The sequence below is a fragment of the Natator depressus genome, chromosome 14 (assembly GCF_965152275.1).
Source record: "Natator depressus isolate rNatDep1 chromosome 14, rNatDep2.hap1, whole genome shotgun sequence".
In the NCBI taxonomy this organism is placed as follows: Eukaryota; Metazoa; Chordata; order Testudines; family Cheloniidae; genus Natator; species Natator depressus.
In genome coordinates this window covers 3,321,809-3,382,756 of record NC_134247.1, presented here as the reverse complement: position 1 = coordinate 3,382,756, position 60,948 = coordinate 3,321,809, and the positions used below count along the sequence as shown (strand labels likewise).

Here is a 60,948-nt window from a genome sequence, read left to right as displayed (position 1 = left end):
GTCTGTATTCCACTGGATTTATTTGATCATTCTCTGGTAGAAAGGAGAAAGTCAGCGATTTGTCAGTAACAGTGTGGCGGTGACACTTTTGTGGTTTTGTGTCTGATTTTGTAAGCAAGCGGTTTTGAAGTGAGGTGAAACTTGGCATCTGCTAGACAAATCAGACTCCTGAAAGGGGGACGGGAGTCTGGAAAGGTTGAGAGCCGCTGTGCTAGAGAAGGGCGAGCTGGTGGAGGGGCTCCATGGTCCAAGCGCCGGGCCAGGGACGGGATCGCTGCAGCAGCCTTGTGAAGGGAGACGAGCAGGGAGATGGCACTGGTCGAGGCCAGAGGAAAGGAGGCTGTGGAGATTGAGCGGTTGCGAGCCTGGCGAGGGCTCGAGTGCACGGATGGACAGGGAAAGCTGTATCTCTGCAGAAAGAATCTGCAAGGTCTAGATGGAGACCCTCCCTCCCTCCACCAGTTTCTCAGCCGTTAGCCCAATCTCCCCAGTGCGGATTCTCCCAACCCCCACCGACCCACGATGAACCCCTCCCCCGGCTTGCCCCTAGCCTGAGGGGAAGGGTCTGGCCCCACAGCTGGGAAAGGAGACAAGGAGAGGGGAGGGTCCTTAACCCTCCCCAGCAAAGCTGTGCACCCCTAGGGAATACGCTAGTTCCCAGCTCCCAGCCCCCTGGGCCTTAGCTAGTGTCATAGGTAGTGCGGTGCAGGGTAGGTGGCAGCCAGGACTCCTGGGTTCTACACCCAGCTATGCCTCTCACTCTCTGGCCTCGGACATGTGATTTCCCCTCCTTGTGCCTCACTTTCTCGCTCTGTAAAGGGGGGATGATGCTGAGGTTGTGAGGCCGAATTCCAGCTCCAAATCCAGGTGCCCTAGAAACCCAACGGCACTTTGGGGCGACTGAGCAGAAATGCGAGTGTGCTGCTGGGTGCATGGAACACCCCTGCGTTGCAGCCAGCTCTGGGTGGAACGAGGCGCACAGCAACTCAACCCAACAGTCTGAGGGCAGGAAGTGAAGAGTCCTTTTCCGATGGAGGTTGCCGGGGAAGTTAGGTTAGTAGCATGTGTCACGGAGTGTGGGGGAGTCCAGGCCCTGCACCCCTCTTCCTGGGATTCACTGAGACTCTCAGCCAGCCAGTAAAACAGAAGGTTTATTGGACAACAGGAACACAGTCCAAAACAGAGCTTGTGGGTACACCCAGGACCCCTCAGTGAAGTCCTTCTGGGGGAGCAGGGAGCTTAGACCCCAGCCCTGGGGTTCCCTGTGTTCCTCCACCCAGCCCCAAACTGAAACTAAACCCACCCAGCAGGTTCCCTGCTGCAGCCTCCATCCACATTCCTGGGCAGAGGTGTCACCTCCCCCTCCCCCTCCTGGCTCAGGTGACAGGCTCTCAGGTCTCCCGTCCCCAGGGCACATTCCCAGGTCAACGCTCCCCCCTCCCTGCTGCGTCACATCGTCACATCTCTCCCCCCTTCGAGACTGAACTGAGCGGGGTCACTGTGACCAGTGACCTGGGGAAGTTCGGGGCCCCCTCTCCGGGACAGCGCATCCGCTATCAGGTTGGCACTTCCCTTCACGTGGACCACGTCCATGTCGTAATCCTGCAGGAGCAGGCTCCACCTCAGGAGCTTGGCGTTGGCTCCTTTCATCTGGTGCAGCCAGGTCAGGGGAGAGTGGTCGGTGTACACGGTGAAGTGTCGCCCGAGGAGATAGGGCTCTAGTTTCTTGAGGGCCCACACCATGGCCAGGCACTCCTTCTCGATGGCCGCGTAGTGTTGCTCCCGGGGTAGCAACTTCTTGCTCAGGTACACGATGGGGTGTCTCTCCCCCTTTTCATCCTCCTGCATTAACACCGCCCCCAGTCCCGTGTCGGAGGCGTCGGTGAACACCACAAAGGGCTTGTCAAAGTCTGGGTTTGCTAGAACTGGGCCACTGACCAGAGCCTCCTTCAGCGCCTGGAAAGCCTCCTGGCACTGCTCGGTCCAGACCACCTTGTCTGGCTTCCCCTTCTTGCATAGCTCAGTGATGGGGGTGGCTATGGCGCTAAAGTGGGGCACAAATCTTCGGTAGTATCCTGCCATCCCAATAAAGGCTTGGACCTGCTTTTTGGTGTGGGGAGCGGGCCAGTCTCTGATCACCTCCACCTTGGCCGGTTCCGGCTTTAGGCGGCCGCTCCCCACCCGATGGCCCAGGTAAGATACTTCAGCCATCCCCACCTTGCACTTCTCCGCTTTGACAGTCAGCCCAGCCCCCTGGAGTCGGTCCAGCACTTGTCTAACCTGGGACACGTGGCCCTCCCAGGTCTGGCTAAAGACACAGATGTCGTCAATATACGCCACGGCAAAACTCTCCATCCCCCTCAGGAGCTGGTCCACCAGGCGCTGGAAGGTGGCCGGCGCTCCCTTGAGGCCGAAAGGCAGGGTCAGAAACTCATAGAGCCCCAGAGGGGTGATAAAGGCCGATTTCAGCCGGGCATCTGCATCCAGCGGCACTTGCCAGTAGCCCTTTGTAAGGTCCATGGTGGTAAGGTACCGAGCTCCTCCCAGCTTGTCTAGGAGCTCGTCCGGCCTGGGCATGGGGTAGGCATCCGATACAGTGATGGCATTGAGCTTCCGATAGTCCACACAGAACCGGACTGACCCATCCTTTTTGGGGACCAGCACCACCGGCGAGGCCCAAGGGCTGGCCGATGGCTGGATCACCCCCAAAGCCAGCATGTCCCGGACCTCTCTTTCCAGGTCCTGAGCAGTTTTCCCTGTGACTCGGAAGGGGGAGCATCTTATCGGCGGGTGCGACCCTGTCTGCACCCGGTGGACAGTCAGATTAGTGCGTCCAGGCTGGTTGGAAAACAGCTGTCGGTACGGATGCAGCACCCCCCTGACCTCGGCTTGCTGGGCAGGGGTGAGCTGATCCGAGAGGGGGATTGTTTCCAGGGGGGAACCAGCTCTGGTCCCAGGGAATAGATCTACTAAAGGGTCATCTCCCTGCTCCTCCCACTGACCACACACAGCTAACACCACATTCCCCCTGGCATAATATGGCTTCATCATATTCACATGGTACACCCGGCGGTGGTGGGCCCGGTTCGACAGCTCCACCACATAGTTTACCTCATTGAGCTGCTTGACGACCTTGAACGGGCCCTCCCAGGCGGCCTGTAGTTTGTTCTTTCTCACGGGGATGAGAACCATCACCTGATCCCCGGTGGCGTAGGCACGGGCCCGCGCCGTGCGGTCATACCAGACCTTCTGCTTCCTCTGGGCTCTGGCCAGATTCTCCCTGGCCAGGCCCATGAGTTCAGCCAGTCTCTCTCGGAAGGTCAGGACATACTCCACCACTGACTCTCCATCGGGAGTGGCCTTCCCCTCCCACTCGTCTCTCATCAGGTCCAGGGGGCCCCTCACCCTCCTTCCATATAACAGTTCGAAAGGCGAAAATCCGGTAGACTCCTGGGGCACCTCCCTGTATGCGAACAGCAGGTGAGGTAAGTACTTGTCCCAATCCTGCGGGTGCTGGTTCATAAAGGTGTTCAGCATCATCTTTAGCGTCCCGTTAAACCTCTCCACCAGCCCATTGGACTGGGGGTGATATGCTGAGGCCCAGTCATGCCGGACCCCACATTTCTCCCACAAGCACCGGAGCAGGGCCGACATGAAGTTGGACCCTTGGTCTGTCAAGACTTCCCTGGGGAACCCCACTCGGCTGAAAATGGTCAGGAGCGCATCTGCCACGGTGTCTGCTTCAATGGAAGCTAAGGGCACTGCCTCGGGGTAGCGGGTGGCGAAATCTACCACCACCAGAATGTATTTCTTCCCCGACCGGGTCGTCTTGCTGAGAGGCCCCACGATGTCCATGGCCACCTTCTGGAAAGGCTCCTCTATGATGGGCAAAGGTCTCAACGCCGCTTTCCCCTTGTCCCGGGCCTTCCCCACCCTCTGACAGGGGTCACAGGATCGGCAATACTGCCGGACGGTGGTAAAGACCCCGGGCCAGTAAAAGTTCTGTAGCAACCTCTGCCGGGTGCGCCGGATTCCCTGGTGCCCTGCGAGGGGGATGTCATGGGCCAGGGACAGGAGCTTGCGGCGGTACTTCTGGGGGACCACCAGCTGCCTCCTGATCCCACAGGACTCCCCTTCCCCTGGGGGAGCCCATTCTCGGTACAGGAACCCCTTCTCCCACAGGAACCTCTCCTGGCAGCCTCTCCTCATGGTCCGTCCCTCACTGAGGTCGGCCAGGTCCCTGAGCTTCTGCAAGGAGGGATCTTTCCTCAACTCGGCCTGGAACTCAGCGGCTGGGGAAGGGATGGGGCCCGGTTCCCCCTCCGTGGCCAGGTCTGAGGCCGCAGCCTCTCTGAGCCGTGCCCCTCGGCGCTCCCTCCCCACCCGAGTAGGGTCTCGCGCCTCCAGTGTGGTACCCTCCCCAGGGTCAGGTCGCAGTGCCCCTCGCCGGCTCTGGCTACGGGTCACAACCAGGGCGGTCTGGGGGTCGCTTGGCCAGTCCTCTAGGTCTCCCCCCATCAAAACTTCAGTGGGCAAATGGTGGTGTACCCCCACATCCTTGGGGCCCTCCTTGGTCCCCCATTTCAGGTGTACCCTTGCCACGGGCACCTTAAATGGGGTCCCGCCCACCCCCGTCAGGGTCAGGTAGGTGTTGGGCACCACCCGATCTGGGGCCACCACCTCGGGCCGGGCCAGCGTCACCTCCGCGCCCGTATCCCAGTATCCATTGACCTTCCTCCCATCCACCTCCAGGGGAACAAGGCACTCTCTCCGGAGGGACAGCCCCGCACCCACCCTGTAAACCGAGCACCCGGAGTCCAGAGCCTCCAGCCCTCTGGCGGGGCTGGCTGGGGGTACTCTTCCCTCCTGAGCAGGTGGCAAACTGGTAGCCCCCCTTTCCTGGGTCGCCTGCCCCTCGTCCAGCTGAGTCCCTACCCAGTTAACCCTGGGTAGGTTGGGTCTGCTCAGTTTGTCCCTGAGCCCGGGGCACTGGGCCCGTACGTGGCCTCTCTGGCCACAGTGATAGCAGCTCAGGTCACGTTGGTCCCCTCGAACGGGTCGGAGGGGCCCGACACCAGGCGTTCCCCTTTGGAGGGGGTTCTCCCTGTTTCCCCGCTGGGAGGCCCCATGGTGACTCTCTCTCTGCATCGGGGGGGGCCTGTTCTTTTGGGACTCCTCCCGGCTACCCCCTGACCGACTGTTCACAAACTCGTCGGCCAGCTGCCCTGCATGCTGGGGGTTCGCGAGCTTTTTGTCCACCAGCCACAGCCTCAGGTCGGAAGGGCACTGTTCATACAGGTGCTCCAGTACAAACAGGTCAAGCAGGTCCTCTTTAGTTTGGGCCCCCGCTGTCCACTTGCGGGCATATCCCTGCATCCTGTTGACCAGTTGTAGGTAGGTGACCTCAGGCGTTTTACGCTGACTCCGGAACCTTCTCCGGTACATCTCGGGGGTCAGCCCAAACTCACGGAGCAGGGCCTGTTTGAACAGTTCATAGTCCCCTGCCTCTGCCCCTGTCATCCGGCTGTAGACCTCCACGGCTTTGGGGTCCAGTAAGGGGGTGAGGAACTGGAGCCTGTCTGCAGGGTCAACCCTGTGCAGCTCGCAGGCATTCTCAAAGGCCGTCAGGAAGCTATCTATGTCCTCCCCCTCCTTCCGCTGGGCCAGGAAGCACTTATCAAAGCTCCTTGCAGTCTTGGGTCCCCCCTCACTCACCGCAGCCGGGGCCCCACTGCTCCTCAGCCTGGCCAGCTCCAGTTCATGCTGTCTTTGTTTCTCCTTCTCCTGCTGCTCATGTTGACGCTCCCTCTCCTTCTCCTGACGCTCCCTCTCCTTCTCCTGACGCTCCCTCTCCTTCTCCTCCTGCTCATGTTGACGTTGTTTCTCCTCATGTTGACGTTGTTTTTCATGATCCTCCAGCTCCCTCATTTTCCTCTCCCTCTCCCATTCCAGCCGCATCCGCTCCAGGGATGGGGAGCTCCGCTGGGAGGATCCCCTGCTGGCTGCTGGGGTCAGGGGGCCCTCGGTATTCGCTGGGCTTCCCACAACCCCTCCCCCAGGCATAGGTAGGAAGGGTCTCGGGGTGTCCTGGGCAGCAGTCTGACCCCTCCCAGCCTGGTCAGGCCCCAGGGCCCACGCTGCGTCCGCCGGGCGGCTTCCCTCAGGGACAGGGATCGGGTCATCCAAGCGATCCCTCTCCTCCAGCTGGGCAATCAGCTGTTCCTTGGTGGACCTCCCGACGCGCAGCCCCCTCTGCCTGCACAGCTCCACCAGGTCGCTCTTAAGGCGTTTAGCGTACATCTCCCGGCTGGCCACTCGCAGGCCGGGCAGCTGTCCACGGTTTCCAGGAAAAGCCCCTAGTGTGCCAGTCCTTCTTGAGGTCACCACCTCTTTGCCAGGGTCGAGCTGCAGACTCCTCCGCCCCTGGGACCGCTCGCTGCAATCCCCCGGGGGACCCTGTTACTGCAAAAGTCCTTCTCTCTGGTCACACACTCCCAGGGGTTAACCGCCCCCTGAAACCGTCTCTCTCTGAATCTTCAGCACGCCTGGTCCCCGTCAATCCCCCTTCGTTTTACTGTTCCCCAGTCACTTACTGCAGGAAGCGCCGTTCACGGGGTGCAATAGATCCCACCTCTGCCACCAGTTGTCACGGAGTGTGGGGGAGTCCAGGCCCTGCACCCCTCTTCCTGGGATTCACTGAGACTCTCAGCCAGCCAGTAAAACAGAAGGTTTATTGGACAACAGGAACACAGTCCAAAACAGAGCTTGTGGGTACACCCAGGACCCCTCAGTGAAGTCCTTCTGGGGGAGCAGGGAGCTTAGACCCCAGCCCTGGGGTTCCCTGTGTTCCTCCACCCAGCCCCAAACTGAAACTAAACCCACCCAGCAGGTTCCCTGCTGCAGCCTCCGTCCACATTCCTGGGCAGAGGTGTCACCTCCCCCTCCCCCTCCTGGCTCAGGTGACAGGCTCTCAGGTCTCCCGTCCCCAGGGCACATTCCCAGGTCAACGCTCCCCCCTCCCTGCTGCGTCACATCGTCACAGCATGTAATGTCCAGAGAGAGATTTGGACAGGATCCCTCCTTTTGGTAGACATGCTCGGGGATCTTTGATTCCTTCAAGAGCCAGGGCCTCAATTTTCCATCAAATCCAGACGCTGCTTGGGAAACCAACCAAGTGATTTTATAGGAAATAAAACTCTCTGCCCAGAAGCCAGGTCGCCTGCTGTCCCACAAACGGGTGATCTAAGCCCCACAGCCCTGCCCGCATCCGTCTGAGCCTGACACCAGCTTTGCAAATGGCCACTGTTTTCTGCTGAAATAGACACCTTTAACAAAGCTGCACATTAATCCTCGGTCACTACCACAGGACACTCTGGTGCCACTCAAATCCCCACAGTACCTCCTACCGTCTTGTCCGGCTGGGGTTCTGCGTAGGAACAGCTGCTGCCTCTTTCTGCGTCTGAAACCGCCTGGTACATCTGGATTCCAGCTGGGCTGTGTTCTTCCAAGCTATTGATTAAATCCTGGTGATGATTTATAGCGTCTTTCCATTCTGTTTCCCCACGTTGCACGGACGCTGGCTGGTGGGGCTCAAAGAAAGGGTGTTAAGTGGTGAATGTGACGTGCACAACGCTCAAGTTTACATCTCACGATAAAAGTCTGTCACGGTGCTGGGCCGAGAACTGGGAATGAAACTTAAGAGGCGAGTCCTCCGAGAGAGAGACAGACACACACTGTCCCCATTATCCACACATGCTGTCCCCCTACTCTCACTCTCTCAAGATGTGTCTACACTGTAAGCTTACTCCAGACTCTTACTCCTTTTTTCAGCCCTAAATTGCGTCTACACTGGAAGATGCTTTTTGAGTTTTACACATTTTTTTAGCCCAACCCCCTGTTCGTCCCCGACAGTCCCCACATAAACCTTCCCCAGCGGTCTTAACCTAGAAGGACCTCAGCTGGGCGAGCAAGCACAGGTTCAAAGCACGCCAAACAACAGGTGTCTCTCTTTAAAGGTGTGTCTACACTGCACCAATCTTGACGCGGCGTGTGGCATGGACCCGCTGCACCTTCCCCAGCACGGACATCAATAGCTGTGCAGATGGTGAGGCACGGCGTAGGCGAGTGAAGACACGCCTGAACCCTGTGCGTGTGTCCCCTACACGACCAAGCGGTGCCTCCCCTATGGACACTGCTGGTTTCAGCAGTATAGTCTCCCTCTGCCTCCCCGCAGCCGGAGCCTTCGCTGCGGGGAGTTGCTCCCCACCGCAGCGTGGACCCAGCCTGCTGTGCACGCCTCCTACGCGCCGTCGCCAGCAGACGCGGCCTGGGTTGCCGCGAGGGTGTAGACACCACACCCGGGCACTTCCCGCAAAGCCGCGCTTCGTGCCCCGCGCCACGCTTGCTGGGTAGACGCAGTTCACACGCCCAGCTCCCCTGTGGCAGAGCTGCATGGCACACGCGCGCACACACACAGGCACGTGCACACGCGCACACACCCCTATACCTGCCGCCAGAGGGCGAATGAGCGAAGCAGAGCCCAGCCCAGCTGCTTGTGTGCTGCTGTGTCAACAGGAGCCTGCTGCGCTGCGGTTGTTGTGTACAGTTTAAAGATCTCCAGGGGAGCCGGCGAGATCCCGCAGGCAGCAAAAGCAGCTGGGCAGAGCTGGGCTGGCCCTCCTGAGCACAGCCCGGTCAGCTGGCGTGAGAGGCAGCCGGGGCCAGAGCTCCCCGAAGGCTCTGTAGCCTCCTGGGGGGCCGAGAGGACAAAAGGCCCTGAGCCCATGGATGGGAAAGGGTCAGGCAGGGCTGGCGTCGTCCCCGCAGCCCGCCTCCCCCTTTTGTCTCTGGGAGGATTAGCCTAAGTCTCAGGTTGTTTAGGAAACAGCGGATGCAAGTGACAGGTCTGTGGAGGGGGGAGTGGCGGGTGCAGGGTCCTGAGAGCCATGCCTGTGGCAGCTGCTGCTGGCCCTCCCCTCTAGACCCTCTGTGCACCTGCCAGGATCATGAAGGAGGTGAAGGAGTCCAGAGACCAGCAACTCACGGTAAGTTGTTCTTTGCTGTCACTTGATTCGTGCTCAGCGTGGGAGGGGGGACTGACTGCCAACTGTGCCCAGTGATGCCCGGCGGGCACACATCGGGAGCCCAGGGAAAGTGGGGAATTCCCCTTCGTGCTGCTAGCTAGTACGTGCTGGTTAATGATGCTCGCGTCCTGTCTGGCAGGGTGAAAAGGGCTGGGTGGCTGGTCAGAACGGGAGCAAAAGCTGGAGTTTGGATGTTGGCCTCAGTGCCTGGGAGGCTGGCACTAGTCACTTGTCTTCCCTTGCCCCCTGCTCAGTCCAGAAATGCCCCGGATCCATTGGGTCAAGTCACTGTAAGTGTCTCTAGCTGCATTCATAGGTAAGGACTGGGCTGCAGCCGGCCCTCTGTCCCCACGCTCATTCCTAGCGGGGCAGGTTCTCTGGGAACCTGTAGTAATAGTGCCTTTGTTGATTGAAACGTTACCGGTGTTGTGCACAGTGACTACCTGTGTGTGAGCTGGGGAAAGAGTGTGTGTGTGTAACCCTCTGGAGCTCTTACACACCTGGAATAAAGCCACACAGTGTGGTCAGGAGGTGCTACAGACCTCCACTGTGTAAGTGTGGTGTTGTGCACGTATATGCAAAATAACGTGTGTATGTGGCTAATATAGTTTGTGTGTGTACTATACTAATATAGATTAGTTTGTGAGTGTATTAAAGTACTTGCTATAGCCTCCTAGGGACTGGATTTTGCAGCCTTTGTCCTCCCACAGTTTGCTGTCATGAATTGCAGCAGCATTACACACACACAAACCAAATGATGATGCCAATATTTTTAAAGGAACTGTTTACTGGAGAGCAGTAAAACTGTTTTCTAAAAAATCCCAGCGCCTCTCCAGATTTCCTGTTTTACTTTCAGAACAGAAGGAGAAAGATACTGCAGATCAAGGAATGTAAGAGGAACAATAAGAGCCCAGTCCCAGATGATACAGGGTGTTCTCAACTTCCTTTGGGGGCGACTTGTGGGATCTGAGGCTAAGCAGTGCACATTGTAAAGTGTGCATTGGATGCTGTATCGTGTGTGTGTGTGTGTGAGCAGCAAATGCTGGGTGTGCAGTGTGTAGGTGTGCAGTGTGTAGGCGCGCATGCCGTGGAGTGTAATCTCCCATAGTGCATAATGATATGGCTGGACTTCTATCTCAGTGCTCTTATGACCAGCCCCAATCCCGTCTTGGTTTATATGTTGCCACCAGCCCCTCTGTGGGGAGAGGCAGCGTCTGCTGTACGGTTAAGTTGGAGTGTCTCTGAGTAAGCGTGTCAGGGTCAATAACCCACGGGTCCATTTGCACTGCGGGGTTGTGGTGCTGCCCAATAGCAGGGCTCTGGTGACGCTCCCCACACAATTCCCACGTGTGCCGATGTGCGTTAGTGCCTGGAAAGATGCTATTTTTTGATCTGTTCATGCAAGAGATTCTGGTCAGCGACGTGGCCCACCAATCGAGCTCTCACACTGATGCTTCATTAACAATAGACAATTTTTAAGTACCCAGCTCAACTTGGCCTTTGCTAGGAAGCCAGGCCTGGTGTGGGGGGTGACACTCACGTCTGCAGTATTTGCCACAAATGAGTCCAAAGACCTCGGTTTTTGGCTCTAGCTACTCAAGCTTCCACTGCGGGTTGGGTTCTGCCAGTTTTACAGTGGGGAGCCTATCGAGTGGTTTGGGATGAGAGATCAGTAGAAGTTGGGGTTGGAGACTGCCAAATTGCAGAGGAGTCTGGGAAACTGTAGTTGCTCATGTGAGAGAGTTGAAGGTAAGCTGGAAGCAGAGCGCTCTGGGAAGGTACAAGTTAGCAGGCCGGGCCCCAGGGTTGGGTTCCTGGTTTGTGAGTTGGCTAATGCGGGTGGTTGAGAATCATGAATGTTTTATTGAAATGCTTTGGTGCTGGCAGTATGGGAAGGAAGCTGGTGCAGATGTTCACATAAATGAAGTGGAAAGAGACAATGCAGCAGTGGATGAGGCAGAATGAGGGTAAAGGACAGGTTCATATTAATTGGTAATATCATGAAGTAGAAAAGGAGCAGTTTTGCTAAATTGCAAGTGAGTGCCAATTAACATCCAAAGGATCCGGTGAGGCTCTGGGATTATAAGACTGTACTTCACGCTGTTGTCAGTGGACTGACCCCATTGATGGACTATTTCATCGCTGAGGGGACGTATAACTGTAGAATTATGTACATGGAAATCGCATGCCTGTTTGCTTCGTGGATCATTTTTTAAAATAAATTTGGTTGGCTCATTCCAGGTGGTTCTCTACGACCTAAATGTTCTGTGACCGCCCTAGAGGCTCAGACTTGAAAGCTAAATTGGGTTTTATTGCATCTTTAGCTTTAACAACTTTATATTAATTGGGAACGTTTCAACACAAAGGATACAAAAGGTTACAAATCCGGGTGTGTTGCCACTGGGTGATGAAGATCTTGGCACGGTGTCCTGGCATACAGACAGCACCTGGCAGACAGCGGGCATTTCCAGGGCTCAGATACCCACTACTACTTGAATTGACCCCCTCCCAAATATAGGGCTTCTCCTCTCCTCAGTGCCCATGCCTCACCCCCGTTAGCACCAGTGATGAGTGGGGGCCCAGAACTGAGCCCTATGTCTCATGCCACTTGGCTTTGGACTTTCTGGGTGGGACTCAGCCTCTTCCCAAGCTCCTGGTCCCTTTGTAGGGAATGTGACCATTATAGAGACTCTCTCCCAGACAGGCAGGGGACCCGCTCAGCAGTGAAACACACACGGGGTAAATGAAGCGAAAGAGGGAATCGATGCCACAGTGTCTGGGGAGCTGGTCGGGACGTGGCTGCACCAGGAATCACTAGCCGTCAGCACCTTTGCTCTCACAGACCAAACCTTTTTGCAAATCCCCAAGCACACCTTGGGCTGACGGATCAAACAGCTAGCAGGGAGCTGGCCAGGCAGTGAAGAGCGCAAGGTTAGAGGGAGGGAAAAGCCCCTCTGTGGACAGACTGGCTGAAGCTGTCCCTTTAAACTTGGCGACAGGGCTGGTGTGAGGAGCCGGAGTCACCGATCTGCTCCCAGCGGTGTTTTCTTTCTTCCAGGAAAAAGCTGTAATTGCTGTGTGCGTGGCCATCGGGGAGGGCGCGCCAGGGCCTCTGCACTGCCTCGCTAGAGAGGCGATGCCTCAGGTGAGGCGTGGGGTGGGGAATGGACATCGGCAGCAAAGGTGCTGTGCCAGATGGGCGGCTCGCACTCAGCCGGCTTCCTAAGTGCTAGGAACTTTCGGAGACACTCTGTGCCAGGCCGGCACCATGGCTCACGTGCAGGTGCTGATTCCCCGTCTCTTCTGCCTTCCCTCCACCGGCTCCGTTCGCCACCCACGTCTCTCACCCACTCTTCACTCTCTTCCAGGTGGCCCTTCGGATCCGTCCAATCAGCATGGTGGAGCTGGAGGAAGGAGCTACTCTCATAGCTCATAAAGTGGATGAACAGGTACGGCAAGAGCATTCCGGGCAGGTGGGCGAGCGGGGGGCTTGCTGGCATCGTGTGTTGGGGACATTGCCCTGGCAGATCCAAGTTCAAATCCTGCCTCAGGTCTGAGTAAGTGGCTGTGATTTTGGTGCATTTTGTCAAAGCCCCCGGTGTCCAGTCTAAAGAGAAATGAACCTAGAAGATGGTCTGGCTGGAGGGCTGCGGGTCAGGATTCAGGGGCATTGGCAGAGCTGTGTGTGGAGAGCACAGGGCTGGGCTAGCAAAGAGGGGCCTGCAAGCTAAGAATGAGGTGCATTGGCAGAGCAGCATACGGAGGAAGCTCGCGCTGCCCTTTCCCGCATTAGGCGTGACTGGAAGATACTTGGCAGTGTCTCTCTTGAAATCCTCTTGCTAAGGGTTGTGATGGGAGACGAGGATACAACAAGCAAAATCTTCCAGGAGCTCTTTCTCTCGATGCCCTTTAAAAAGCAAAGAGCAAGGTGTTTTCATGCCGTTACACTTGGTTTCCTTTGTTACTAGTTTTGCATTGAATCGCCTGCTTCCCAAGGTGCTAGGGAAGTGCAGGTAGAATTGTACCTGCTGGGCCCATGTGCCCACAAAGAGCGCTCCTGCTGGGCATCTGAATACGGCTGCCCAGCGCTCCAGCAGTCCCCCACCCTCCAAGGGGCCACTGGCCTTAATTAGGGGTCATTCTGACTTTCCTTTAAATCCAAACCAGCCAGTAAAACCTCCTCCCTTGGGACTGCCCAAGAAGAAGCGTTTTTAAATGCACACTGGGGACCCTCGCCCCTGGACATGGCAAATGGCCTTGGAGCGCTACAATTCCTGCTCCTGGTTGTCAGTTGCAGCCTGTCTCAATTCCCGCCCGTGCTCTCCGCAGCTTGCTGAGCAGGAGCGTGGGTGGAAGGGCGGCCGCGTGGATGAGGCACTGGGCTGGGATTCTGGAGATGGGAGCCTGATTCACTACATCTCTCTGGGCCCCAATTCCCAATCTGCGAAAGTGGGGCCGTTATCTTGGGCGCACCATAGTCTGGTTAGTGCGTGAGCTCTTCAGGGCCTGGCCTGTCTCTCACTGTGTTCGTGCCACGCCCAGCACCGCAGGTTGCGGGGGTCCTGCCGTGTGGGAATGCAGGATGCAAAAGATAAAGGAAAATTTCCCGTGCTAGGTTCAGTGAGGATTCTTTCAAACGTGGCCAGTCACTCACCCGGATCAGTCACACTTCAGATCAGCCTCCTGCCCCCAGAAGCTACTGGGCCAAAAACTAAACACTGAAAGGGAGGGAAAACAAAACCCAACCCCAGAATCAATCCCTACCTTCCCTGGGTGACGGGCGTGGCAGGGAGCCAGCTGAGAAAAGGTTAACAGCTGTGTCATCCTTTCCCCCTTCTTAAGCCTTGCGCGTCCTTAGGAGGTAGCTCTGGGTAGCCCACCCATTGCTCTCAGGAGACCAAGTATTCTCTGGTTTGTTGTTGTAGGGTTCATCATAAACACCAGGTTGCCCCTGCTGGTTTGTTGTAGGTTGCGTGTGAGCCCCAGGCCTGCCCGTGCTGGTTTGTTAATGGAGGGTTGCTCATGGCACTGAAGCAGCTCTTTAGTGTAAGAAACCCTTGGAACAAACTCCACGGATCTGGCCCTTGGCTGAGGGTCTGGGCCTGTCAACCTTTCCCATGTCCCCTGGTGCTGTCTGATCCTGGCTGCCTTTGGCTTCCCCGTGCCCCATTCCATTATCGATCCAGCTCTATTAACAGCTGCTAAGCACTGGGGCCAGGTTACCGCTTGCCAGCCCCAGTGCGGCCTCACGTCAGGAGGAAATTAAGCTGTGTTTATTAGCAGGATATTTTTACTCCCCTCGAGCAATTACGGGAAGAGCAGGCGGCCGTGAGCTCAGGGCTGTCTCTGCCATCTGTGTTTACCTGGGCTGAGCGCGGCATTAGGGGTCTCTCCAGGCAGATGGTAACTGGCTGGGCTGGAAGCAGGGCTGCTTCCGGGCAGCTGGTCCCAGGGTCACCAGGTGGGGAGCAGGGCAGACCAGGCCCCCTTCGAGGTGCAGCTGGATTGCGGGGGAGGGGGAGAGCTGTCTGTTAGAGCCAGGAGGGGACAATGGAAGTTCTGTTTCACAAAGGATTTGGGGTTTCGACATCTGCCTTTGCTCTGTATTGGAGCAAAGCCCCGAAAATTCCCAGAGCCTCTGTGAAGGGAAATTCCTTTGGGGGCAATTGAAACATTTGGGTTTGACAAAATAGCAGCGGTTTGTTTGGCTTTTGGCTTCGCTTCAAAAGCGCACCGTTGTATTCCCTTCTGCAACCCGTTTCTGAAGGAAAAGGTCATTTCAGCGTGAAATGCTTTGTTCCAAAAAGGCTGCAACAGGACATTTCAGAACTTCCCCCACCCTCCCATCTACCCACCCTCCCATCTGACGCAAAATGAAATTCCAGCAAAATCAACCTGAGGACCCAGGCGCGATGGAACATGGCTCCGTTGGCATTTCCCGGCCAGCTCTGTGGTCTAGGTGCGTTTCCAGTGCCTGAGTGAGGGCCTGGCTGATGCCCAGACTGTGGGGACAGGGAAGGGGCGGTTACACAGCTTGCAGGGTAGGTTGGCAGGCTCCAGACGAGCAGGGTTTGGAGGTAATGCCCCACTGAGACGCAAGGGCCATCCCCACTCTAAGCGACTGCCTTAGGCTCCCTGCAGACGTCACTGCGTCCATTACACCCTGGTCATGTTTTCACAGGGCAAGACACTTCCTGTGGTCCCGCTGTATCTGGCAGCCGGCGCCCTCAGCCTTACCCAGGCCCTGGGTGTCAGATGAGAATGGGGCGGAAGGCGGGTGCCTTGGGGCTGTGCTGGGAGGAGCGTGTTCCCTGTCGCACTCTCATGCCATCCCCAGGCCCATCTTCCCCTCTAGGCTTTCTGCCTTTCTTTTCCCCTTCCTTCGTTCCCTTCTTCGCAGCAATGGGAGGTAGGAATGTCCCCCAAGGCTTCTCCTCCCCCAGCTCCCAGGGCACGGCAGGATGACTCCCTATTGCCCAAGCCCTCCGGCTCTCACGTATGGAATCCTCCGGACAGTGTCCGGTCTGTTCACACACGCACGGCGCACCGGGCAGGACTGGGGTGGGGTCTGTCCTAGACAGCCCCAGAGCTGGAGGAGTGGTGAGTTGTCCAGGGCTGGAACAGCAGGGGCTGTTGCAAGTGAGAAGAGAGGTGACCTGGCATGTTAGCGCCCCACATCCCGGGGTGTTGGCAGAGCTAAGCTGGGGGAGCCCAGGCCTGGGATAGGAGGGGCTGCGGCGGGTCTGGGATCAAGGTGCCAGCACAACTGAGTTCACTAGCGAGGAGGAAAAAGTGCCCCGCACTGACCTCCAAGGAGTGCCCGCCCCTTGCTTCTCTGGGACGCCAAATCCACAGCCTCCCCTTCTGGGCCTCTTTGGCTGATTTTCTTCCCCTGGTAAAACCGAGAACAAAGTCCAGGCCGAGGGAAGCAGCCATCCTATGCCCGTGGCTCTGCCCGCGCCATGCAGGGGATCAGGGTGGGGGTGTTGGGCACTCGTGTGTGTGTGTGTGTGTGTGTGTGTGTGTGTGTGTATGGGGCTGGGAGGTCAGATGCAAGCCGCTTCTCTGGGTTGCCTTGGATAGCAGGTGCACCCTCCCTCGGGTGCACAGGGGCCGGCGTGGGCTCCGCTCCGGCCAGGGGACAATGCTATCTCAGACGTGCACTGGCATGGTTTATCGGAGCACCTAGTCGCCGTGGCAACGAGTGTGCGCAGGCGGGGGGGGGCGCGGGGGTCAACGCTGGCTCCAAGCAATAGAACTGGAGACAAACCCAGCTGCCACGTCAGGGCCTGGGGGCGGGGGGGGGGGGGCGGGGATGCCAGGGACAACAGGGTGTGGACAGGATCTCTCCTGATCCCAGTACGGGGGCTTCCTTGCAGCCTGTCTGATCCTGCCCCCGCCGTCCCCATGGTGTCAGGGATCTCTCCTGCCCAGCTCTGCCCTTGCTAGTTCCTGCGTGAGCCCATTCTGTTGGGGAGCCAGTGTGCGGGGCCCTGTCGCTGCCCTGTGCTGGAGGGCAGGGGGCGGGTAGCAGGACTTCTTTCTGATCTTCGTATTTGTAATGCAAACATAGATTTTATCTAACAAAAACCAGTGCCAGCCGCCCTGGGAGACCCTACAATAACAAACCAGCATGTGTAGCCCTGCCCTTATGGCGACCCTTCAATAACAAACCAGTGTGCATAGCTCTTCCCTTAGGGGAGACCCTACAATAACAAACCGGCATGTGTAGCCCTACCTTTATGGGAGACCCTACAATACCAAAGCAGAGCGGGATGCTACGGGAGCCCTAGAAGTACTTGCGATAGAAGGAATGCCGGGGGAGTGGGGTGGGGTGGGGAGTGATGTTAACCCCTGTCTGGCGACCTGGCACCCAGTAAGTGGCTCTGGCACAGGGGATGCCCACAGCCCGGAGCGGGAGGCACTCTGTTTCTCACCTAGGAGATGCTGGCAAGGATGGAAGTAGGGCAGGTGGGGTGGAGTGACGCCACCCCGCTTCCCCCAGGGTAGGGTTACACACAGACACCAGCCTGCCAGCCCGGCACTCGGGAAAGGTCAAAATCTGCATTGAAATGGGAGACAGGGAGAAGAGAGTGGGGGGGGGGGGGAGGGGGCAGCGTTGCGCTGGCTGTGTCCCACCCCCCCCCCCCTTCGTATCCTCACTGGGGGGAAGGGGCTGGAAGAAGTGTCTGTGGAAGGGCCGAGGACTGGTGGGGAGGGAGCAGCTATGGGCCAGGAGGTCTGGTGGATCCAGCCCTTCCCTCCCTGGTGTGCCATGGCCAAGGGGGAGAGTCAGGGAGAGCACCCCCGGCCAGGGTGAACAGCCCCCCACCCTGACTCCCTGGTGGGGGCAGCGAGAGTGCCCCCTGCTGGTTGCTGCCAGAGTGTGTGGGGAGCCCCTGCTGGCCCCCCTGGGGCAGCGCTCCCTGCTTGTCCCCCCTGTGGAGGGCACCTTGCTGGCGCTGCCCCACCCTCGGCCTGCGTGGCACAGAGCCGCTTTTGTGTGTCGCTGGCCCACAGAGGACTGCGATCAAAGGCCCGGATCGGCGCTGGGGAGGACAGTTGGATTCTCTTGGCACCGCGCACAAAGCGCTCGTTAAGGGCCGGCCCTGGCCCCAGGAACAATGCACAACGGGAGAGCAGCCTCTCCCTGTAGCTCGTCCCTCCTGTGCCGCTGTCCCTCGGCTGGCCTGCAAAGCCACCTGGGCAGTACTGGCTCACCCAGGCCTGGCAGCCAGCCCAGGGCGAACGTCCTCACGGCAGCCCGTCCATCGCACGCTCTGCCCTGTCCCTCAGCCTCCTGCATTTCCCACCGCTGTCCCCGCAGGAGCCAGTCCGTGGGCGTCAGCCGGGGCAGCTCCCTCGGCCTGCTGGAGACCCCAGCTGGGAATCTGGCCCAAAGCGTTTTATCCTGGGTTGTACTGGTCACCCACGCCCCCAGCCCCAAGCACATGTACTGTCTCCCCGCAGCTTGTGAGCTTGACGGGCCATCCCCCACATCTGAGGGGGAACGTACTCGCAAGACCCCTGTATCTTCTGCTGCCATCGCTTGGTTGCCTTGGCAATGGTCTTAGCATGGATACAGCAAGCCCTTTGTAAGAATGAGCCGGGGCTTCTTTGTAAGAATGAGTCCAGCACCCGGAATGTGCTGTATGTATGCGCTTACTTTAGGGTTGTTAACCTCTGGACCTTGCTGCAGCAGGATATCCTGGAAGCTGAGGGAGGCCCTAGTGGCTAGAGTACTGAACTGGGTTCTAATCCTGTTTTGACCACCCGCCCGCTGGGTGACCTTGGGCACGTCACTGCATCTCTTTGTGCCCCAGATTCCATCTGTAAAATGGCCTGAAATATCGGCCTCCTTTGTAAGGTGCCCTGAGATTAACTGATGACAAGCGTCAGAGAAGAGCTAGGGGTTGTGCTTTTCTGTGACTAGCCCTGGCATATGCCAGGACACTGGTGAGGATGCTAGTGACAGCTTGAGGGCACCATCAGATCAGCTGCTGGGGTTCCAGAGCTGTCCCCGTCCCCTGTGCAGCACTGCAGAGCTGGGTGTGTTTTCTGGGGGCTTAGGGCTTCCTCTGAAATATCCTGCACCAACACTGGGGAGATCTGCCCACTGCCTGGGATGGCCAGGGGGTGAGATGCCAGGCTGGTGGTCTGTTGGCCAGGCCCCTTCCCTGCTGTGCACAGGTGCCTCGCCTGGCCGGGTTGGTGGCTGCTGATCATATTACACTGAGCCCTGGCCAAGAGGCGCTGAGGACGGTTTTGTTCTCTCCTTGCTCTGAAACCCAACCTGAGCCTTGTTCCCACCAGTTCAAAGAGGAACCTGATGCCAGGCAGCAGCATGCGGGGCCAGGGGGCTGTTTGGGCCAAACACGGCAGCGCTGGGGGGTGCAGCTGCAATTCCAGTGGAACTAGGGTGACCAGATGTCCCGATTTTATAGGGACAGTCCTGATATTCAGGGCTTTTTCTTATATAGGCACCTATTACCCCCCACCCCCGTCCCGATTTTTCACATATGCTGTCTGGTTCCCCTAAGTGGAACCGTCCCCTGAGCTGGACCTGGGGTGATAGCCACTGGGCTTGGAGGGCTTGCCTGGCCCTGGGCCTCCAGCATTTCCCAGCTGCCACTGTGGTGGTGCATGCAAATGGAGTGGATTCCTAGAGCCATCCTACTCCAGGGATCCCTGGATCCCCCCATCCCCCTGCATTTCCTCCTTATTTCAGTGCTCTGGCTGGTCTGCCTCGCTGGGCTCCCCACAATGGACCCAGGCACAGCCGGGCCTCTGAGGCCACCCCCTCCAGAGCCAGCCTCCGCCTTCCCAGCCTGGCTGAAGAACAGCTTATCTTGTCCCCTGGGGCCTCAACAAACAGCCAGGTGCCTTGTGAATGGGGAGGGATGTCCCAGCAGCGAGTATGGGCCTGTCCTCTCCGCCGCAGTGCTGGGCCGCACCCAGGAGCAGGAGCCGGGGCCAGCAGTGCTCACAGAGGACAAAGGAAGATAAATGTTTCCCTGGCGGGGGCCTGGGGCTGAGTGGGTGAAGAACACTGGGTAACGCACAGAGCCTGCAGCCCCTGGCACTTGCTTCGGGGAGCAGCTGCCCTGGTCTCTCTGGATTCTCGTGCTGGATCAGGGATCCCAGCTCTGCCCCCTCTCACCCCCCACCCCCTCACCCCTCCGGCTCACACACCTTGCTGGTGCCGCTCAGTCCTGACCTTGCACTCTCCAGCCCCAGCTCTGCTGGGGACCCGCAGCCCCCCGCAATCCCCACCCTTGTTCTCCTCTGCATGCTGCCATCTGGAAAGCGGAGCTGCTGCTCCGGGGCCCTGACTCGGTTCCACCGCCACCCAGCTGTAGCCGTGTCTCCCCAGCTGACACCTGAGACCCAGCTAGTCTTTAAATAAAGGCCACTCTGGCAAACCTAATCTCCTGAGCTCCCCTGAGAGAGCAGCTGTGACATTAGCCTGTGGGCCCAGTTCCCGAGTGACCCCAGCTTTCAAAAGGGCCATTCGGGAGCAGGGAGGTCACTGGCTAGCATTCCCTGGGGCATGCGGAGACCATCTCCTTCTGGATCTACCTTCTCCATTTGTCTCTGCCGGGGGGAGAGGCCAAAGCAGAGGTCGGTCCCTGCTAGACAATCTGTGCCCCGTACAAGCCGGCAGAGATCTCCCTGCCCCATCTCGCTGCTCATTGCTCCCTGGAGTGCAGCTGAGCTCCAGTTTAGCACGGTCTAATTGCCAGCCAAGCCCCCAGGGGCCAGCCTGTCTCACATCTCAGAATCAGGTCAGTTATTAAAAGGCTGCAAACCCTGAGCCCCCAGGGGAGGATAGCAGCAAACAAGGAGACTGAGAGAGGGAAGGGCAGAGCCATGCCAGGGCCGGGGGCAAGACAGAGCCAGGAACTGTACCAGCATGGGGGGGCACGATGGAGCTGGGAGTTGTGCTAGGTTGGGGGGGGGGTGATGGAGCAGTGAACCATGCCAGGGCAGGAGGGGGCGTGATGGAGCTGGAAGCCATGCCTGGGGGGCTGTGGGGGGGGCGGGGGGTTGATGGAGCCATGCCAGGGCGGGGGCATGGCAGAGCTGGGAGCTGAACCAGGGAAGGGGGTGATGGAGCCATGCCAGGGCAGAGGGCGTGATGGAGCCGGCTGTCACGTGGCGCTCCCCTGATGTCAGCAGTGACGCTGGTGGGGGAATGTTCAGCAGAACAGATCCCTCTCGGGAAAACGCCTTTTTGACTAAAACCAATTTTTTTTATTTTTATATTTTTTTTTTTTTGCAAACTCGTGTCTGTTTTGACAAAAAATACATTTTGGAAAATGGTGGGGAGAAGCTGTGACCAAAGCAGCCCGTCCTGCTTTGCCAGGGCTGGAACCAGAGGTTCCATGGTTTGTTTTCAAAAGGCCGTTTCATTTAGAAAGTGGCTGTGTTTTATATATAAACCAAATTTCACATTAAAACATGGCCAATATGGAAACAAACCATTTGGACTGACCCCAAATTGGGGCAGTGCCACTTCCCAGGCCACACAGCTGCCAGCTGGCACCGAGTGTCTGTACCCCCAGCGCCCTTCGATTGGGTTTTGGAGCTGCCCAGCTGGCCCCTCCTGGCTCCGTCCCCCGGCGTGCGGCCTCGGGGTGTCTCAGCCTATTGGGGAGCCTCTTGGGTCAGGGACTCTCCAGGAGGTGCAATCCCGGCGCTACAGGGAGCTGCTTACCCCCCAGAGAGCGGAATGGCCCCCTGCCCCAGCCGGTCTCCCTGGGAGATGGCCTGTCTCTACCCAGCCTGATCAGTGGGGCAGGCTCGGGGGGCTGTCCTCAGAGACCCAATGGAGGTTCATTTCACTGCCATCCTGTTGTAGAAGGTGTATGGCAGCCCAGTGCATGCTGCAGCCCAGGTGCCCGCTACGCCATCCCTCGTCCCCCCCGATTGCTGCGCCGGGACACGCGGCTTCCCAAGGAGAGTGGGGGGTCGCAGCGTGTGGGGCAGGCGGGCCTGATCCTAGGGCTGCCCAGGAAAGGAGGCTGGCACGTGGCCATGCCCTGCTGACCGCTGGCACCTGGTGTCCCGGCAGGTAGTGGTGCTCATGGACCCCATGGAGGACCCCGAGGACATCCTGCGAGCCAACCGCTCCCGCGAGAAATCCTATGTCTTTGACTTGGCCTTTGACTTCACGGCAACTCAGGTGAGGAGCCGGGGCCCTGGAATCCTGCCGGGCTCGAAGCCTTTCGTATGGGCCACCCAGCCCTGAGCCTGGAGGATTGGGGGGTCCTCGGCAGGGGACCTTGCTATCCCAGCATCCTCAGCCCCCACCCTGCCCCCTCCCCATCTGCGCGACACAGTGGCTATGGCAGCAGGTGCTCAATGGCGGCCGGGCAGCGGGGCTGGGCCAGGCCGGGGGCTGGGCCAAGCCGGGCCCTGGGTCTGGTTTCAGCAGCTCCATTTCATGCTAATGTCCACAATACGCTGACACTGGGGAGGCTGCCCCCATCAAATGCGCCCCGCTTCCTTGTAACAACCAAGACAAGCGGGGGCAGGGAGAGCGTGGGGGGGGGACTGTGCATCCCCTCTCCTCCAGTGCCCAGAGACCTGCCCTTCAGCAGGTTTCTGAGCCCCTCATTGGCCCCGGGCGGCGGGGAAGGGAATTGGAACTCATCTAGTGGATGGAATCAGAGCTGCCCAGCTGTGTGTCAGCAGCCCTATACTGCTCCCCGTTGGTGGCGATTCTCCCGCACCTTGGGTGGCAGGAGCCAGGGCATGGAGCACAGGAGGCTCTGAGCTCTGTCCCTGTGCGCTGGGTGAGCACAGGTCTGTCCCAGCACACCAGGGCGTGTGCCTCATCGTGGGGCATGCCAGGAGGGTTAAGGTGGTGGCTGCATGTGGGTGGGTGAGTGGAGCAGAGGAAAGGCCCGTAACGGTGGCTGGACAGCTGGGGAGGGGTCTGGGATCCGGGGGGAAGCTGGATGGTACATGCGCACCCCACATTTTCAGATGAGGGGAGTTTGGTCCAAAGGTAATTGCCTCGGTGTTGTGGAGGGGGGAGATGACAGGACACGGGGGGGGAGAATCCTGACATGTCTGTCTGCACCGCCTCCCCACCGGGGCCTGTCACCCTCCCGTGCTCTCCGGCTGCAGGAGATGGTCTATCGCGCCACCACCAAGGGCCTGATCGAAGGTGTCATCTCTGGGTACAACGCAACCGTCTTCGCCTACGGCCCCACCGGTAAGGGCCGCCCCACACTGGGAACGCTTGCCCTCAGGGGCCAAGGCAGGGAGCCACACGGGGCAGGGAGCCACCCGCGCCTCTGGCCAAGAAGGCAACGTTTCGGCCTCACCACCGGGGTAGCGGGAGGGCAGGGTCTGGGAGGGACCCAGGGCCTGCGGGCCCCCAGCCCTAGCACTAAGGAGTCGGCTCAGAGCCACAAAGGGGAGGGTGCAGCATGAAGCAGGTGTCCACGGGGGATGCCTGCGAGCCACTGGTGGCCGGGTCCCTGTCCCCACCCCGCCCAGCACAGACCCACAGGGGATGCCCCGTCCCCTCCCCACCTAGCACAGACCCATGGGGTCCCCTGCCCGGCAGAGAGCCCTGACTGCCTTCCTGCTGCCCCCCAGGCTGCGGGAAGACGTACACCATGCTGGGCACAGACCATGAGCCCGGCATCTACGCACGCACCCTCCATGACCTGTTCAGAGCCATTGAGGAGACCAGCGATGACATGGAGTATGAGGTGTCGATGTCCTACCTCGAGGTAAGGCCCAAGTGTGTAAGGACAGGCAGGTTGTGTGTTTGGTGCTCATACCGGGTGTATCTGGTGTGTGTGTGTGTGTGTGTGTGTATGGAGAGGCAGGTTGTGTGCGTGTGGTGTGTGTGGTGCTCATACCGGGTGTATCTGGTGTGTGTGTGTGTGTATGGAGAGGCAGGTTGTGTGCGTGTGGTGTGTGTGGTGCTCATACAAGGTGTATCTGTAGAGTGTGTGTGTGTGGGGACAGGTGGGTTGTGTGTACGGTGTCTGTGGTGCTGATACAGGGTGTGTTGTATAGTGAGTGTGTGTGTGTGGACAGGTGGGTTGTGTGTACGGTGTCTGTGGTGCTGATACAGGGTGTGTTGTATAGTGTGTGTGTGTGGACAGGTGGGTTGCGTGTGTGTGGTGCTCATACAGTGTGTGTTGTATAGTGTGTGTGCACAGACAGGCAGGTGGGGTGTGTAACGTGCATTCGTGTGTATGGTCTGGGAGGTGCCAGGGACCGCGGGGACTTGGCTTCCCCTTTCCCCAGCTCACGTGGAGCCCCCGGGGTCGCTCCACCGTCTCTGCCCGTCTCAGTCGCCGGCTTTGTGGTCCAGCGAGCACCCGCTCTGTGCCCAGCGGGCAGATAATCGCCGTGGTAACGCACGGGGACTCCGCCACCAGCTCGCTGCCTGCGTGGGCTACTACAATATTGACACACGCAGCCAGGCTGCCGGGGAGGAACCACCCACAAAGACTCCCTGGGAGCCAGGCAACGGGGCCGGGGTGGCCGAGCGGATAAATATCCGGGAGTGGGGCCTGGGCAGGGACCAGGGGCGCATCCAGCTCCCTCGTGCAGCCGGGACCCAGCCCAGTCCTGCCGCGGGCCTGGTCCGGAGGGTCAGGGCTGAGGGCAGCGTGCCAGCTCCTGGAACCTCATGGCAGGGCTGCTAAGGGGCAGCGCTACGGGGCAGGGTGGGGAGCAGACGCTGGGCCTGAGGGAGCTCACAGGTGCCAAGGAGCAAAGGACCCTCCTGTTCCTTCTCTGAGCTGTTCAGCCCCAGTGGTGTGGGGGGCTGGGAGCCTGATCCAGATCTGGGGCCCTGGGGTCTCTAAACCATCAGCACTCGCCAGCCGTTGTCAGTGCCCAGACAAGACGCTGCCCAGAGTCAGGGCAGGAGCCCAACAGCTGCCAACGCCCAGCGGAGGGGGATTGGCCCTTCCCTGAATATCGGCTGCATTTCCCTGCTGCCGCCTGGCACTCTGCCTGGCCCCCTGAAGGCAGGGGTGCCCTTGGCTTGGGGGAAGGTGAGGCCCCTCCTTGGCATTTTCCACGCTGGCCCCCATTGTGGGCACTGGCATGGCAGGGCTTGATCCCAAGAGCCAGGCAGCCAGGGCTGATGGGGAGCGGAGCCAGGCTGACTGTGGAGGGTGCATTGGGCTCCCTGGTGATCTGCTGCAGGGTGTGGCCAGCCCAAATGGGTGGGGTGGGGAAAAATGTCATGCCAGCCTCCTGCAGCTCACCCCTGCCGTGGCCAAAGACATAGAGGGGGGTTGTTTGGCTGCCGCTCTCCCTCCCCCATGCCAACCCCCTCCCGCTGCGACTAGATCTACAACGAGATGATCCGGGACTTGCTCAACCCGTCGCTGGGCTTCCTGGAGCTGCGGGAGGACGCCAAGGGAGTGATCCAGGTGGCGGGGATCACGGAAGTCTCCACCATCAACGCCAAGGAGGTGAGCGTGGGGCACAGACCCCGGCACGACTTTTAATCCTGCAGCTCCCCTTGTCTCCAGCCCCCTCTAAACACAGCCTCTCCTGGCCTCTAGCGTAGGAGCCTAGAGACTCGCCCCCTGCCTGGGTGCCAGGCCAGCGGAGCTGGGTCTGGAGTAGCCGTGGTTTGGCTGTTGGCCATGAGTGCCCTGCCCGGCAGTCCCCTCCTCCGAGTCCTGTCAGCGTGCTGTCCCGGCGCGGCCCCACAGCCCTCCCCTCACCTGGCGCGGTGCTGAAGTGACATCCTGCGAAGGGGGGCCACGAAACCCAGGGACACTGTTAGGGCACTGGTGGGGTGCGCACTGACCTGGCATGGCAGGCTGGGGGGTGGAGGGGAACAAACGTCCAGGGACACAGGCTGTATGTGCTGCAGGGGTGCCCAGCGGAGATGCGAGGCTGCCACGTGCAGCTGGGTGCTGGAGGGACTGGGTGGCAGAGCGACTGGCTGTGTCCCACTCTGCCCCCCTCTCAACCCGCCCACCATCGCCCTCTCGCCCCCTTGCCGCCCCGCAGGTCATGCAGCTGCTGCTGAAGGGGAACAAGCAGAGGATGCAGGAGCCCACGGCCGCCAACCAGACGTCGTCGCGGTCCCACGCTGTGCTGCAGGTCACCGTCCGCCAGAAGCCCCGCATCAGGAACATCATGCAGGAGGTGCGGGTGGGGCGGCTCTTCATGATCGACCTGGCTGGCTCCGAGAGGGCATCTCAGGTATGGGGAGGGGGTTCCGGGGGGCAGCCCAGCGGTGCCAGCAGCCGGTTGGTGCACAGGGGAGAACACTTCCACGCACTGTGGGGTAGAGGGGCAACAAGAGGGTGAATGTACAGCGATGTGGGCACATGCCGGGGTCAGGCTCTCGAGTGGGGTGGAGAGGCTCAGTCTGGGTGCTGCAGCAGGTTTTGTCCTGGGGACGTGGCAGTAGCGTGATGCATTGAGGGGACGTGGCCTCGTGGTCTGGGCATGGGGCTGGGAGCCAGGACGGCGCAGTTCTAACCCCAGCGTCACTGCGGCCTGGCTGTGGGGCCACAGTCGAGCCACGTTCCCTTGCTGCGACTGTGAGACAGGGCCAACGACCCTGCTCTGGGAGCTGGGGCTTTGCAGATCCCAGCGAGGGGGTCACTGAGGCCAGGAGACAGGCTCCGACATGATCAGTTGCTGAAGGCAGGGTTCAGGAGCTCCACTCAAGGGATGGCTCCCCCCAAATTGCCAGGGCCCCCCAAGTCTGTGGGGTGGGGCTGGCCCTGGCCCCTCCATGTCCTGAATGGAGAGAGAGGGAACTTGCAAAAGGCAGGACAAAGAACCCACCCCAGTGCCCAGGAAGCTGGGCAGGCCAAATGCATCCACCTTGGTCTAGGTCGGACATCCCCTGTGTGGTGTGCTGTGCTGCGGGTACACCGGCGAGCCAGGGCTGGACTAGCAGGGGGCAGTGGATCGGAACTGAGTGGCACCAGCACAGGTGGGTGATGGACCAGGGGTCGGTCAGGCCGACGGGCATGATAACACACATGCTGCCTCCCACTCGGTGTGCCAGCAATGGATACCTTCGGCCCCTAGAGACCGTGGTGATTGGCGCTTCCAGGGGGCCGTGGGTCAGACTGTACGTTTGATGGGCACTGGCAGAGCTGTGCGTGGGGTGCCCACGGCCGGAGTCACCAGCTTTGGGGCTGGATCAGTCCTGGGGGTAGGTCCCTCATGTGCCATGTTCCTACGCGACTATGTGTGCCGGGTTCGGCTGCAGCCTGTGCTCCCTGGGGCTGCGTGGGGGACTGGAGCCCTTGCTCCCGGATCCGCTCTGCCCACGCAGTCCTGGTGCCAGGCAGAACAATGGACTTCACCAGCTGGTGCTGCCCGGGTTTAGTCAAGCTCACAGCGCCCCCTAGTGCCGCAGGCTTGGGATTGGCCCTCTTCTAGACCAATCCCCGTTTCCACACTCCATGTACTGGGCACAGCGTGTGTTTCAGGGGGGCTCTGGCAGTTTCCCGCAGGGGGGCAGGTCAGATGACCTCGGCTTTCCCTTTCCCAGCCTGGACTCCTGGCTGCTTCATGCTGTAGCTTCGCCTGCGGCTTGTGGACAGGTGGCGCCTGCGGGGGCAGTGCAAGCGCCGGGTTAGGAGATGTTACGGAAGCGCTGCCCACAAGCCGTATTGGGTGGTGTTGTCGGGTCATTTGTGGGCACTGGGCTGTGCACACTGATTTGTTATCTAGGGTTGCGTGTGTGTTTGTTATTGTAGGGTTGCTTGTTTGCACTGGCTTGTTGGTGCTCAGAGCTGGGCTGTTGCCTTTGATTTTCTCTCCTTTAAAAAGAAAAAAGACCATTTAAGTAGTGGGGGGGGGCAATGGATGTTTCCAAACAGCCAAACACCCCTAGTCACGAGCGCTTTGCCAGTGGAGGAGTGGGACCCTTGGCCACGCCATGCTGCGCCATGCCCTGCAGGGGGTGCCGGCGAGGGCCCCAGTGGGAGCTGTTGTGTGGGTACTGAACCCGCGCCCTGAGCCGCGCCTTCCCCGACGCCCGCCCAGCCCCTGTCGCTCTGCCGGGCGTTGTCATGTCCAAGCCGACTCTTCCGTGTGCTGCTAGGCGCCTGCAAGCCGGGGGTGTGCTTGGGAGTGGCCATGCACAAAGCCCCGCGTGCCCCTCCCCCAGGGCTGGCCCCGAATCTCTGCCTCACACCCTTGCCCTGCCCCCACAGACCCAGAACCGTGGGCAGAGGATGAAGGAGGGAGCCCACATCAACCGCTCGCTGCTGGCGCTGGGGAACTGCATCAACGCCCTGAGCGACAAGGGGGCCCCCAAGTACGTCAACTACCGCGACAGCAAGCTCACCCGCCTCCTGAAGGTACAGCGGGACGGGCACCCGCCGGACCCTGGCCAGGGCGGGGCGATCAGCAGCACCTTGCAGTGGGCAGTTGGGGTGCAGGCCGGGGGAGGGAGCCCAGGGCTGGAGCACCCCAGCGTGAGTGACACGGCTCCAACTCTGCACAGTTCGGTCCGGCCCACGTCAGCCCGGGTGCCGTGCGTGCCGGGAGGTCGGGACCACCGCGGCGTGGCTAAGGGGCCAGAACAGCGCAGGCCCCTAGCGCCAGGCTGGGGGTAGGCAGACGGGCCTGGGCCCAGCTCGTTCCGGTTCCAGTGCCTGGGGCAGAGGCCTGGGGATAGGGCTGCAGCCCCCGGCCCTGGCGGACACCCAGCCCCACGATCCTCTGTCGCCAGGACTCCCTCGGGGGCAACAGCCGCACAGTCATGATCGCCCACATCAGCCCCGCCAGCAGCGCCTTCGAGGAGTCCCGCAGCACCCTCACCTACGCCGACCGCGCCAAGAGCATCAAAACCACGGTACTGCTGGCACCCGGCCCGGGGCACCCAGCGCCCTGCCCTCCCTTCCTCCACCCGGCGCCCCACCCTCTGTCCTCTCACCGGGCACCCCACCCTCCCTTCCCCCACTCAGCACCCCACCCTCTGTCCTCTCACCGGGTGCCCCGCCCTCCCTTCCCCCACCAGGGGCACCTGGCATCCTGATCCTCCCCCTTGCCTGGGCACCCAGCACCCCGCCCTCCTGCCTTCTAGGAGAGACCTGCCCCCCTTCCCCAAGAGCAGCCGGGGTGCAGTGCTGGCTGGAGTCACCTCCCCAACACGCTGACCCTTCGCCCCGTCTCCGCAGGTGAAGCGGAACCTGCTCAATGTCTCGTACCACATTGCCCAGTACACCAGCATCATCTCGGACCTGCGCAGCGAGATCCAGCGCCTCAAGTGCAAGATCGATGCGCAGGGGCCGCGCCCGGCCCGGGGCGAGCGGGGTGACATCCGCCACATCCAAGGTAACGCCGGCTGGGCCGGCCCTCCCCGCTGCCAGGCCCGTCACCGCTCATGGGGCACGGGCTGCGCCTGCCCCGATCACACTGCCCCACACCGAGCTGGCACCACTCCCTGCTTCCGCCGGAGCCAGGTGCTGGGCTCCCGGCCGCACCTTCTCCTCAGCAGAAGGCAGCTGGGCGGCCGTGCCCCCACCCTGCTGGAGGGCAGCTGGGCGTTGTCATGTCCAAGCCGGTGGGGGGCGGTTCTGATGACCCAGGAGGGATCCCTGCATGCCCCCATGCGTGCGATGCCCTGGGGACGGCGGCTGCTCTGTACGTGCCCTATCCGGCAGGAGGCGCCCCCGCAGTGACCAAACCCACCCCTCGTGTGTTACAGCCGAGGTGCAGCTCCACAGCTCCCTCTGCGACCGGCAGGAGATGGACCAGCTGCGGGAACAGCTGATCGGCGCCTTCCAGGAGCAGATGGACCTGCGGCGCCAGCTGATGGAGCTGGAGAACAGCTACATGGAGATCCAGATCGAGAGCACCCGGCACCTGCTGACCATTGCGGAGTAAGCACAGCCCTGCCCAGCCCCCACAGAGAGCCGGGGTGTCACTGGGGCTCCAGGAAACCTCCTCCCTCCCTGTGTAACTGGCCTACCGGGCTGGGCGTCTTGAGAAGATCTCCCTGGCTCAGCAGCCGGCAGGGGCTAGCCAGTATAGCCAGGTAATGCCCAGCCAGGTTTACTGCCCTGTCAGTGGGCGAGGAGCGCCACGTGTCAGCAGTTGGGCATAGCCAAGGCCCAGGAGGTTGCAATCTGCCAGGGGCTGACGCTCGCGCTCTCCCCTGGCGACTCCAGCTGGGAACAGGAGAAGAGGCACCGGGTGCAGAAGTGCAGGGAGGAGCTGAGGAAGGAAGAGAGCGAGAAGGATTCGGACACCGGGGATGAGCAGCCGGACGCGCCGGAGCCACAGGAAGTGAGCTCGGCCAGGGAGAACATCGCCGCCCTCATGGGGGAGCAGAAGAAGCTGCGCAAGCAAAAGGTTCCTGGGATGGGGGGGTGAGGGAGAGTTCGGGGGGAGGTGCTGTGGGACTGGGCTTTGGGGCCTGATGGGGAGAAATTAGCTTGGTGGGTCTCAGCCCAGGGCTGGGTGCCCCAACACACAGCCCACCCCTGCCCCACCGCTCGATTGGCATCAGCTGTTGTGACTGCCAGGTTTTGGTCAGAAATGGTCCGGGCTGGGATAGCAGGGGGGCTGCAGGTTCAGACTGAGGGGCACCAGCGGGGCTGCAGGTTCAGACTGAGGGGCAGAGCTGGTGGGCGGGGAGCCCAGGGCTGGGATAGTAGAGGCAGTGGGTTGGGATTGAGGGAGACTGGCAGAGCTGGAGGGTGGGGTGCCCAGGGCTGGGGTAGCAGGGGCAGTGGGTTGGGATTATGGGGCACCAGGAGAGCTGTGGGGGCTACAGCGGGTCAGGATTGAGGGGCACCAGCAGAGCTGGATGTGGGGCATCCAGGCCTGGGCTAGCAGGGGGCAGTGGGTCAGGAGGGGCACCGCAGAGCTGTGGGGAGGAGCCCAGGGCTGGGATAGCCGGGGCTGTGGGTCGGGACTGAGGGGCACCAGCAGAGCTGTCGCGGGGGGGGCGCCCAGGGCTGGGAAAGCCGGGGTCCATCTGGCCAGGGGTCCAGTCCATTCCATAGTGACCCCTGGGGACAGGCTGGTCATGTGGGCAGGCCCGTGACACGGGGCCCTGGGCTGCTCTGCACCCGCAGGCGGAGCTGGAGAAGCGGTTCAGGGAGATCCGCCAGCGGGGGCGGCGGCTGGAGGAGGTCCTGCCTCGGCGCATCAGCTCGGAGGAGCAGCGCGAGGTGCTGAGCCTGCTCTGCAAGGTGCACGAGCTGGAGCTGGAGAACACGGAGATGCAGTCCAGCGCCCTGCTGAAGGACGGCGTCATCCGCCACAAGGACTACGTGGTGCGGCGCTTCGAGCAGCACCGCAGCCTCTGCGACCGCATCATCCAGCAGCAGAGGCAGATCATCCACGGTGCGGGAGTGTGCCCCCCCTGGGGGCTGGGGGATCCTGGGGGGGCTCTGCGGGGTCCTGGCGCCCCTGCTGCAGCCGGCGCCGTGGGGTTGCATCACAACGCGACGATGTCGTGACGAGGCGAGGCTGGGTTGCCATGCAGCGGGGCTATGTCATGGGGATGCCACGTCGCGGCATGATCATGTCAACTCAAGCGCCCCCATCTCCTCCTGGCCTGGCCCAAACCCCTTCCCCCGGCCCCAGGCTCGCCTCTGGCCCAGGGACCTGTGTGTCAGGATTAATGCAGGGCTGGCTGCCCCTGGGTAGGTCTGGGGGTGCTCCCCTAAGTCTGTGACCCCCCACTTCCATCTACTCCTCTCCCTGGCAGAATATCACCTCTCAGTCCCGCACCACCTGGAGGAGCTGTATGAGATCTACCTGCGGGAGCTGGAGGAGGGCAGCCTGGACCGGGTTGCCAGCCTGGACCGCGTGGCTGCCAAAGCCCTGAAGGTACCTGTGGGGGGCGCTGGTCCCTCCCTCTCGGCTCACACCCCATGGGGTCAGGACATCACTCAGCCCTTTGGAAACAGAGCGGGTCCCTGGGTGCTCTCTGGGCCCTCATATACCCTGGCACAGGAGGGGGTGACCAGCTCCAACCCAGGCAAAGTGAGTGTGGCTTCCAGCCCCCAGATGTGGTCCCTGGGGGGTCAGCAGCACACACACAGTGGGGAGCTGGGGGGGCCTGGGTGTTGGTGGGAGGGGGGAATCAGAGAGCAAGATAATTTTCCAGGGGAGGGAGTTTGGGGCTAGAGGAAACCCCTCCATACTGAGCCCCCCAAAGGCCAATCCACCGGTGAGTGAAGGGCAGAGAAGCTGCAGCCAGCAGGCTGTGTCCTGCAGCACCCCCCAGGGGACCCCTAAACCGCAGGGCGGCTGGGCTGGACGTAACAGCAGCTGATTCCCCTGCAGGATACGTCTCTGCCCAAGATCCCCCACCTCCCGGCTGCTGAGAGCGCCCTGGACTCCGACCAGGAGAGCGTGAGGACGCTGGGCTCGGAGCACCAGCCACTGCTGCGGCGTGACTCCCGCAGGCAGGCCCTGCCGCCCCTCGTGCTGGACGCAGAGAGGTAGGGCCCCGCCTGGGGGCAGGAGGGGCCGAGCGCCACGCGTCCGGCCCAGGGAGTGTCCCGCACACGTGGGTGTCTGTGTTCAGGACCCAGCCCTGGGGCTCCGGCTGCCCGCAGATCCTGGGGGAGGCGTGAGTGACGAGAGGCTGGATGCAGCAGGTGGGCAGAGAGGAGGCTGCCAGGCCCAAAGAGGAAGAGCCGGCAGGGGGGGCGCGTTCAGAGCAAAGGGAACCTCCTTGTTGCCCCCCCAGCCACAGCCGTTCCCTGACGTGTGCGCCTGGGAGGAGAAATGGACACGATATCAGCAATGGTTTTGTTCATTTACAAAAGTCCTGTTCCCCCGACCGCAGTAGAAACAAACAGCAGCTGGCAGCTTCCTAGCTCAGAAACCCCCACGGCCGCCCCTCCTGCCACTCTGCGCCCGAGCAGCTCCGTCTCTGCTTCCCATCCGTGTCACGCCACTGCTTCTCCTGGCTTCCTGCTGCCACGCCCGGGCTGCAACCCCTGGCCTAGTCCCCACGTTTGCAGCTAGGGAAATGTCTGCCATGCATCTCGGCTCTGACCTGCCAGCTCCAGTTCCTGCTGCCCCACCTAGATAGACGGGCTCGACTGCTCCTCCTTGAGCCTGCGGTAGGGCAGCCGGCAGAGCCATTGGCTTTCCTGAGGTCTGGGCTTGGCTTTGGATCCAAGACTCCACCAGCAGGAGCCATTGGCCGCTTTCAGCACAACATCCCGCGCACGTGAATTCAGCACTCTCCCTCGCTCTGTGCCGTGTCTCTGCTCTGGGTGTGACGGGCGTCTGTCCCTCTCCGGCAGCGACCCGGCCCAGGTGTTCAGGACCAGCCCTCGGGTGCGGCAGATCAAGAGTTCGGCTGTGCTGACCCCGCCCCCCATCCACGTGAACGGCATGGTGACCCAAGAGGTGCGTGGGGCAGCGTGGGAAAGGCCCCGGTGTGGGAGGTGCCAGGGGCCCAGGGCACGGACACGCCTACGTGAAAGGCAGCGTTGACTAGTAGCTGGAGTGCTGCACAGAGCCAGGAGTCCTGGGGCTACTCCTGGCTCCGCCACTGGCCTGCTGGGTGACCTTGGGTAAGACACTGTGCCTCGGTTTCTGCCTTGTCAGCCTGGGCTCTTCAGCCCAGGAGCTCTTTGGGGCAGGAGCTGTTCTTCACTGTCTGTGCAGCACCCGGCCCGCCGTGGCTCTGGGCTCGATGGCGGTTACCGAGTGTGCGGGATTCATAACCGAAAAATCCAATGGAAACTCTGGGCCAGATGCCGCTCACGCTGCCTGGCGTCGGTCTGGGGTTGCTCTGGGTTTACTCTGGGCAGGGCTGGGCTCTGGGCTTTTTACCGCCTTTCTGCCCTGCCCTGCCCTGCCCTGCCCTGGCCGGTCCTATCCCAGCCCGACTGGGCAGGCAGTGAGTGCAGAGCGCGCAGGTGTTTCCTCCAGGCAGCGGCCAGACGCGCTCACCTCCCGTCTCTCCCCCAGTACCTGCACCGGGGGAGCCTGGCCAGCCTGGAGAGCCCCCCCAACTCCTCCCCGGACAGCAGCGAGAACTGCTCGGACGTCGCCCTGACGCGCAGAGGTGAGGAGCTCTCGGCGCGGGGTGGGGCCGGGTTGTGCCGTCACCTCCTCCTCTGGGGAAGGGAAGGCACAGACGGTGCCAGGATGGTGGCAAACGGCTCCTGCCAGCCACACTGGGGCCTCTTAGAGCCCCCCCCCCGAGCCCTAAGAGTCAGGGGCTTTGGGAAACTCGGGGTGGGGGGTCATGTCCTGCACGCTGCCCCCATCTGGGATGCTCTTAGGTTCGGTTTGGGGCCATCCCATCCCCAAGGCCCCCAGACTGTGGGGAGATAGGGGGCTGGGCAGGGAGGCTCAGGCCCCCAGCGTGGTACAGCCTACGACGTGTAGCGTTGCCTGCCCACGCGCACCAGCTGCAGTGTCTGGCCCAGGCTTTAGCAATGGGCCATCTCCCCTCCCCTCTCCACCCCCGCCCGCCTGATCCCAGCCATGGAGCTAACGCAGGGTACAGGGTAGCCAGTGCTCGCCCTCCAAAATGCTGCAGCAGAGCCCTTGGGGGACGGATCTCTTTCCTGACGTGGGCCGTCAGCCCTCCGGATGTTAGGGGCACCGCGGGCACAGTGAAGATGAGGCTGAGGGCACGATGCTTCCAGTTTGCAGATCCAGGTGGGGGAAAGGCTGGCGGAGGGGGTCAGGAAGGGCCCCAACCCCCTCAGATCTGGACCATGCGACTGGGGCGGCCCCCCGCCCTCACCCAGCCAGGTCCCCCCTCGCTCTCTCACGCCGGTGCCCGCTCTTCGCAGAGCGCAGGGAGATCCTGAGCAGCACCAAAAACATTGCGGTGAAGGCTGCCCGGCGCCGCTCCAGGGTGCTGGAGTCCGACCGGCTGCACCTGCTGGAGCCCATGAAGGAGCGGAGCAGCCTGTCGCTGTACTCCCTGAGCGAGAGCGAAGACCCCCTCTCCCCAGAGACCCCCGCCTCCCGGCGCCCGCCCTGCCCCGGCCTGCAGCATGCCGCCAGCGAGGACAACCTGTCCAGCAGCACCGGGGAGACGGCCTCGCGGGCCGAGGGCCCCTGCCCCAGCCACTCCCCCGGGCCCTGGCTCCGGGGGCACAAGGAGGCTGGCAAGAAGCTGGAGAAGAGGGAGGAGTCGCTGGACGGCAGAAGGCGGAAACGACGGTCCAGGTCCTTCGAGGTCACCGGCCACGGGGTACGTGCCATCCCCACGCCAGCCGATCCCCTAGGAGCTGCTCCCGGAGAGTCCCTTTGGGGCCAGACCCGCAGCACCTGCGCTAGCCGTGGACTCCCCAGGGGAGGGGCTGGGGCAGTGCATTTGGGGATGGGGCTCCCACTGCGGGAGCCAGGCGCAAGTCAGGCAGGGATGAGCCTGCGGCTTACCCCCAGTGCACTGCATGCTGGACTGGATAGTCTCCCCCCTCGTCTCCCATTGGCACAGAGCGGGGTGCAGGGGCGGCTGTAACCCTGGATCTGAGGTTCAGGGTTTGGGATCCAGGGCCCAGGGCTCTGTCAAGTCACCGAGCTGCCCCCTGGGCTGAGCTTTGCCCCCGAGCCGCTGTGATCGTTTCTCCCCCTCCCCTCCCCCGCAGCTCTCAGGACCGAAGACCAACGTAACCCGGTGCCACCCCCTCGAGAGCAACTCCGAGCACAGGATGGCAGCGGGGGGGCAGCCAGCGCCACACCCCCGGGCGCTTGGCAAAGCCAAAGGGAGGCTCCCACAGAGCCAGCATGCAGGTGGGTGAGCCTCGGGCTGGCTGGGGCCATGGCGCCCGGCCAGGGCTACCCACGCTGGCTCTGTGCCGGACAGAGCGTGCCCGGGCCATCGCAGTAACTCCTGCCAGGGCATCCCCCTCGGTGCCAGTGACAGCGTGCTCCAGCCCTTGGGCAGCCCATGGGCATGGGGTCCTGCCTCCCCGGTGTCCTGGCCTCCACTGCACGCAGAACAGGACCCTGGCTTGCTGGAACTGGGCCTGATATCCCAGGCTGGCACAAGTGGCCCTCTCAGCCCCTCCCGCCGTCAGCCACTGTGGCAGAAGTCGGGGTGCCCCAGGCTGAGCCCTCTCTCTGCTCACACACCGGGCACTACCCGGCCCACAGCAGGGCCAGCCGCTCCCACGCTGCCCTCCCAGCATCCCTCCACCCCACCTCGGGGGGCAGCCTCCAGCTCCTTCTGCTGGCCCCGCGGTGTCCCCTGACGCCGCTCCCAGACTTGGTGCCCCCAGGCCGGCAGGCAGCGAAATCCCCAGTCCAGCCTGTCCAACCCCTCCCCCAGGATGAGCTGCGTCATGGGCCCGTTCTCTGCTCCTCCCGCAACGAGCCTGTGGCGCTGGAAGGAGAGGACGGAAGCCAGGGACCATTGGCACAAGTTCCCCAGGGTGGGGAGCTGCTGTGGTACCCGGATCGGGGCCGGGCTCCGCTTTGCAAACCTCTTCAGCTTGTTTCCCTCTCCCCCAGGTCTGGGGGACCCAGCATCTCTCCCACTCGCCCTCCCTCCTCCCGGCAACTTGAAGAAAGGCCCCCAGCCCAGCCAGCACCCCCGCCTGAGCTACATCACGCTGAACGGCACCAACGCTTACGCCAAGGACGGCAGGAGCCGGCGCTATTGACGGGCTGTGGGCAGACAGCCCTGGACTGGGAGGGCCCAGCCCTCGGGGCGGGGAGGGCAGGGGCTTGGGAAGCCTGGCAGGACTGTCCTGGAGGCCTGGCATGCCCAGCTGCTGCAGGGACTGCTGCAGGGACTGCCGGGAGAGCAGGGCGCAAGGGGGCTCCTCTGGGTGGAGCCGGCGCAGGGCCTGGGGCCTGCAGGAGGAAAGGGGTTTACCAACGTGGTTCTCGTGGACGATGATTCTCTCCCTCCTCCTGGCTGCCCCGCAGCCCTGGCTGCTGGGGCCTGTCCCTTCTGCAGCCCTACAGACATGTTCCCTCTACCCCTCCATCCGAAGCGCTTAGACCGCCGCGTCCCCCTTGCCGAGGGTTACAGGGAGCTCCCTCTGGAGAGTCGCTTGGCTGGCGGCCAGCCGCCTGTTCCCAGCTGGTCACTCTGTTCACAGCTCCACGCCCCAGCTGCCGTGGGGCAGGTGGGGGCAATGGCACGCCGGGCATCCCGCTGACCCCGTGTGGATGGACGCCAAGCACCCATGCAGCTCAAGCCCCGCGGTTTGCTGCCCTGGTGCCTTCCCTCCGGACTGCTGGCCTCGCCCACCCCTCCCACTGGCCTCCAGGCATGGGCTGGGCTCAGGGTGCCACACTCCCTACGCACCCCAGAGCTTCCTGTGACCGCTGCCACCCATATACACCTGCCTGCTACCCCACCATGCCGGCTGCACTGTGCCCAGGGCTCTGCCTCCGCAGGTGCCCCATCACGGCAGGTCGATGCTGCAGCTCTCTGAGGCCGTGGGGACTGGTGCCCTGTCTGCACCTCCGACCTCAGGTTTCCAGCCCCCCGTATCACTCCCTTGCTCCCCAGGAGCTGCAGCTCCCAGTCCCTGGAGGGTCTCGCAGTGCTCAGCAGCACCCATCTGCTGGCAGAGTAACAGCAGGACTGGCCTGCCGCAAAGGGAGTGTGGCTGGAAAGCTCGTGGCCATGAATCCGGCTGGGGGCACCCCTGGCCCTCCCTCATTAAACCCACAGTGCGTGTGCACCATCAATAGGGAGTTCAGGGCCTCCCGGCTCTGCTCCCCCGGAGCCAACTGTGGCTGAGGATTGTCTGCGAGTGTCTTGTGGGGAGGGCAGGGGGTGCACCCAAAATGGTCTCCTGCCCTCCCAGCTCCTGGGGTGAGTGGAGGCAGGGAGGGGATCTCCCTGGCGTGGCCAGCAGGCAGGAGGCGTGTGCACCCTGGTGCTGGCTCAGTTACGCTGTAAATAAAACGTGTTGCCAAACTCTTCACCTGGCGGGGCCCAATCCTGACCTAGCGTGGCCAATGGGGCCTGCAGTGCTCAGGATCAGGCCCTTGTGTTGCAGCTAGGATGGCCCAGGATTCCAGCCAGGCCTGGGAGCTCTGCAGCAACAGGGGCTTGGGGCAGGGGGGCTCCCTGCTGGGCCCAATCCAGGGGCTCTCAGTGCCTGCACAGCACCCGGGTCTCGCCCATTGGCTGCGGGGCTGCCCTGGTCTCTGTGGGTATGTCCAGGGACTCTGAACCTGGGGTTTTTACCTGGCAACGTTTTTTATTCTTCTTGTTAAGGCTAATTTAAAAGTGATTTGTTGAGATTCTACGGCCCGATTCAGTTGTGCTTCTGCAGCCTTCGGTTGCTTGTTTTCCTTGTCTTTGGGGACGCTGGCGCGAGTACCCAGCTCAGTCCCGCTCTGATGGCCAAGCCAGCTGGCAGCGAGCCCTATGCTTGGCTCCAGCCTCTGCCACTGACTGTGTGACTTGAGCAAGTCATTTAATTCCGCTGTGTCTTGGCTGGTCACCTCTCCCTGTGTCTCGGGGCGGGGTTTGCTGGCGGGGCGCTTGATACCAAGGTTCTGGGTATAAAGGGTTAATAACTAGTACTCCCGGTTAGACACTAGCAGCCATGGCTAGCATGTGGCTCCAGAAGCCCGGCGATGGGAGGCGTTACACATGGTTATAAACAGCCTCTTGGATCCTGACAGTTGATTTAACCGTTAACTGAACCATCTGTTCATCATTTATTACCCCTCTGTAAATGAGCCTTCTCTCCAGGCAGGCCCCCTTCCCAGCTGTGCGGTGCTAGGCGACCCTGCCCAGTGTTTGCCATGTTCACTGGGGCATGAGCTGGGCCACGTTGACCCGGGTGTTTTGGAAGCAATTTGGGCTCAGCGAAGCTTGCCACTGTTCAGAGCCCCCACAATCGTGGGAACCGTTAGAACCAGAGAGAGGCGCCAGTCTCCAGGCAGGAGTCCCTGAGTGAGGGGCTCTGACCCGGGCTAGGCAGGTCAGACTGGATCATAATGGTCCCTTCTGGCTTTGGGGCCTGTAAGCCCCCGGGGCAGAAGGCCGGAGGTCACCCTGCTACCTGTTGTGAGCAGCGTTTCAGGGACATCCCGACAGAGGGAACATCCGCGATGCTACAAGACAGCCCCCCTGAAAGCAGCACAACCCAGAGACTCTTTTTCGGCTGTTTATTTGGAAGTTGATGTAAGTGGCATTTGTCTCCCGGGTGATGCCTGGGGCCTCCTGGACAAAGAGAAGCAGCTGGTGTCTGTCTGTCCGTCAGGTCCCTGGAAGGAGGAGAGGCGAACACAACGCATGCTGGGAATTCCCAGTGTCGGGCTGTCCCGTGCTGCAGCATGGGGGGCTCTGAGTGGCTCAGCTGGGTCAGAAGGTGCAGCAGAACCGGGGGAGCCGAGTGGGCGAATCCCTCCTGGGGAACGCTCTGAATTCCCTCGGCCAGCTCACTTACCCCCACCGGGGTGCCCTGCCCTAGCACTGCCAGGCTGGGACTCCCACCGTGCCGCCTGCCTTGGCCGGGAGCCGGGATGACTGGCCTGGAGGGACACCCAGAGAGCCAGTGATGGGAGAGCACGTGTGAGTGTCGGGTGGGGACCCAGCTGGTTCCCACGGCGGATCCTGCCAGTGCAGACAAGCCCTCCCTGCTCGAAGCCTGGAGTGACAGCGTGTGTCAGACCCTCTTGGGAGCTGGGGGGCGGGTGCACACAGTGGACAACAGAACTAGCTTTAAAAGGGGGGGGGTGGAGGTTGAATTTTGAAGGGAGACACTCAGGGGCTTGGTTTTCAGTGTCCTCCAAGGGGCGGGACCTCTTCCTTTGCCTGTATCCGCAGGCTCTGACCCTCCCAGCACCCTGAGAGCCCGGCCTGGGGGAGACGTGGCATCGTGGTCGTCCCCCGCCCAGCTCAGAGGGGCCCTGAAGTCGGAAGGGGTGGAGCTTCCCTTGCAGGAACATCTCTGGAAACAATCTCGCTGCTTTAATTCACTTCTATCTAGGAACCCCTCCACCCCCAGCTTTGTGAGTTCAGCGGTTCTCTGCGCGGGGCACAGGCCGCCCCCTCCAGGGTCCGGGCCCAGCGCGCCAGGCTACGGCGGTCACCCTGAGCAGCCAGTCCCCAGCACCTTTCCACCTGGCTACTTCCTGACCTTGATCAGCGAGTGGTAGACGGGCTTGACAATCAGGTGCAGGTGCAGGGAGTTGTCGATCAGGTACTCGGAGGTGCGCTTCTGCAGGTCGGCGTGTGCCAGGAAATCGGCCAGCTCGTCCGTGCTCTGGTGGAAGCTGTAGGCGTGTTTCACGAAGATTCGCCCCTGCTGCCGCACCCCCACCAGGACGGTCTTCTGGAAGCTGACGCCCGCGAAGTCGGAGCTGGTCATAGCCGGGGTGATCACCAGCCGGGGCCGCCCGTCCTCGATCCGGATGGACTGGATGGCTCCGGAGACAGAGTCTGAGTAGACGGGGCGCAGGCTGACGGGCAGCCAGCGCGGGGAGAAGAGGACGTTCCAGGTGACCCGCTTGCTGGCGTCGTGGTTGCTGGGGCCCAGCTGCGTTTGGAAGCTGGTGCTGCGGTCGTCGCGGGCCGGGTTGCTGATGACCCACGGGGCGCCCCAGGAGCCGGAGAGGTAGTTGCGGGGCAGGAACATGCTGCAGTTGACGTCGAAGTACTTGGCGAAGTGGAGGGGGGAGGCGGAGTGGAACTGGAAGGCCTGGAAGAGCAGGTCCTGGATGGCGCCGTAGTGACGCACCATCACCGCCGACTGCTTCTGCAGGTGGAAGAGGTGGCCGGGGGGGATCATGGCGTAGCGGATGGAGCGCAGCAGCTGCACCGCCACGGGGGCTTCGGGCTGCTTGCGGCCCACCCACTCCTCGACGGCGGTGTACAGCTCCAGCTCGCTGTGCAGCACCAGGTCGGAGCGCTCCAGCAGCAGCCCCAGCAGCTCTGCGCTCGCCGTGGCCCACTCGGCGCCACCCATGACGGCCGAGAGGTTCCAGGCCAGGAACTGCAGGCAGCTCTCCTGCAAGCCCACATCCCCGATCTTCACCGCGTAGTGATACCAGCCGACCACGTGGCCCTGGCTGGACTCGCTGGCCAGGTGGCTCTTCATGTACTCGGCCACCCCGCGCTGGAGCGTGGAGACGCGATATTTGCTAGCGAGCCGGTGCAGAGGGATGGCCTGGTGCAACAGGATGGAGATCTCCCCACAGTACAGATACCTGGGCGCAAAGAGTGACCCAACACCCCCAGCATGAGCTCTCCCCACACCTAACGGGGAAGGGCAGCTCTGCTGGTGCCCCTCACTCCCGACCCACAGCCCCTGCTATCCCAGCCCTGGGCTCCCCCCAACATCCAGGCCTGCTGGTGCCCCTCTCTCCTGACCCACAGCCCCTGCTATTCCAGCCCTGGGCTCTCCTCCCCCAGACAGTGCCCCACACTCCTGACCCACAGCCCCTGCTATCCCAACCCTGGGTCCCCCCCACCCCAGCTCTGCCGGTGCCCCTCAGTCCCGACCCACAGCCCCTGCTATCCCAGCCTTAGGTCTCTTTGGCATAATCTCTGATCTTTTAATAAACTATTGGTGTGGTCTAGGGCATCTCTGCCCAGCTCCCCGGTGAGGGGTTGACCCCAGCTCCCTGGCAGCATGGGCCCTGTAGCCCTGATGCCCTCCCTCCCTCTCTCTTCTCTCAGCCCCTCTGCCAGTATATTCCTGGCTCATTGTGTGGCTGGCATAGAGCTTGTCCGGCTCTCCCTGCGCCCAGCCTCTCTCCAGATGAGGGAGCGGTGCCAGCGGCCTGGTCCCCTGGGTGAGGAGATTCCCCCCACCCCACCTGCCCAGGGGTGTCAGTGCCCCCCTCCCGCACCTGCCCAGGGCAATCAGAGCCCCCCCACACACACACACACCTGATGAACTTCTCGAAGAGCGCGGCGCTGTCGGCCGGCTCGTACAGCGTCACCGCGGTCTGGTTGTGCAGGAGGCGCTCGAAGGCTGCGCTCTGCAGGGTCAGGAGCAGCTGGTGGGCGTGGAAGACCTTGACCTCGTCGGAGCCGGCGGTGCGCACCCGCAGCGTGGTGTCGCTGGCGTTGCCCTTCTGCAGCAGCTCCTGCAGCCGGTGGAGCAGTGCCAGCGAGTGGTTAAGGGTGGCCCCGGCGGCCTCGCCGCTGAGATCCGCCTTCTGGGCTGTGCGGGGGGACAGACGCTGAACTGCGGGGCCAGGGGCAGGGCACGCGGGGGCGCTCTTGGAGAGCGCGTGCCAGGCCAGCCTGTGGCGATGGGTGCTGTAGCACCTGGGGGCGATGGCTGGCGGGGGCTGGGAACGGCACATGGGGCTGGGGGAGGAAGGGGGCGGGAGGGGGTTGGGAGGAGGATGGGCACAGGGAATGAGGAGGGGTTGTGGGCACAGTAGTGGAGGTGATGGGGGTGCTGCGGGCAGGCGCGGGAACCCCCAACACAAAGTGCTGTAACCCACAGCCTCTCTGCACAGCTCGCAAAGGGCTCACGGCCCCCTGGCCCAGCCCCTCTGCGGTTCTCTCAGGTGAGACACAAACACCCCCAAGTCAGGCCTGGAAGAGACCCGGGAGTTCATCCAGCCATTCCCCAGCCCCGAAAGACTCAGCCCGCACCCCCCTGGTGCCCTGAGAGGAACGACAAAGAGCCATCTGTGACGAAGTGGGACTGTTCTTAATGTTTCCTCTGAATAGTGTGGGGGTGCCTCAGTTTCCCCTAGGCAGTTCTTAAGTATCTAGGTGGTGGGGTAAGGGTGTATGATCATTGCAGAGCCCTGGAGGGCAGGGGTGTCCAGGGGTCTGGACACAGAGGATGGCCAACACCCTGTTTCCTGGCAACTGATGGCCTGGCCCTTCCCCCCTGCAAGGTGAGAGCTAAAGGGTTGGAGAACAAAGGGATCAGGTGACCTCCTGGCCCGGGAAAGGGACAAAGCCCAGAGGAGAAGGGGCTGGAGGGAGTTTCAGTTTGGGGCTGGCTGGGACATGGAGTGAAGGACAGACTTGGTTGCCTGGCTCACTGCCCCCCCAAAATGGACCCAGCTGAGGGGTCCTGTTCTCTGCACCTGCAAGCTCTGTTTTAGACCATGTTCCTGTCGTCTAATAAACCTCTGTTTTACTGGCTGGCTGAGAGTCACGTCTGACTGCGGAGTTGCGGGGCAGGACCCTCTGGCTTCCCCAGGACCCCGCCTGGGCGCACTGGCTGTGGGAAGCGGACGGAGGGGCAGAGGATGCTGAATGCTCCGAGGTCAGACCCAGGAAGGTGGAAGCCGTGTGAGCTGTTTGCCCTGCGGACAGGCTGCTCACTGGAAGGCGACTGCCCCAGAGTCCTGACTGGGTTCATGGGGAGCAGTTCCAGAGCATCGCCCGGGGACTCCATGACACCATCATGACCCGTTCCATTCCTGGGCTTGGCCTGGGTCCCAGCTGGCTCTGATCGCAGGCCCTGATGCGGGTGTCGATCAGGGGTCTCTCATGGGGCAGTGGGAGGAGAAACCTGCCCTGGGACGTTATCATCTTGCTGCGGATTCGTTCTCCCCCTGACGGCTGAAGGGCCCCTTGCTCCGAAACAGCGCCTAGAAGATCAGAGTAACGTGTGTGCAGGAGGGCAGGATCCGAGCCCTGGCCCAGGGACACGCGGGGCTAGCTCAGGCCAGCGCAGGGCTGGCAGCTGGCTGGGAAATTCCAGGCCCGGTAGCCAGAGGCTACTCGACTCGGGGGCTTCGGTTCCGCTCCCTGCCGCACAGCTGAGCCCTTCCCCTGGGTGGCCCACTTGAGCCGCTGGGAACCCCCTTGAAAGAAGAAACGGCTTAAGCAGCTGGCCTGTTCCCAGAGGCCCCCAGTCTCTTGCATTTGGCCACTGGCTCACTGGCCACCCACCCCGTGGAGCGACTGGGAGCACGGCACACACTTCGGCTGCCCCCCAGCGCTGGCTGTCCTGGGTGCCGGGCAACCCAGAAGCCCGCTCCCCCAGAGGTGATCCCAGCTAATGGGAGAGGTTCCCCAGGCCCTGGCTACCAGAGCGGCTATTTGCTAAGCCCAAGGAGCTGGCTCCCAGCCACCCTGACTCTGATTCGCAGCCTGTCATTAACTCAATGAAAACGCTGCCACTTCGCTAAGGGGATGAATTAAACCCAGCTGCAGAGCCAAGTTTCACTTCACTGCTTTCCAGCAGCTTCCTGCTCTTGCTGCCTAGCCAGGAACGGAGGAAATGCCGGGCCGGGGGGAGGAATTGCTTCTTCAAGGGACGGCGCCCAGAGCTGCCACTTCTGGCAAACTCGCGCTGTTTGTGGATCCGTCCCGAAAAGCCAGCGGCGACTGGGTTTGTGGCTGTTATCCGGAGAGCAGGAAATGCCCCCAACTTGGGCATGGCCTCTGAGCGCCAACAGCAGGGCCTGTCACTTCTTTTGGATTCGCTCCCTCTGCCTGGCCCCCAGCCCCGTGGCACTGGCCTACGTGGCAGGCACGATTGCCTCAACTTCTCTGGAGCCGGAGCCGCTTGCACCCACTGTGAATTTGGCCCACTATTATAGCTCTTAAATCCACATGGTGGGCGGTTATCCTGCGGATTACCCTTCCCCGCACAGACGAGCTCCCCACTAAGCCCAACAGGGCGGGGATTAGCAATTTGCTTGCAAGCCAGGCCGGAGGGGTGGGGGGCTGTTCCCGTCCCACCGCAGCTCGGGGCCAGGCCGCTCCGTCCTGGCGTGGATTCGCCGCGCCAATGGGCCTAGCTGGGGCGCTAGCACCCAAGGGCGCCATCGGGGCATGGTCTTGGCTGAGAGCTGAATGGCCCAAGTTGCAACTTCAAGGTCAAGGTGGATGCCCCAGGCTCCGGCTGTTCTGTGGACCCAGAGCAGGCTTGGTTGTGCAGAGCTGCCAGCGCAGCCGCTTTCCCTTCCCCAGAGCGATTTGCTTTGCCCCACCCCGGCCCCCCACCCCCCATCAGTCCCCGGCGCTGCCCCCACTTCTCAGCGGCCTGGCGCCCTCCCTTACCTGCTTGGACGGGGAGTAAGAGCAGCAGCAAGGTGGCCCAGCCGCAGCCCCCTTGCCGGGGCACGGCCGGCCTGGCCCCCAGCAGCCCAGCCATGGCTCTGCCAGCACCCGGCAAAGGGAATCAGCCCTGCACTGAGCGGGTGATGTGCCTCCCTGACTCTTTATGTAGGACACTGACCCTCCCAGCCCTGCGCCATTGATTGGTGGAAACGGACAACAGCTGTTACCAAGGAAACCACTTCAGATGGTGAATTGAGTCCCTTTCAGCACGGTGGCGCGCCCGCCCGCTGGCAGCTTGTCCCCGGGGTGGCTGGGGCGCCCTGGGCCCCCCACCCCCCGCCAGCGCCAGGCAGCCTGCGCTGAAGCAGCGCGGGCCACGAAATGCCCACACGTGTGCCCACTTGATTCCACTCTCTGCACTCACCAGGCGTGGGCACGGCTTGCCCGGGCAGCCCCGCGGGCTTGGAGGGGCCAGTGCCCGTCTGCACCAGGGTCACGGGGCAGCGGCCCCATCGGAGTCTGCAGAGTCGCTCCGGATTTACAGCGGGGTCACGGGGACTCAGCCCCCTTGGAGTCAGTAGCCTCACTACTGAGTTACACTGGTGTCAGAGGAATTGGCCCCCATTGGATTCAGTAGCATTGCTCCTGATTTATACCATGGTCAGAAGGAATCGGCCCCATCAGAGTCAGCAGAGTCGCTCCAGAGTTACACCAGGGTCAGGAATTGGCCCCCCATGGCGGCTGAACGTTTGCACTGTGCCCAGCACGCTGGTGTCGCACGGCACTCGCCTTCCCGGGCCCGGGTAGAAAAGGGCCCGGGACGTGCAGACGGGTCTCCTCACTGCACACCTGGGAAAGGGGTGTGATGGATGCCACGGCGGCCTGATGCCAGCCTGCCCGGGTGATGGGCCACTAGCTGCTGACAGAAGGTGCTTTGACGTTCCTGTGAGCGTGTCCTGCTGGAGCGGCTGGCAAAGCGCAGCGAGTCCATCGCTCGGGCCCAGGCTGCCGGGACATGGATCACATGTTGGGGCTGGCGCCGGCAGCCATGATGGCACTGCTTTCTCCCTGGCATCGGGGGGGGCGTTTTGGTGGCTAATTTGAAAGTCCAGCTTTCTCTCAGTCTGGCTCCTGCTCACCAGAAGTCTACAGAGCTCCGACAACGGCCAGCCCCACTCCAGTGCCCAGGAGACCCCACACCACTCAGCTCCCACCTCGCCCGCAGCCCCCTTTGCTCCCTCCACCCCTCACGGCTAACTGTCCCCCTCTGCTGCGCCCTGGGAGACCCGCCAGCCAGGCACCTGGGTCTCCACCGTTTAGCCCTCTCCCCGCCATCTGGGGCAATGGGGCAGGCCCCTTCTTGCCGTACCTTGTCTGCAGAGCAGCGAGTGCGCTGTGAGTGCCAGGTAACGAATAGGTATCAATTTACCCGGTGGGGCTGCGAGCTGAGCAGGGAGAGGGGCTTGGGAGCCACCTGGCCCCTTCCGTTCCTACTTAGTTCTGTGTATTACGGGAGCAAACTGAGACCGAGGCCCCGTTGTGCCAGACGCTGCACAGACACTGCCCCCAAACTGAGCTCTCAGCCTGAACCAAGATGGGAGGTAGAGAGTCATCGATTCCGGGGCCAGACGGGACCTTTGTGATCATCTCGTCTGACCCCCTGCAGACCTGCCCCACAACAATCCCTAGGGCAGAGGTTTGAGAAACACATCCCATCTTCATTGCAGAATTGCCCGTGATGGTGAATCCACCAGGCCCCCTTGGGGAAATTGCTCCAGTGGTTAGTTATTCTCACCATTAAAAATGTCTGCCTTATTCCCAGGCTGACTGTGTCTAGCTTCAGCGTCCAGCCGCTGGATGGGGTGAGACCTTCCTCTGCTAGACTGAAGAGCCAGTTATCAAAGTTCCTCAGGTCGGTACCTCCAGACTGGGATCCAGTCCCCCCCGGACCATCCCATTGTTAAGCTAAATAGACTGATCTCCTTGGGTCTGTCATGACAAGGCAGGTTTTCTAACCCTTTGATCATTCTCGTGGCTCTTCTCTGATTTATCCACATCCCTCTTGAATTGTGGCACCAGAACTGGACACAGGATCCCAGCAGCGGTCAGACCAGGGCCCGGAACAGCAGTGACATAACCTCTCTGCTCCTCCTCCAGATTCCCGTTGTGCATCCCACGATCCCATCGGCGCTTTTGGCCAGTGTTGCACCGGGAGCTCACGTTCAGCTGATCCCCCCCAAAAAAATCTTTTATAGAGTCACTGCTCTCCAAAACAGCCCCCCAGCCTGGCAGCATGGCCTGCCTTCTCTGTTCCCAGATGTGTACAGTTACATTTCTCCTTATTAAAACACCCATTGTTTGCTTGTCCCCAGGTTACCAAGAGATGCCGATCACTCTTTCAGTGACCTGGCCTCTTTGTTATTTTCCACTCCCCCAATTTCTGTGGCATCTGCAAACTTCATCAGTGATGAGTTTCTGTCTTCTCCCGGGTCAATGGTAAACCTGTTAAGTAGTGAAGAGCCAAGAACCGGTCCCTGCGGGACCCCACCAGAACCACGCCCACTCCATGGTGATTCCCTGGTCCCAGTTACATTCTGAGCCCTGTCAGGTTGCCGGCTGTTAATCCAGTTCATAGGTGCCCTCGTTCTAGTTTTTTAATACAAACGATTCTGCCCATTTTACAGATGGGGAACTGAGGCCCAGGGCGATGCAGTGATGTGGCCAAGGTCACACGGGGAGTCTATGGCAGAGAGCAGGTGCCTAGCCCGGTGCCTTATCCACAAGGACACCCATCCTCCTGGCTCAAGGGGGCCACTGTTTTGCCCCCCCAGCCCAGCAAGATCAGCAGAATGTGCCTTTACTGGCAGTCACATTACACTGGGGCCGGGGATGGGGACAGAAAGCAGCTTCAATGCTTCACACACACGCACCCCACTCCCCCAGGGCACTGCTCGAACAGCTGCTGTGACCTTCATCGCTCATGAGCAGCCAGTTCAGGCCGGTGCCAGTGGGGAAGATTAGCCCGTTCCCATGTATCGAGTAGCTGTCAGGGCTGATGGGATTAGAGCTGGCATCTGCTTCAGTGCAGCTGCCAAGTGAAGTGAAAACCCTGCCCGGCTGGTGTGCGTTTCACGCCTGGCTCCCCCTTCCTGTCCCTCCCCACACTGGCAACCGGCCAGTTGTTTCTCCGGATCAGTAACAGAAGACAATGGAGCCCTTGGCCAGCCCGTTATGGCCCCCTCCCCTCCCGGCCTCTGTGCAGAGCAGGCACAATGGCTCTGCCAGGCCTGCCCAGATTTCACCACCCCAAGTGCCAACCACTCGCTTTCACGCAGCTCTGACTTTTGGAGGAGTCCCTGACCCTGTGCGGCCATTAAAGAGCCGGCGGCGTATGAACCCCCCCCGTTCCGGCCAGGCTCCGTGCTTGCTCCCGCTGGCCGGACGTCACCCTGCAGCTCTGCTACTCTTCTCCAGGCTGTCCAAAGTGACGGGGTGCTGCCAAGGGTGCTGCGCTCCACCCCAGAGGCAGCCGAGCGTGCAGTGCAGGGGAGGGGGCAAGCACCCTGGGATAAGCTGTTGGCGCGAGTCCTTGTTGCAGTTACGCTGAGAGGGGCGCCCTTTGGGGTCCCGGATGTAATGAACTCCCTAGACAGACGGTGAGTTAACTCCGCTGCCTTGGAGCTTTCCAGAAACTGCTCCCCAACAAGGGCTGGGGGCCCAGACTCACCTGGGAAATCCACCTGGACTCAGCTGAGTTGCACTGGAGCAGGGGTCCCCTTGGTGTAAAATGCAGGGACAATTGTGGGAGTCCTGGGCCAGGGCAGAGGGGCCTGACCCGCTTTCTGCTGCGTGTGGCTGGTGCCGCTCGCGGGCGCGAGGGCTATTCTGTAACTCAGCCCACGGCAGCCAGGCCCCGTCCACACAATCACACGGCACCCGTTGAGCCAACACTGGGATCTGGAGCCCAGTTAGTGGAAGGGGGCAAAGTCCTGGCTGGCTGCTCTCGCTTTGGGGCCACAACCAGCTTCTTTCGGTTTGCTTTAAACAGGTTGCTCGTCGGCTCGGCCCCCCTGAAATCCACCTGCTCACCCAGGCCCAGCCGCTGGCATCTCTAACTTGGTTTCCGGTCACACCTTTAGGGCACTTGCAGCAGCTTTGTGATCTAGACCAGGCGGAAAGGAATCTGGGTTCTGCACCTGCAATCCCTGCTCTGAGCCTGCAGGGCCCTGGACGCTGGCTAGCGCCCAGTCCCGGACAGCAGTGCTTCATCCAGCCTCAACAAGGAGACCCGCTGGAGCCCGTGAGCCACTGCTGCACTCAAAGCTCTGCCAGGCAGGTGGAAGCTCATCTTGGGGTGCTCAGGGAGCCTACGGCACCATCTGCAGGTCAGGGGGGACCCTCTGCTCCCGGCCTCCAATGTGCCAAAGGGTCTGTATGTACAGGGAACCCCGCAGGCCCTCAGCACTGGACAGCAGGGGTAAGGCTGCATAGAAAAGTGTGACCCCCACGGCAGGAGAAGGAGGGGACCCTGGCAGCTGGGGTGGGCAGCTGGCCTCATCTTTCTGCTCTGGATGCCACAGCCCCTGACCCCCCAGCTGCCTCTGAGCACTCCATTGCAGAGAAGGCAGCGTGAATTCCCCCGTTAGCCCTGCTCCGTCCCCCCAGGCCTGTCAGTCCTGGGCATCCTTGGTGGCTTTAGATACAGGGCTGCCAGATGTTTTGCTAGTCCAGATAGTTCCTGAGTAGCTGGCTGTCTGACTAGGGGCTCGGGAAGAGGACCCTGCTAAGCTGCAGTGGGAAGATGGACTGTGAGCTCCTAGCCTGGGGCCTGTCACAGCTTCCTCTAGTGACTGGTCCCCTAGGGGGATAAGAGCCTACAGCCGCTGTCAGCTAGCAGGATCGCTCCTCTGGCTCCGGTGTGCGAGTCTCCTGCTGTTCGAGCGGAAGGCCCCAGGTGTAGTCTCCTGGGGGTCGTTTTGCTTTGAACAGGAACGACGCAGGAGGTGTCTGGCGATGCGCAGCTGGGAGGAAACGCAGCGATGTAATCAGTCCAAAGGCCATGCCAGATCCGGCAGCCCTACTCACAGGAGTAAATCTGCTACAGCCAGGCCCTGGTTCTGGGCAGCAGGCTAGCAAGATCAGCCAACAAGAACCAGACCTACAGAACATTGGAATGCAGCGCACGCATCTGTCCACCAGAGGGCACCTCGGCACCAGAGCTCATGCCCACCTGGGCTCAGCAGGTATGTGGCCAGGTGCTGCCGGGGCAGGTGTTGGGGGGACCGGCAGCTGCCACCGCTACCTGTGCCAGCCGGAGGCTGCGGCTGTGCTCGCCGGGGACAGCGCGGGGAAGCCAGAGCTACAGCTGCAGCCTTGAGCAAAACTGGAGTCCAGCCTGGCTGACCGAGCAGCAGGGTCTGGCAGTCCGGCTGGGCCGGGGTCCCCAGGGGCATGGCAAAGTGCCCATATGTGGCTCCCCGGGGCCAGAGCATGAGCAGGGCCACATGGGGATCCTGGGTAGGGCCAGGCTGTGTCTAACATTCCAGGCTTTGTCCTGCACCCAGCACCATGGTATGTCACGTGAGCTCTGGGCTTTCGCTTGCCACGTGGCTATCACCATCTCAGTCGTGCTCAACAGCACGTTCCAGCAACTGCCCGTCCAGCTGAGGGCTCCAGCTGGAGATAAGCACCCTGAGTCAACAAGCTGGAGGTGCCAATGCAGAGCAAAGGCTCCAGTGTGCTGCCTAGGGTTACCGTACCTGGAGAGCGCTCCCTGGAGCCCTCACCAGCACTGGTACAGCATCCTGCCTCCCTCCAGGTTCCTGAAAATCTTCACCCACTTCAGCAGGACTGTGGGAGAAACCCCCTTCCCGAAGTGGGTGCCAGCTGTGGGGTTAATTCACTGCTTGGTTTGGGGGCGGGGGACATCAGAACGGCCACACTGGGTCAGACCAAAGGTCCATTTAGCCCAGTACCCTGTCTTCCAACAGTGGCCAAAGCCAGGTGCCCCAGAGGGAATGAACAGAACAGGGCGGTTATCCAGTGAGCCATCCCCTGTCGTCTGGTCCCAGCGTCTGGCAGTCAGAGCTTTAGGGACACCCAGAGCATGGGCTTGTGTCTCAGAGCATCTTGGCTAATAGCCACGGATGGACCTGTCCTCCAGGAACTTCTCTAAATTGTTTTTAACCCAGTTATACTTCTGGCCTTCACAACATCCTCTGGCAAGGAGTTCCACAGGTTGAATGTGCATTGTGTGAAGAAATACTGCCTTTGATTTGTTTAAAACCTGCTGCCCAGTAATGTCATTGGGTGACCCCTGGTTTGTGTGTTATGTGAAGGGGTAAATAACACTTCCTTGGTCACTGTCTCCACCCAGGCGCGATGGTATACCCCTCTAGCTCTAGCATACCTGCTTGTCTAGTTTCTAAGAGGAAGAGTCTCAGTCTGTTTAATCTCGCCTCGTAGGGAAGCTGTTCCATCCCTCTAGTCATTTTTCTTGCCCTTCTCTGTACTTTTTCCATTCTAATATACCTTTTTGGAGACGGGGTGACCAGAACTGCAGGCAGTATTCAAGGTGTGGGTGTCCCATGGATTTATACAGAGGCACTGTGATATTTTCTGACTTATTAGCTACTGGGGGTCCCCAGTATATGTCAGGGGTGCATGCCTGAAAAGGGTGACGGATACAGAAACAATGAATACCAGGGAATTTTTCTCCATAAGAAATAATGGTCGACCCGCCTTTTCCTGCTCCCCCATTGCCCCCCCCGCCCCGCCTCTTCCTGCCCCCCCCATTGATCCCCCACCCCGCCTCTTCCCAACCAGTTCCACCCGCTGCTCCCCCTCCCTCCCAGTGCCTCCTGAATGCCTGGGGAAGGACCCACAGAAAAGCCACACAAAAGGTGAAGTGACGGATATGCGGATCAGGACTGATGTGAATCAGAACACGTTCCCCTGTTGATGAACAACGGATACGCGAAATGCCGGAGACGTATACCGGGGACCCCCTGGCTCCCTTTCCTAATGGTTCCCAAAATTCAGTTCGCTTTTTTGACTGCAGCTGCACATTGAGTGGACGTTTTCCAAGAACTATCCACAATGACTCTAAGATCTCATTCTTGAGTGGTCACAGCTAATTTAGACCCCCAGTGCGTTTGTATGTATAGCTGCGATTATGCTTTCCGATGTTCATTACTTTGCACCTATCAACTTTGAATTTCATTTGCCATTTTGTTGCCCAGTCACCCAGGTTTCTGAGATCCCTTTCATAGAATCATAGAATATCAGGGTCGGAAGGGACCTCAGGAGGTCATCTAGTCCAACCCCCTGCTCAAAGCAGGACCGATCCCCAATTAAATCATCCCAGCCAGGGCTTTGTCAAGCCTGACCTTAAAAACTTCTAAGGAAGGAGATTCTACCACCTCCCTAGGTAACGCATTCCAGTGTTTCACCACCCTCCTAGTGAAAAAGTTTTTCCTAATATCCAAACTAAATCTCCCCCACTGCAATTTGAGACCATTACTCCTTGTTCTGTCATCTGCTACCACTGAGAACAGTCTAGATCCATCCTCTTTGGAACCCCCTTTCAGGTAGTTGAAAGCAGCTATCAAATCCCCCCTCACTCTTCTCTTCTGTAGACTAAACAATCCCAGTTCCCGCAGCCCTCCTCATAACTCATGTGTTCCAGTCCCCTAATCATTTTTGTTGCCCTCCGCTGGACTCTCTCCAATTTTTCCACATCCTTCTTGTAGTGTGGGGCCCAAAACTGGACACAGTACTCCAGATGAGGCCTCACCAATGTCGAATAGAGGGGAACGATCACATCCCTTGATCTGCTGGCAATGCCCCTACTTATACATCCCAAAATGCCATTGGCCTTCTTGGCAACAAGGGCACACTGCTGACTCATATCCAGCTTCTCGTCCACTGTCACCCCTAGGTCCTTTTCCGCAGAACTGCTGCCGAGCCATTCGGTTCCTAGTCTGTAGCGGTGCCTGGGATTCTTCCGTCCTAAGTGCAGGACTCTGCACCTGTCCTTGTTGAACCTCATCAGATTTCTTTTGGCCCAATCCTCCAATTTGTCTAGGTCCCTCTGTATCCTATCCCTACCCGCCAGCGTATCTACCTCTCCTCCCAGTTTAGTGTCGTCTGCAAACTTGCTGAGGGTGCAATCCACACCATCCTCCAGATCATTTATGAAGATATTGAACAAAACCGGCCCCAGGACCGACCCTTGGGGCACTCCGCTTGATACTGGCTGCCAACTAGACATGGAGCCATTGATCACTACCCGTTGAGCCCGACAACCTAGCCAGCTTTCTACCCACCTTATAGTGCATTCATCCAGCCCATACTTCTTTAACTTGCTGGCAAGAATACTGTGGGAGACCGTGTCAAAAGCTTTGCTAAAGTCAAGGAACAACACGTCCACTGCTTTCACTTCATCCACAGAACCAGCTATCTCGTCATAGAAGGCAATTAGATTAGTCAGGCATGACTTGCCCTTGGTGAATCCATGCTGACTGTTCCTGATCACTTTCCTCTCATCTAAGTGCTTCAGAATTGATTCCTTGAGGACCTGCTCCATGATTTTTCCGGGGACTGAGGTGAGGCTGACTGGCCTGTAGTTCCCAGGATCCTCCTTCTTCCCTTTTTTAAAGATGGGCACTACATTAGCCTTTTTCCAGTCATCTGGGACCTCCCCCGTTCGCCATGAGTTTTCAAAGATAATGGCCAATGGCTCTGCAATCACATCCGCCAACTCCTTTAGCTCTCTCGGATGCAACGCACCCGGCCCCATGGACTTGTGCACGTCCAGCTTTTCTAAATAGTCCGAACCACTTCTTTCTCCACAGAGGGCTGGTCACCTCCTCCCCATGCTGTGCTGCCCAGAGCAGTAGTCTGGGAGCTGACCTTGTTCGTGAAGACAGAGGCAAAAAAAGCATTGAGTACATTAGCTTTTTCCACATCCTCTGTCACTAGGTTGCCTCCCTCATTCAGTAAGGGGCCCACACTTTCCTTGATTTTCTTCTTGTTGCCAGCATACCTGAAGAAACCCTTCTTGTTACTCTTAACATCTCTTGCTAGCTGCAACTCCAGGTGAGATTTGGCCTTCCTGATTTCACTCCTGCAAGCCTGAGCAATATTTTTATACTCATCCCTGGTCATTTGTCCAATCTTCCACTTCTTGTAAGCTTCTTTTTTGTGTTTAAGATCAGCAAGGATTTCACTGTTAAGCCAAGCTGGTCACCTGCCATATTTACTATTCTTTCTACACATCGGGATGGTTTGTCCCTGTAACCTCAATAAGGATTCTTTAAAATACAGCCAGCTCTCCTGGACTCCTTTCCCCCTCATGTTATTCTCCCAGGTGATCTTGCCCATCAGTTCCCTGAGGGAGTCAAAGTCTGCTTTTCTGAAGTCCAGGGTCCGTATTCTGCTGCTTTCCTTTCCTCCTTGTGTCAGGATCCTGAACTCGACCATTTCATGGTCACTGCCTCCCAGGTTCCCATCCACTTTTGCTTCCCCTACTAATTCTTCCCGGTTTGTGAGCAGCAGGTCAAGAAGAGCTCTGCCCCTAGTTGGTTCCTCCAGCACTTGCACCAGGAAATTGTCCCCTACACTTTCCAAAAACTTCCTGGATTGCCTGTGCACCGCTGTATTGCTCTCCCAGCAGATGTCAGGGTGATTGAAGTCTCCCATGAGAACCAGGGCCTGCGATCTAGTAACTTCTGTGAGTTGCCGGAAGAAAGCCCCGTCCACCTCATCCCCCTGGTCTGGTGGTCTATAGCAGACTCCCACCACAACATCACCCTTGGTGCTCACACTTCTAAACTTAATCCAGAGACTCTCAGGTTTTTCTGTAGTTTCATACCGGAGCTCTGAGCAGTCATACTGCTCCCTTACATACAGTGCAACTCCCCCACCTTTTCTGCCCTGCCTGTCCTTCCTGAACAGCTTATATCCGTCCATGACAGTACCCCAGTCATGTGAGTTATCCCACCAAGTCTCTGTTATTCCAATTACATCATAATTCCTTGACTTTGCCAGGACTTCCAGTTCTCCCTGCTTGTTTCCCAGGCTTCGTGCATTTGTGTATAGGCACTTGAGATAACCCGCTGATTGCCCCTCTTTCTCAGTATGAGGCAGGAGCCCTCCCCTCTCACATGCTCCTGCTCATGCTTCCTCCCGGTATCCCACTTCCCCACTTACCTCAGGGCTTTGTAGCTCTTCACAGTCAGCTTTGGACTTAATGAGCCTGAGAAATTTTGTATCATCTGCAAACCTTGGCACCTCACTATTTATCCCCTTTTCCAAATCATTTACGAATATGTGGAACAGCACAGGTCCCAGTACAGACCCCTGGGGGACTCCACTATTTACCTCTCTCCATTCTGAAAACTGACCTTTTATTCCTACCCTTTGTTTCTCATCTTTTAACCAGTTACTGATCCAGGAGAGGACCTTCCCTCTTATCCCATGACTGCTTACTTTGCTTAAAAGCCTTTAGCGTGAGACCTTGTACAAGGCTTTCTGAAAGTCCAAGTACACTATATCCATTGGGTCCCCCTGGTCCACATGCTTGTTGACACCCTCAGAGAATTCTAGTCGACTGGTGAGGCGTGATTTCCCTGTACAAAAGCCATGCTGACTGTTCCCCAAGGGAGACATGAGATCTCAGCTGGCCCTCACTACTTCCTTCTGCTTCTTTGTGAAGATCAGAATTGTGCCAAAGTCTTTATCGACCCTGTAGGCCTCAGGTTCAAATCCTGGCCAAGGCCATTCCCTGGCAAAGAGCCATTCCCCTTTGAACTGCTGGGTGGGGCCAGAGCAGCTCCTAGTAGACAGGTGCCCACACTGCAAGCCCAGCCTCACTCGGCATTACCAGCCCCCTTGCTGGCAGCCTGGGGATGAGGAGCTGATGGGGCAGGGAAACTGAACTCCCCTTTCCTTGGAGGGCATCCTTGCAGGGGATGGAGGCATGGGGGGAAGGGAGCTTACGTTGCTGCCACTTGGGCAGTGCCTGCTCTCTGGGTGTGCCTGTGTGACGATGTGAGGCAGCAGGGAGGGGGGAGTGTTGACCTGGGAATGTGCCCTGGGGACGGGAGACCTGAGAGCCTGTCACCTGAGCCAGGAGGGGGAGGGGGAGGTGACACCTCTGCCCAGGAATGTGGACGGAGGCTGCAGCAGGGAACCTGCTCGGTGGGTTTAGTTTCAGTTTGGGGCTGGGTGGAGGAACACAGGGAACCCCAGGGCTGGGGTCTAAGCTCCCTGCTCCCCCAGAAGGACTTCACTGAGGGGTCCTGGGTGTACCCACAAGCTCTGTTTTGGACTGTGTTCCTGTTGTCCAATAAACCTTCGGTTTTACTGGCTGGCTGAGAGTCTCAGTGAATCCCAGGAAGGGGGGTGCAGGGCCTGGACTCCCCCACACTCCGTGACAGCCTGCTCTCTAAATGAGCTGATAGCAGGGTCTCAAGGAGTAGCTCCACTAGCTGACAGCTATAGTAGACACTTATCCTCTTATATGGCCCAGCCGCTAGCATGGGACGCTCCCCTCGTGTGGGTTCTGGGTTCCTAGAAGAGGCTTGGCCCTAGATTTCCGGCAGGACCCACCACTATGAACAAGTAACCACCACCACCCCCCCGCCCCCGAGCTCTGGCTGTAATATGTCCTAGGCCTGTGGCATCACCCCCAGCACTGACCATTGGGGTTGATGGCTGAGCTGAGAGCTGCTTGTGTAAATATCTCCTCACCTGACCTGCTGAGCTCAGAGCCCAGCCCTCTCGAGGGACGCAGGCCCAGAGAGATAGGGGACAAAAGGCTTGTGAGGTCTTTGCTGACCCTTGGCCTTCCAGATGGCCGGTATGCCGGCATTAGCACCCGTGCACACATGCTATCTGCTGCTGAGCGAATGAGGCTGGGGGTGCGCACCTGAAGAGCAAACAGGGCCATGCTGGGATTCCTGCATTGCCTGGGAGCGCGGGGGGATGCCGGGGGATGCCGCACTCCCCGCCTGCTCTTTGCAGGTTAATGGCTCAGGCTGCATTTGCCAACGGCTCATTTAACAGCCTGCCTGGAAAACAACAGCTTGTGGGGCGGGGTCGCAGCCTGGCTGGATCGCTGCCAACCATGGGGTCTAATGAGCCGAGTGCCACCATGGGGCTGGGCCCCTGGGGTTGCATCAGGCAGGTTACCCCAGCTGAGACCTCAGCAGTAGCCCCCAGGGACACCAGCAAAAGCCTGGGGAGAGGAGCCAAGCAGGGAGTCTCTGGGAACCATCTGAGATGGGAGTCGCCTCCCCCTGGCCAGGCTGGGCAGGGCCGGGCTGAGCAGAGCTCAGCTGGGCTGAGAGCCCCTCTGCATTCGGCATCCTTCTGAACATGGCAGTCGCTGGTGGCTCACCCTGGGCTGTCCTGTCTGGCTCTGCGGCAGTGTTGTGGGGCTGGAGCACACAGGGCTGTGGGGACGGAGAGGGGAGCCCCAGGACAGGAAAACTCTTTAATAATGGGGGATTTCAACTATCCCCATATTGACTGGGTACATGTCACCTCAGGACGGGATGCAGAAATAAAGTTTCTTGACACCTTAAATGACGGCTTCTTGGAGCAGCTAGTCCTGGAACCCACCAGAGGAGAGGCAATTCTTGATTTAATCCTAAGTGGAGCACAGGATCTGGTCCAAGAGGTGAATACAGCTGGACCGCTTGGTAATAGTGACCAGAATATAATTAAATTTAACACCCCTGCGGTGGGGAAAACACCCCAGTGGCCCAACACTAGCATTTAATTTCAGAAAGGGGGACTACACAAAAATGGGGAAGTTAGTTAAACAGAAATTAAAAGGTATAGCAAAAAAGTGAAATTCCTGCAAGCTGCATGGAAATTTTGTAAAGACACCATAACAGAGGCTCAATTTAAATGTATAACCCAAATTAAAAACCATAGTAAGAGAACAAAAAAAAAAAAGAGCCACCATGGCTAAACAACAAAGTAAAAGAAGCAGTGAGAGGCAAAAAGGCATCCTTTAAAAAAAGTGGACGTTAAATCCTAGTGAGGAAAATAGAAAGGAGCATAAACCCTGGCAAATGAAGTGTAAAAATATAATGAGGAAGGCCAAAAAAGAATTTGAAGAACAGCTAGCTAAAGACTCAAAAAGTAATAGCAAAAGAATTTTTAAGTACATCTGAAGCAGGAAGCCTGCTAAACAACCAGTGGGCCACTGGACGATCGAGATGCCAAAGGAGCACTCAAGGATGATAAGGCCATAGCAGAGAAACTAAATGATTTCTTTGCATCGGTCTTCACGGCTGAGGATGTGAGGGAGATTCCCAAACCTGAGGCATTCTTTCTAGGTGACAGACCTGAGGAACTGTCCCAGATTGAGGTGTCATTAGAGGAAGTTTTGGAATAAATTGATAAACGAAACAGCAATAAGGCACCAGGAGCAGATGGTATCACCCAAGAGTTGTGAGGTGAGCTGTAGCTCACGAAAGCTTATGCTCAAATAAATTGGTTAGTCTCTAAGGTGCCACAAGTCCTCCTTTTCTTTTGCCAATACAGACTAACACGGCTGCTACTCTGAAAAGAGTTGTGAAGGAACTCAAATGTGAAATTGCAGAACTGCTAACTTTCGGTTAAATCAGCTTCTGTACCAAGTGACTGGAGGAGAGCTAAAGTGATGCCAATATTTTAAAAGGGCTCCAGAGGTGATCCCGGCAATTACAGGCCAGTAAGCCCGACTTCAGTACCTGGCAAACTGGTTGAAACTATCGTCAAGAACCAAATTGTCAGACACAGAGATGAACATAATCTGTTGGGGAAGAGTCAACATGGTTTTTGTAAAGGGAAATCCTGCCTCACCAATCTACTAGAATTCTTTGAGGGGGTCAATAAACATCCACTCAATGTGCAGCGGCAGTCAAAAAAGTGAACAGAAAGCTGGGAATCATTAAGAAAGGGATTGATAATAGGACCGAAAATATCATGTTGCCTCGATATAAATCCATGGTACGCCCACATCTTGAATACTGTGTGCCGATGTGGTCGCGCCATCTCAAAAAAGATATATTGGAATTGGAAAAGGTTCAGAAAAGAGCAACAAAAATGATTAGGGGTCTGGAACCGCTGCCGTATGAGGAGAGATTAATAAGACTGGGATTTTTCAGCTTGGAAAAGAGACAACTAAGGGGGATATGATAGAGGTCTATAAAATCATGACTGGTGTGGAGAAAGTAAATAAGGAAGTGTTATTTACTCCTGATAATACAAGAACCAGGGGCCACCAAATCAAATTAATAGGTGGCAGGTTTAAAACAAACAAAAGGAAATATTTCTTCACACAACGTACAGCCAACCTGTGAAACTCCTTGCCAGAGGATGTTGTGAAGGCCAAGACTATAACAGGGTTCAAAAAAGAACTAGATACATTCATGGAGGACTAGGAGGGGCAGGAATGGAGTCCCAGGCCTGTGTTTGCCAGACGCTGGGAATGGGAGACAGGGAATGGATCACTTGATGATTCCCTGTTCTGCTCATTCCCTCTGGGGCACCTGGTACTGGCCACTGTCGGAAGACAGGACGCTGGGCTGGATGGACCTTTGGTCTGACCCAGTGTGGCCATTCTTATGAAACGCCAGAGACCATGACCTGGGAGTGGGCGGTCATGGCCGATGTAGCACATGCTAACCTCTGCCCTGCCTGCCTCCTGCCCACAGCCTATCCCTAGTGCCATGGTGGGAGGCACAAGTCCTGCCCAGCCTGGAAGTGCTGTGAGGGGACGGGCTGGGGGATTGTTGGGTGACATTCCCGCCCCTCGACCCTGCGATCTCTGAGGGCCCCTGGGCATGCTGCTACCTGCATCCTGGAAGCTTCAAGCATCTCCTTTCCTGTTGCTATGGTAACTGTCTCCTGGCTGGACCACCCCTGCAGCAGCCCATCCCCAGCAGCAGGCCGGACGGAGGTGGGGCCTGCTTGTTTCATTATGGGGTCCGTCCTAACAGCCCGAGACTGATCCCAGGGGTTCTGCGACAGGCATGGGAACAGAGAGGCCCCTGGGAAATGACTGTGGGGAATGGGGGAGGGGCAGTGTGTGGGGACTGCGGGGAGAACTGGAGGCTGGTGTTGCAAAGACTTTGTGTTTCCAGCTGGGATCTCAGGCACTTCCCCTGAGGTAATGACCCAGGCTGTAGGAAAGGGACAGCATCACCACAGTGCTGCGTCATTAATTTGCTCTTATATAATTGCAGAGCAAGTTGCCAGCGTGAATCCCCCTCCCAGCCCCTCTCCCCAGCTCCCGCTCCCAGGTATGGTAGGGACGTAGCGTTAGCCCCATTTTGCAGCTGGTGAAACCGAGGCACAGGGAGGGGAAGCAGCACACCCAAGGCCCCCCCAGAGTCGGCAGTGGATTTGGAACCCAGGAGTCCTGATGCTCCATTCCCTTCTCTAACCATTACACCCAGCACCCTCCCCCGTGCTTTGCAGCCATCGAGTCTGTGCTGCGCTGACCCCTTTTAGCTCTGGGCTTGCATTGGGAAGAGCCCGGCCAGGCCCTGTGTTAGCTCCGTGTGCACCTCCAGGCCCCACACTCTGTACAAAACGCGTGGACACCAGCAGCGGGCTAGCCAGGCCCTTCCCCGTGCCCTGCCTGAGCCAGCCAGGTAAGAGGCCGACCCATCAAGAAGTGCCACTAGATTGCAAAGCGTTAACGCAGGCTTCCACCCGCGTCGCTGGCTCCGAGCACGGCCAGCGGGGCAGTGGATGTGCCGAGAAAGGAAAGGGCCTGTCAGCTGCAGGGCGCGCTAGTGCCTGGGAGCGAGTCGGGCCAGCCTCCCCAGCACGGTGCATCTAGACTGGGAGAGCTCAGCTCCCAGGGCTGCTCACACGCTGCTAGCAATGGTGTGAGTTCGAATCCCGGCCTGGAGAGAAAAGCAAGAGTGGGCTTTCTAGACCTTGTTTACGTGCACCATTAAATCACTGCACAATTGGCAATCTGCTCACAGGCGGCCCAGGGCTGGGCTAGCAGGGGGACTGCGGGTCGGGATTGAGGGGCACCGACAGAGCTGGGGGAGGGAGGATCTTGGACACCCCTTGCCTGCAGTTTCCCCATTTGCCTGCAGCCTGTTAAGGGCAGGAGTGACACAAGCGTCGGGGTCTGGCTTGCCGAGATGAAATGCCCTCGGTGGTGCGTTCATCAGCAGTGAGCTGCGCTCCAGCTCCCCGGACCAGCCTGGGGGGCTGCGCTGCCCCTTGCCAAAGGTCTGTGCAGCCAGGGACTGGCAGGCGGAGATTGATGGAGAGCGTGGCAATAAACCCCCGACTGATTAACCAGCCCATTTCCTCCTGGGACCAAGCAGCGCTAATGAGCTGGGAACGCTCAGCTCCGAACCTCCCCCGCTCTTGCAGGCCTCGGCCCTGGTGCTGGGAGCCCAGCTAAACCTTGCTGCTGGGCTGCCGAGCCCAGAGCTGGCGCTGCCTCTTGGCACA

At 59.8% G+C, this 60,948-nt stretch overlaps 2 protein-coding genes across 4 annotated transcripts; one reads left to right on the top strand and one right to left on the bottom strand.

Moving 5' to 3' along the window:
• The first annotated feature begins 8,547 nt into the window (after nucleotides 1-8,547).
• Nucleotides 8,548-37,791, top strand: KIF19 (kinesin family member 19). 2 transcript variants are annotated; one of them, XM_074971009.1, is made up of 20 exons: nucleotides 8,548-9,044; nucleotides 12,452-12,532; nucleotides 21,658-21,768; nucleotides 22,719-22,806; nucleotides 23,196-23,332; nucleotides 24,917-25,042; nucleotides 25,593-25,787; nucleotides 27,767-27,913; nucleotides 28,288-28,410; nucleotides 28,736-28,892; nucleotides 29,266-29,440; nucleotides 29,729-29,912; nucleotides 30,641-30,911; nucleotides 31,279-31,400; nucleotides 31,860-32,017; nucleotides 32,834-32,939; nucleotides 33,507-33,603; nucleotides 34,343-34,749; nucleotides 35,147-35,291; nucleotides 36,012-37,791. In XM_074971009.1, the coding sequence occupies exons 1-20, from the start codon at nucleotides 9,006-9,008 to the stop codon at nucleotides 36,161-36,163; spliced, it is 3,021 nt and encodes a 1,006-aa protein (XP_074827110.1). In that variant the 5' UTR covers nucleotides 8,548-9,005; the 3' UTR covers nucleotides 36,164-37,791. The 2 variants fall into 2 exon arrangements, with proteins under 2 accessions (XP_074827110.1, XP_074827111.1); XM_074971010.1 differs by lacking the exon at nucleotides 35,147-35,291 and having other exon boundaries at nucleotides 36,012-37,790.
• An 830-nt stretch (nucleotides 37,792-38,621) lies between these two features.
• BTBD17 (BTB domain containing 17) lies at nucleotides 38,622-44,644 on the bottom strand. Of its 2 annotated transcripts, XM_074971014.1 has the most exons (4): nucleotides 44,467-44,644; nucleotides 41,371-41,647; nucleotides 39,617-40,685; nucleotides 38,622-38,741 (listed from the first exon to the last, which is right to left on the bottom strand). In XM_074971014.1, exons 1-4 carry the CDS (start codon nucleotides 44,558-44,560, stop codon nucleotides 38,643-38,645), a joined length of 1,539 nt encoding a protein of 512 aa, XP_074827115.1. In that variant the 5' UTR covers nucleotides 44,561-44,644; the 3' UTR covers nucleotides 38,622-38,642. The 2 variants fall into 2 exon arrangements, with proteins under 2 accessions (XP_074827115.1, XP_074827116.1); XM_074971015.1 differs by having other exon boundaries at nucleotides 38,632-40,685; nucleotides 44,467-44,641.
• Nucleotides 44,645-60,948: the final 16,304 nt, after the last annotated feature.

Coding starts and splice junctions, on each gene's coding strand:
- KIF19 (XM_074971009.1), top strand. CDS start 9,006: ATGAAGGAGGTGAAGGAGTCCAGAGACCAGCAACTCACG. Junction 21,769..22,718: donor TTGACTTCACGGCAACTCAG/GTGAGGAGCCGG, acceptor CTCCGGCTGCAG/GAGATGGTCTATCGCGCCAC. Junction 22,807..23,195: donor CTTCGCCTACGGCCCCACCG/GTAAGGGCCGCC, acceptor GCTGCCCCCCAG/GCTGCGGGAAGACGTACACC.
- BTBD17 (XM_074971014.1), bottom strand. CDS start 44,560: ATGGCTGGGCTGCTGGGGGCCAGGCCGGCCGTGCCCCGGCAAGGGGGC. Junction 41,648..44,466: donor CTTACTCCCCGTCCAAGCAG/GTAAGGGAGGGC, acceptor CCCCCCGCACAG/CCCAGAAGGCGGATCTCAGC. Junction 38,742..39,616: donor TCTACCACTCGCTGATCAAG/GTCAGGAAGTAG, acceptor TCCTCCTTCCAG/GGACCTGACGGACAGACAGA.